Source organism: Pinus tabuliformis, chromosome 1_2 (genome assembly GCF_031772625.1).
Source record: "Pinus tabuliformis cultivar Carrire ecotype Pingquan chromosome 1_2, CPIR1, whole genome shotgun sequence".
Classification (NCBI taxonomy): domain Eukaryota; kingdom Viridiplantae; phylum Streptophyta; class Pinopsida; order Pinales; family Pinaceae; genus Pinus; species Pinus tabuliformis.
The window spans coordinates 766624157-766696245 of NC_142298.1; the positions used below are offsets into that span (position 1 = coordinate 766624157).

General features: G+C 38.3%; 1 pseudogene; it reads left to right on the top strand.

Moving 5' to 3' along the window:
- The first annotated feature begins 3664 nt into the window (after positions 1-3664).
- Positions 3665-47822, top strand: LOC149208089 (wall-associated receptor kinase-like 20; annotated as a pseudogene).
- The last annotated feature ends 24267 nt before the right edge of the window (positions 47823-72089 follow it).

Genomic DNA, 72089 nt, shown 5'->3' on the forward strand with positions numbered 1-72089 from the left:
TGCTATATCCTGCAATTTCTCCCTTACCCTGGTTTCTGTCTCCAATTGTTCTTTTAATTTGGCAACTTCTTCAGTTTCTACATTCTTCTCTTCATGTGCCATGAGACTTTTAATATCCTCGCTATTATTGGATGAAGCATTCTTCTTCTTATGTGTCATGAGACTTCTAATATCTTCACTATCATTTAATGAACTTTTAATATGGGTATAATAGCTTCTACCATCTTCTTCATATATCTTTCCTTTGTTATGAGGACATCTAGCAGCATAGTGACCAACTCTACCACATAGAAAACATTTGAAAGGTAGCTTATCTTTGAACCGTCCAGTTCCCCGTTCAAGATTCTTGACAAAATTTACCTCATCTTCTTCCTCTGACACTTCGAATGTGGCCTCTGGTGGTACCTCTTGTCGCATTTCAAAAGCAGTTAAGATCCCGTGAAGCTGTGACATGGTAATTTTCTGCACATTCTCCTTTTCTTCTATGGCAGATACTTTAGAATCAAATTTAGTAGACAGAGATCTCAAAACCTTTTGAACTAAGACAACTTCCTCAAATTCTTCACCCAGATCCCTCATACAATTCACAATCTCATCCATACGCAGGAAATAATTAGCTACGCTTTCATTACTTCGCATCTTAAGAGTTTCATACCGGATTCTGAGAGTTTGAAGCTTTGCTATTTTTACCTGATCATCTCCTTCGTAGCTTGTAACGATTTTGTCCCATATTTCCTTAGCTGATTTGAAATGCATGATCTTCATAAATTCTGATTGAGTCAAAGTACTCAATAGGACAGTAACTACTTTGGCATTGAGCTCATATTGCTTTTTCTCTGCTGGATCTGTAGGAGTTGCTGATGGGAATTTGTATCCTCCTTCTACGATTCCCCAAACTTCTGCTCCAAGAGACTGTAGATATGCAGTGGTTCTTATCTTCCAGTGAGTAAAATTGTTCCCGTCAAAGACTGGTGGCCTGATGTGTGCCTCTCTTTCTGGATTAGCCATTTTGATGGATCTTTTCCTTCAAGCGATCAAGCTTCCTCTGAAGGACCTGCTCTGATACCAATTGTTGGAAATAATACTGAGAGGGGGGGGTGAATCAGTATTATCAGATCAGATAAAACTTTTCAATTTCATACTCAGAAACATATACGCGACTTCAGATAAGTTAACCCGCGTGTACACGCGACTGTGTCTAATGCAACTAGCGTATACCCAGAGATCTTATAATTCAGTTAGCTTAATCTTCAGTAAATGCATCAGAACATTATTAAGCAATTTAACAGTAAACAGGCGCAGTATAACAGAACAGAACATCACACAAGAGCCACACACATGAACACCATGATATAAGGTGGAAACCCAATGTGGGTGAAAACCACCTGCTGCAATTCGTCTCTTTCTTCTTTAATGAGAAACTTCTTTTACAATGTACTGGTGCAGTCCTTTACCAGTACGCAGGCTACAACCTGCAGAGGGCTACAACCCTCTCTCGTTTTCCAACTACTTCTGGAAGGGAGTTACAACCCCCTCAGCTCTTGTACTAGCTGATCCATTTACTAGTACGTAGGTGCTGACCCTACAACCTTCAGGGACCACGTTTCATCAATTTTCAGACTGGATCCAAGAATACAAAGCAAACATTACCGCAATACAATCATCAACTTATACTTGCATCATAATTCATTAAACAACCCAATACCGAATCACTGAAACCCTGTCATCAAGAACACAGAACCCAAACCAGAATCCAGAACTCTGCAACAACCACCAGAATCAGCAGCAACCTGAAATATTAACCCTTATCATGCATACGCTACTTCACTGTACCAAAACCGCGTGTATACGCGCTTTCTCCAAAGGCAACCCGCGTGCAGATCTAGAAATGATTACTTCTGCCTTCGCTGTTAGATCCGACCCTTGCCAAGCGTCCCGAACAGATAACCAGCAATACCAGATCCTCTCACTGCGTCAGACACTCACAATCCATCCTTCTTTGCCTAGTGATCTTCTCCTTATATAGCCTTAGGCCTTGTTCAATACCAAGAGCCAAAACCATAGAAACACAATACCATCAACCTCGAAACTAGGGATCAACACGTCCGTCGAGACATTATGGTCCAAAACCATAGGCACAACTTCCAAGGTCTAACTACCACGGACCAAAGGTACTTTTCACATGTACGCGCTTTTACTGAAGCCAACCTGCGTGTACACGCGGATTCTCCTTGCTGAACCTGCGTATATCTCTTTCTTGTCCTGCTGTACTGAGATCTGTCCTCTGATTAAGTTGCCATCACCTGTACCAACCTCTGAGCACCTGTACCAACCTCTGAGTGAGTTGCCATCAAGGACAACACTTGAAACATAATGCCAACAATTTCACTACAATTTAAAAATTTCTTTAAAATTTTATTTATTTTACTTCATTTCTTAAAAAAATATGCTTTTAGCAAACACATCCATTGTCACTTACAATGTTTTCTTTTTTGATGGCCACAGGTATGGATACAGGCTACCTACGAATGTTGTATGAGTATTGCCAAGAAATTCAGCAACAAGAACTTACATTACAAGATATGCAAGCAAGGATCCTGCCCCAACAATCATTGCCTCTTTACCGTTTGTGTCCAACCATTGAATTGTTAAAGAAGATAAGAAAAATACTCAAGAAAACAATTCACATCCATGAAAGGGACGCACACAGGAAAATGCGGAATCAATTGCAGGAACAACTCGCACAATTTGGCACCACAATAAACATTAATTGGTGTTGCCGATGCCATGCCCCATCATGCATATATGATTAGCTTCTCATTGTCAATTACATCTATATGTCATAGAATGCTTTTATTGTATATATGTTTAGATGTCAAAGAATACTTTCATTGTATATATGTTTAGTTATTACCTACCAAACACGTCTCTATGTATAGACCATATGTAAAATTTCAAGAAATACATTGCAAAGCATGTACAAAATTGTTTCCACTTTTATGACAATACTCGTCAACATTGTATATGATTCAAATTTCAGTTGCTCATCATTGTATATATTTACTTGGTAATGTTTTACTTTTAAATATATCACTTATAGACGTTTCTGGTACGGCTTCATCAACAAAAACGCTCAATTACGCCTCTCTTTTTAGATAGAATATATTATCTCCTCACACTCGTAACTTTTAAAGGCCGAAGATGCTTAGCCTTCTTCCTCCAAGAGATATTTGGCCTTCGCTAATGACTGACTTGAGGCTAATTCCTCAAATCAACATCTACCAAATTGATTGCTGCTTACTTCCAACCCTTTAGCACTAGTAAGAAGAGACCTCATGACCAATTTACAAGCTGACATGAGAGACTTGTGAGCTGCCATACACATAATTATTACCATGGCCTCATGCCCACTGCATTTCTTTGTGGCCTTGAATGATAGAAGTGTTTAACTTTTTGTTGAGGCGATGGCATCTGTCTACATTTACACCACGGTGGCTCCATTTTCGGAAGGGCACCTCCATTTTTAGTAAATTCAATCACTATGCTAGCGAATTTTCTGGTTCACGGCCTCTGTACTCGTAGGAAAACTGGACACGGAGGAAGGTTTGAATGTGCCATGCAACTTTAATCGCAAGATATTGGACTGGGACCACCAGCGTCGTGAATGCCATGCATGAAATCCATACTCAAAGACGACACCCTTGTCGCAGTTAAAACTTCCATAGTAGGTAATATCAAAAGATATCAAGCAGGTTTTGAACAAGGTTCATATTTTATCTCACGAAAACCACATAAATTTGGTCTGATTGTTGGGCTACTGTGTTGATGCAGAAGAACCCCTCATAGATCATTATTGGGTTGTTGTGTTAATGCAGAGGAACCCCTCCTGATCTATGATTACATTCCCAATGGGACCTTATTTGAACATCTCCATGTGACCTCCAAAGGCAGGTTCCTGGACTGGAGAACTTACTTGAATTTTGCTCTTCAAACTGCAGAAGCACTGAATTATTTCCATTCCACTAACTGCCCTCCAGTATATGATAGAGATGTCAATTCCATAAACATCTTGCTTGAAAATAAAATGAAGGCCAAGCTTTCAGATTTTAGGCTATCTGGTTTAGCAGAGTCAGGCCTGTCACATATCTCCACATATTCTCAAGGGATAGTGGGGTATTTGGATCCTGAGTATTACAAAAATTACCAGCTCACTGATAAAAGTGATGTGTATAGCTTCGGTGTGGTTTTGCTGGAACTGCTGACATCACAGAAGGCCATTGATCTCTACAACGAATCTGATGTTGTGAATCCGGTAGTGTATGTGGTTAATATATCAAAACAAGGAAGGATCATGGATGTTGTCAATCCTCAGTTGAAGGAGAACACTTCGCAAGTTGTTCTGGAAATCACGAAGGAAATGATGCTTTTAGCGATGAGTTGTTTGTAGGAGAGGAGGCAAGAGAGGCCCACTATGAACATCTACTATAATTTTGTATTATAGGCAATGAAACTAAAATTCTTGTTGTCCTCTGGCCAAATGACGGTTTGAGTTGCTTGAGTTTTGATGGCTTCGTATATGAACATGGTTAGAATTTTGGATAGTTGCTTTCTAGATTCATGAATTTGGTTATAACTGTAAAGTTGTAAAATCATGGGTTCAGTATGTTGTATTTGCATCATATAGAAATTCATGACAAATTTCTTAATTTGAACCATATCATTATTCAAGATATAAGTCATTTCTTAATTTGAAGCATATCATTATTTAAGATGCCTAAAATTGACTGCTGGAATTATGACCTTATAATCTGAAATTCTTGAAGAGGACAATGAACAGGTGTCCTTATGGTCGATATAAGGATAGGGCCAAACTGGAAATCACTTCTGATCAATGTAGTGACAAGCTTGTTAATGCTTTCACATATTGGAGCTTCTCCTTAATCATTTATTTCCAATCCTATAGACTATTATAGTAGCAAGGGAGCATGTAGTAGGAGTGGAGACTCTAATGGATTGGTTAAAGAATAAGCCGAATTATTGGAGACTCTAATGGATTGGTTAAAGATTAAGCCTCCTGAAGATATGTTCCAGGACATACTCCATTGTAGCATTCTAAAATTGAGTTTGAGGGAAATGTTAGCATAAGAAGACATTCATACAGATCTATTTATCCACATTATTTGCTGGCAGCATTATTCCCAAATCTCATGAAGTAAACGGGCCCACTACTTTTAATTTTTCTCATATTAAATAAAGATCAAATCTAAATTTCGAATCCGGTGAAGGGACATTGCATAGTTAGTACTTCCTATAGTGAAGAGGACACTCTAAATGCTTTCCCAGTTCATTATCAACCTTTTATGCACTTAGATCTAACAATTGTTTGTCCTATTTAAAGAACGCCCTGCCAAAAGGGATGGCAAGCAGTGCATTGGACATTGGCGGAAGAGAATTCAACTTTGAGGGTACATATGTTGAGGAAGTTTGCCTTGGGTTAAAATCGTGCAATTTTCTATCTTTCAAATGATGAGGAACTTGTAAAATTTCACTAACAAATGTTGTCAGGAATGCCACAGAGAATAAAGCTTGAGTGGGATATTTCTTCGAGATTTGTTGTTTATGGTAACTTTCCCTTACAATACTATTATTAGTGAATTCTAATTTTGGCCAAGGAATAGTGTTTTGGAACCCAATTAATAAATTTTCCAATAATTTCCCAAATTTTCCCAGACTGTTTCTTGGTTTTATTCCTCCCTATTCATGGTTTTATTCCTCCCTATTCATTGTTCATACTGACCAAATAATTGGTTTTGTTGTGTCACTGGAAAATGTAGAATCATGGCCCACGAAAACTAAATTTTTCGTTTATATGATATTATGAGTTGAGTTGAGGCAACTCTGTAGCACTACGAGGAACGGGGAACTAGAACCATTCCCTAGAAGGATTTTGAAAAGATACGAGGATACATAAGGAAATTGGACAAAAATTAGATCATTTGTCTAAGGAAGCTTGTCAATAAAATGCACGAGTGGAAGATTTATTGCATCTAATATTATCATGAAGTAATAATTGAGGATTCCTTGAGCCACAAATTAGAATGCCTTCATTTGAGTTTCACTAGAAGTATAACCAGATCTACAATGAAGAAAGTGGGATTGGTTTAGGACTCCAACATATGGAAGGAGTGAGTTACCTGGCCTCCTCCAACTTGCCTTTTTTACAAAATAAAAATAAAAATATATCAATAATAGCATTGTATGTGACCACAATGGGGCAAATGTCTTCGTTAGGCGTTTCATAGAAGGGCTTCCTAGCCTCCCCCACCTTGCCTTTCTTGACCATCAATAAGCACTTTGGATGTAACAACACCAAAACAAGCAGTTTGACATCACTGACCTGAGATCTAAGAGAAGATGAAAAACTGAACTCAAAATTTGGAGGTCCTCTATGGGATATTTTCTGGAGAGAGAATGTACCCAAATTGTATGCTTATTTGGAGAAACACAAAATAGAATTCAGGCACATTAACAAACAGTGTCTTCAAGAGGTTATTCATCTAATTCATGACCATACTTTTTACCTGAACACTGAGCGTAGGAGGAAGCTGAAAGAGGAATATGGGGTAGAGGCATGGACATTGGAATCTGCCATGAAAGAGCTCGACAGCTTGACCACGGTTACTGAGGAATCAACACGTGGATGTTTCTAAACCCTTAGTTTAACCATAAACGAATGACGAGCACTACTTGATTGATTCCTCATATCATTGTGTATAAAGTCTTATATGTATTTTATAGTTTAATTTCTATCTAAATTGTGATTGAAAAAACATTTCAAGAAGAAATTTGTGCTCTTCTAAAAGGAGTTATGAGATTATATTAGCTCTGAAACCTCTCATACCTTTGGAAGAGAGTTTTAAAGGAAAAGCGTTCAAAAGTTGTTAAAAGTCTTTTATAATTTTTATATATAGAAAATTAGGCTATTTATAATTGAATTTGAATAAAGATTGATGTTATCTTGTGTCTCAATTTAAAAATAATAATAATAATAATAATAATTGTTGCACATATTACTTTGCAGTTAAACTCATAAATCTCATATTGAGTCTTGACTAACATTATTTATTATTTATTGAAACTTAAAGACAAAAGAATAGAGGTATTGATTCCACTTTTTCTGAAATACCGGAAAAGAGGATTTATTAAAGAAATAACTTGGTGCCTTTCAGTTTTGGTTGGAGCTCTTTCTGGCGTTAATTCTCCTATGTATAGTTTTATATATATGAAAGAACAGTTGTACTGGTATAATGTTTTATTTATATTTCTGATATAAATGCAATCAAGCTTTTTTCGACCTGAAAAAAAAAAAAAAAAAAAAAAAAAAAAAAAAAAAAAAAAAACTTGTTTTAGGTAGTTTATTTATTTGACTTTTTAAAATTGTTTTATTTTTTATGCAAATATGTGTATTAAAGAAATAACAAAATAAATATATTTTTCTTTTGTATTTGTTGAATACAATGCATTTTTATTTCAAAGAGCAAATTATTTTTAATATAAATGTATTTTTATTTAAAAGAGCAAAGTATCTTTAATATAATAAGTTCTTAGTTCTTCAATTTTTATCATTTAGAACTTAATTTTAACATATTCCCTATAATTATTTATAGATTAAATTAATTCCCATGTTTTTTTTTTTAATGGATGACTAAATATTTCTTAGAATTTTGTGACTAACTAAATTTAGCTGATGCGGCAAAACTAATTGTTTGTTCAATAATTATACTCGGTACATTGATAATTGTTTAACTAATGAAATTAATATTATATTATATGCCCAAAAAATTATTAAACTCATAAATATAAATTTTATTATTATTTAACATTATAATTTTGAATAAAATGAATTAAAATCTACTATAAAAAATTGAAAATGACAAGAAATAAAAGAATTACATTTTTTTTTTTATTCCTGCCCACCTTCACCATATATATAATTATCAATTATAAATAAATAAAATTATACTATAAAACTTAAATTTAATACATTAAAAAACTTAAATTGTGTATTAAAAACTTAAATTTAATATATTGATTAAAAAAAAAAACCATATTTTCAATTTAACACAGCTCTCTTTACACACGTTATAGGCTCTCTTTACACTTTACTTTTAAGATTACTTACTCACAACATGTACAATGGCAGTGGTTTATAAAAATTACTTTAATATATTTAAGAGCCTAATTCAGAATTCCACAAAAACAATTGTTGAACTTGAGACTCTCTCAATCCCCTCTTAAGGTGATATGTGAGGAGATGCCAACCTGAAGGAAATATGCTACATGTCACTACCGGAATTGAAAAATGAAAAATTAGAAATGGAGTTTCTTGAAGAGTTTCATGATTTGATTTTCTCAATCAGTGGTGTAGGCTTCTCTAAATCTATGGATCTCATTTTTGGTGCAGTCAATTTTATGGAAAGACCATGCAAAGTTCACAACATTTGCTTAAGAAGTACTACCCAACTGTATGAATTATACAGTTTGTCAGAGCTTCATAGTGACAATGGTCTGCACTGTCCATTGTGAACAAATAATGAGTAGAAATATTAAAAAGATTTATGAATAATTAAGTAAATGAAATATCAAAATTGTATCTTACTTGGGACAAGCACAGATAGATTTGATACAAACTGCTCATTTTTAAATAAATTCAAAACATATTAAAAATATATACTTATATATAAAGAAAGATTTCTCAACCTTTCTTTAAAATATTTCTTATTGCACTGCACTAGTGTGGCAGGTTTCACGAAGAATATAAATCAATGTTGGAGAAGAGTTACAATTGTGGAAGCATATGTTTGTATAAAAGTTAACCAATACCCAAATTGACAATACAATTGAGATTTTAATTACGTGGTTTCCAATATTCATTATTTTCTATTTTTAATATTTTTAGAAAAATACCTGTGCTTTTTAATCTTTTACAAAAATTCAACAATTCCAACTTCATAAGTCTATCGGCCTCTCTTTGTACCTTTTGGGACAATTTCTAGTATATATATGTTGAAAGTAGTAGTGGGAGGAATGGATAGAATTATTTCCATTTAGGTTCAATTCTCGTAAGTGATGTGGAATGGAATTCTCTCTACCGAAGTTCAATTTGGTTCAATTCTTGCAAGTGACGTGGAATGGAATTCTCTCTACTGAAGTTCAATTCTCGCAAGTGACATGATGGATGTTGAAAGTATTGATAGTATATCAAATGTTTGGGAGGAATGAATGGAATCCTCCCCTCCCGGGTTCAATTCCTACAAGTGACATAATGGACGTTGAAAGTATCGACACTATACATATATTTCTCATATGAAATATACAACATTATATATATATATATCTAATGGATGTCGTCAAAAGACTTAAATATCCCCACACAATGGCATCAGGCTAGGAGAGCCTACACTAGAGCCCTTATCTCTACTCACATAAGACTACAAGACAAAGAGGATGAGTTCATATGGACACACTAAAAAAGGGGATGTTACACCCCGAAGGAAAGATATATTTTCATACATGTCGATACAGAACTTGGGGAACTGAAATGGTGGTGGAATTCTTTAGTGGAAACTGAAGAGTCTGAGTAAACCCAGTTTTTTTTTTCATGGTGCCTCTTAAAAAACAAAGTACATGTGACCGAAAATCTAATGTAGAGGTCCTTCTATGGACCATCCTAGTGTGCATTTTGTCTATGTGCCGCAGAATTCGTCAATCATTTATTTATCTCTTGTCAATTTGCAGTCATAGTATTGAACCTCATCGACCATACATTGAACATCAGCATCAGGTGGTGAGGTGACAATATCAACGATGCCTGGGATAGTTGGTGGAATGTGGCCTCACCTGACAAACTCAAAAATCTACCTCTATTGGTTTGTTGCGGCATATGGTTGGGGCGGAATCACGAGATCTTTTCTGATATTGGTTATCATCCTGAACATCTCGGTGCACAAATCCTTGCAATCTACAATCTTCTACCCGATGAGGAGATCATATCCAGTACTCGCTCTGTCCTCCCTGAGATCATTAATCATAACATGCCCTAGGCTTACTTTGAGGGATCAGCACAAAATGGTCGATGTGGTGGAGGGGCAGTTTTATATCTCAATAATTAGCATTACTTCAAATTGCAATCTGGTTTGGGCTTGGGCACAAACAATTTCTCTAAATTATTCAACCTCAAATTACTTCGATTATTTAGACATGAAAAGAGATGTTGTCAATTACAGGTGTTTGGTGACTCTCGAGTTGTCATTGATTGGTTTAATCTTCGTTCTACATGTCACGTGCACACACTCGGGACATTATTGGAGGAAGTTCTTCTGATAAAATCACATTTTGATTATATTTCTTGTCAACACGTTTACAAATAGAGGAACTCTCTTTCTGACCAACTTTCTAAGGCGGGTGTGCAGCAGGTACATGGGACATGGTTGATCACTAAACTTAATGCAAATGAACATTACCAATATTACCACCATCCCGTCATAGATCTACAATAACCAAATTCAGACACAAAATAACTACGCCACTTTTTGATATGTCTCACTTGCAACATATGATCTTTATGATACTCTCTTGTTAGTTTTTGTTACATATGTGTATTTATCATGGACAACGTCATCATATCAATAGTTTTGGACCTTATAATTACATCATGGTTATGACTTATATCATATGTTATATATCTTTGTTAACGCTCACATGTTTGAGTGTTATAAACAACAACTTTTGATATGCATTTGCATATACACCTTGTAATTTTCACTATTTTATATAATGGAAATTATGATTTTCCTGTGGGAAAAAATGTATATTAAAAATCTACCAGACCTGGAACCTCATGAATCTTCCTATCAAATAAGAAACCAAATTGTTCAGGGGATATATGGTTTGAAAGAATGTCCTTTAATATGAAGGCAATAATCTTTGTGATAATTTTGCATATAAAGTTACAAAGAAATATGGGTCTGAACTAGTCAAAAGAAACAACATTTTCTACTTTTGAAATAAGGGAAATGAAGATGGAATTAAAAGGGGCAAGGATTTGTCTAATAGTCTTAGAATATTCAATAACATAGGAGGTAATCTCCTATGAAATCGAATCAATGAGTATGAAATTCAATAGAGAGCTTGTCTAACCTGGGACTTTTATCCATTTGGAAATTGCGGAGAACTCTTTATAGTTCAAGCCTAGTACCTTAGCCATTAGGGCTTCATTTTCTTCATCATCTACGAGTCTTGATAAATGCCTCGCCATAGATAAGATTTATTCGACAGTGCCTCTTTCTTGTTTTCGAAGGATGTTTTTGAAATATGAGCACCCTTTTTCAACAATATCAGAAAGGAGGTGGTCATGTTAACATAGGAGACTTTGATCCCCCAAATGGTGTTTATGGTTTTCTTGTTATTGGCCACCCAGTGAAAAAAAATTGTGTTATCATCCTTGGCTTAGAGCCAAAAGGGCTCGACTTTTCAATCTCTATTCCTTTTTGCAATCCAAGAGGGTCATCCAAATCCATAATTCAAGCAGTTAGATCATCCAAAGGATTTCCAGTGGCATTTTGATTCCATAGGGAGAGGAGTTGAGATTCAATGGTAGCTAGAGTTTTGGAATTCTCTTATTTTTTCTTTTTTACCCAATTGATTATGATAGACTTGACTTTTTTAAGGTTCCTTTGACACTGATTAGGGGTTGATTTCTAGGAAATAAGGGAGAAGTAAGACGAATTTTCTTTTTGGGGAGCTATCAGGGAAGGGTGTTCAAGCCAAGAGGGATTGAATTTAAAGTGACATTAGGGCTTTACAGGAAACAGTTCAAGTTCAAGTATGACCAAGACATGATTAGTGTCTCCAACAAAAGTCCATTGTCTCATTTTTAGGCTTTTGTCGAGAAGAGTATTTGAGACTAAGAAATGGTCTAAGAGCTTGGAAATTATGGAGGAGCTCGATCTTTTCTTGTCAACGTAGGCCAAATCTTAAGAGGGAGGATGTCACAAAGATTGAGGTCATCTAAAAGGAATACCAGGAAGTCTGAGAGAGGATCGAGTCTAGCTAAAGGACCCAAAAATTCAAAGTTTCCAAGATTAAAATTTAATTCCCCACCAGTAAGGACTCTACCCCAACTAAAGACAAGTAGTTTTGCAAAGTTCTTCCAAAAATATCTCCTATAGCATATGGACTATATACGATTTTGAAGAAAAAAGACATTTAGAGATTTGTCTTCTGGGTCCATCACATAAATCTTTTAGATTGCCGACGCATTACAAACCAGTTAATGTGGTTCATCTTCAAGATGATTAGATGAAGAGAATCTGATCCAATAGGGGGAATAAAAAAGGGGGGAGGAATCCTACAAGCTCAAATATTAGGTTAGAGGGAAAATAAAATAGTTGTTAGGAAATAAATAAAATAAACAAGGGTAATAACTGCAATGTAGCATAGTCCCTGCCTTTACCCCTAGTTAATTAATTAAAAGTTGTGCAGAGTGAGGAGAAAACTCCCCACAATGAAAGCTCTCCGCACAATGAAATCTCTCCACATAAAACTCTCCGCAAAATGAAAGCTCTCCACATAATGAAAACTCTCCGCACAAAGCTCTTTGCACAATGAAAGCTCTCCGCACAAGCTTCAACAATAGTTTAAAGACTCATGAATATACAGCAATGAAGTGCGGAGCTTCACACAATGAACTTAGTTTATTATGTGTTGGACCCATAATTGATTGCAACAATTAATCCATTTGCTTTACGTTATCAATTTTACATTCGGTTTACATTATACAAGATTAAAGACTTTGCATCTAGGATAAAAGTATATATATATATATATATATTAAAACAATTGTTTAAATGTATTGAATTATAGCTTTAAGACAAGTAAATTTAGTAGGAAAGGTCTTCGCATAAGTGTCAACGTTAGTTTAAAGACTCATGAATATGCAATAATGAAGTGTGGAGCTCTTCACAATGAACTTAGCTCAATGTGCATTGGACCCATAATTCATTGTAACAATTAATCCATTTGCTTTACGTTATTGACTTTACATTTGGTTTAAGTTATAAGGGATTAAAGGCTTTGCATTTAGAATAAAGTGTTACGTTAATTAGAATAGAAATATTACATTATGAGTATTTGTTTATTTAAATATTAAAATAATTGTTTAAATGTATTAATTATAAAACTTACTAGATTGATATGGGAGTATTATTTGAATTTGTGATTGGTTTATTGATTATAATTCGGGTTTACACATATCTAAATCGAGGTAGTATTAAGACAAGTTTAGTAGAGATTATATAGGTTATGAAGGGTTGAAAGCTCGAAACTCTTGTTTTTATTTTGGTGTGCATAGTGTGGAGAAAGGGTGTGGGGGGAATTTGTGTCCCTTGCTCCGTACACACATTCTCCCGTAATCCCTTTCTTCGCACACCAAGATAAAGCTCCCAACTTCGCGGATTTGGTGGTCATTGGACCTGTAATTGATTGCAACAATTAGTTCATTTGCTTTACATTATCGAATTTACATTTGATTTACATTTTAAGGGATTAAAGACTTTGCATTTATAATAAGCATATTAATTTTATTAGTATAAAAATATTATTATGAGCATGCCATTCATATCTTTGTTTCGCGATTGTTTATTTAAACATTAAAACAATTGTTCAAATGTGTTAATGTAGAAATTTCTTATAGATTCAAACTACTAATTTTAATTTATAAAAACAATAGATTTGGATCTACTCTACTAACTGCGGAAACAATTAATGATCGTGAAATCACGAAGCATATAAGAGTAAGAATTCAATCAACACATTACACAATGATGTCCTAAGGAAAGCCACAACTAAAAACCCTTGTTATCTCTATATTGCATTAGTTAGAAAATATGAGAATATTACAATTCTTTGCTCAAGGCCGAGCAACCTGTGCACAAAGACAAGCCTTAGCCAATAGTTAACTAGTTTTCTGCTTGCCCAAGTCCCTATTTCCTTGTGTTGTTTCCTTGGGAATCAACACCTATTCATTAGGGAAATTCCTCACCCACAAATACACAATACATCATAGGCCTTCCTCTGACTGCATGCACCACTTGTACAATTTGGATGATTATACAACTGATAGTACATTGCCCTTGAACTCCAATATCGATTGGGTAACTCATAGATCACACATGCATGAGTTATTTATGGTTGAATTATCAGTTAACTGGTTGAACACTGAAGTTGCACCCCACTACTAGAGCTCCTACTAGTTCCACCAACAGTTGGAACTAGTTTAACTAACTTTAACTCAGTCGCACTGAATTAATTACAACTCAAAATAAACTCAACGAGGGCTCCTATAAAGTAGGAGCCATTCTACATTACTCAAGTTAGACTCTCAACTCGAATTAAGTGAATCAACTAAGTGAAATTAACTTAGTTAACTCTTATAAGTTGTCTTGTGATGTGGAATTACAATTTTTCTCCTAATTTAATTCAAGGGAAAATTAAATTATGATTTTCTTGTTGCATTTTCAACATTACCTCTCAACAAGAAAGGGATTATCAGATACCCCAATCCTATCTATGTGAGACTCTATTTTTCCTCTTGACAATTCCTTTGTCAAGATGTATGCATCTTGTTCCTCTGTAGGAATGTACTCTAGCAACACGATTCTCCTCTACACACAATCTTGTAGATGGTGATACTAGATGTGGATATGCTTGGATGGATCATGAAAAACTGGATCCTCAGAGAGTTTGCTACAACTCCGATTGTCACAGTAAATCACTATAGGATTCATTTTCTGACCAAATAACCCAACAAGGATCTTCCTCATCTGGATAACCTCACAAATTGCTTGACTATCAAACATGTACGTTGCTTCTGTTGAACTGAGTGCAACTGATCTCTGCTTCCTGTTGTACCAGGAAACTGATGTTGACATAATGCTAAAGATTCCCCCTCACGTGCTCTTCTTATATGATGGACTCCCTGCCCAATCTACATCTGTGAACCCTTGCAGCTTCACTCCCTCTGTCTGTCTGTATCAAAGACCAAATTGAGTGGTGTCTCCAAGCTATCTCAACACATGTTTGGCTACCTTCCAATACAGTTTGGTTGGCTTAACATTGCTTGACTAAGTTGGTTAACTGCATAACACATGTTTGGTTGTGTGTTCACCAAATACACAAGTGAACCCACAAGTTGTCTACAAATGGTAGCCTCTACCACTTCGCCTGAAGTAACATCTTCCTTCCTCCAATTCCTTTCTATATGAGTCTCCATGGGTTTGTTTTTCTCCATTTGGAACTTCTTCAGTATCTCATTGCCATACTTTCCCTGAGAGACAAACAATTCCCCATCTCCTTGCCAAATTTCCAAACCAAGGAAATAATGCATGAGCCCCAGGTCCTTCATCTCGAATTCTCTTGCAAGATCCTCTTTGCAAGATTTTATCAGCTTCTCATCACCTGTTAGAATCAAATCATCGACATATAATACAATAATCAATAATTTACCTTCAACCACAACATGGTAAAGGTTTGCATCTGCTTCACTTTTGGTGAAGCCCAACCTGGTGAAATAGTTGTCGATCCTGGTGTACCAACCATGGGGTGCTTGTTTCAATCCATACAATGCTCGCTTGAGTTTGCACACATGCGACTCTTTGTCAAAGGTCTCAAATCCTTTCCGCTGCTCTATGTACACCTCTTCCTCAATCACTTTGTTGAGGAGGGTTTTTTTCACATCCATCCGATGTATCTTCCATCCCATCTCCGTTGAAAGTGCTAGAATATATCTGATTGAAGAGTACCTTGCTACTGGCGCAAAGTTCTCCTCATAATCAATTCCCTCTAGCCGAGAGAACCGCTTGGCCACAAATCTGGCCTTATGTTACTCGACACTCTCATTTGTTGCTTGCTTCACCTTGGAGATAGATCCACCTGGAACCTACCACTAACTTGTCCTTTGGACTTGGGACAACTTCCCAAGCATTGTTCCTAACAATGGAATCATATTCCTCTACCATGGCATCAACCCATACTTGTTGTTGCAATGCTTCCTCAAATTAGGATGGCTCAGTCTCTACACTCTCGCACATCAGAGCCATGTAGCTAGTGTACCCATCTAGTGACCTCCTCAACCTGTGCTGTGATGTGGGTGCTCCCACATTCTCTCTAGCATCATGCATCAATTTGTCAGCTTCTCTAATGTGCTTCCTTCCATCTCTAGATGTATCTGCATGATTGGGTGCTTCCACTCTTTGCTCCTCTGCTTGTGGTTGCTGCACAACATCCTGAGGTTCTTCCTTTGGAGCTAAAATCTCCTCATCTGCATGCAACTAAAGCTCGCTCTCAAGGGAACATCTCATGGCCTTATCTTCATCGAACTTCACATCTCTACAAACAATTGTCATCCTGTAAGATTGCAAGTGCACCTAATAGTTGTGAGGTGTATTAGTGTACCCCATAAATATGCCCAACTCTGTTGTCGGTTCTAGCTTTTTCCTTTCATCCTTGGAAACATGAGAGTAAATTGATGAACCAAAGATCCTGAAGTGTGTCATATCTAGTTTCTTACCTAAAAAAAACTTATTTTGGTGTACTCATCCCAAGAATCCAATGAGGTCTCCTATTCTGAACATATACCGTTGTGTTGCATGCTTTAGCCCACAAGTGCAATGGTAGGCCCCGATCATACAACATTGCTCGTGCAACTCCCACAATAATTTTGTTATTCCTTTCATCAACCCCATTCTAATGTTGGTTATGGGGCGTTATTAACTCTCGCTGAATGCCTTTTGATGCACTAAAGTTCTTGAACTCATTCAACACATATTATCCATCATTATCACTCCTGAGAGCCTTCACTTTCCTGCCTATTTCTCAATAAGTGCTTTAAATTCACAAAAAATTAAGAATGTCTGGTGTTTCTTCTGTATGAAGAATATCTAGCACTTACATGAGAAATCATCTACAAATATCACATAATACATGTGCTTGGCCATGGAGGTTGTCGAGAACGGTCGACACACATATGAGTGAACTCTTTCAAAGATCGCTTGCGCTCGACTATCCTTATCATGAAAGGCGGCTTTGGTGTGCTTCCCCAATGTACACCCTTTGCATGTATCTTGCTGCTCTAGTGCACCCTCGGGAAGTCCTGTAGAAATCTGTTGCATGATATTCAACGCTCCATGGTGAAAATGACCCAATTTTCAATTCCATAATTCATCGATGTCTCGGCTCTGCACCTTCTCTTCTTTTGTGCTCAATGCTGCACAATCTTCTACATCTGATTTGTAGAATTTCTTCACCTATACCCCGATCCGCTTCACTTTTCTCGTGGTTATGTGACAAAGGAAAGCCTTTTCCTTTGCTAAATTGCACATCATAGCCACGATCTTCCAACATAGCAACATAAACTAAATTCTTCTTCAGAACCAGAACAAACATGACATCTTTTAATGTGAGAGGAGAACCAGACTCCCTCTGAAAAGTAATTGTACCGATATCAATTGCGTTATACCTTCCATCATCTCCCATCTTGATGTCAATCTGGAGGTCCTTCTCCTCTAAGTCACTGAAAAATTCTTTGTTGCTCATCATATGGAATGAGGCTCCACTATCCAGAGATGTTAAAATTGGCAACTAAGGAAAAACTCCACATGGGCCATCTTATTTATGACAAATGATATTTTTCTTAGATTCCTCTCTCTGAGAGGTGTAGGATTGATCTAAATATCATCCGATTCTGACATGTACAAATGAAGATATGAATTTATTTATATTATGGGCAAATTGTCAACGTCGGCCAATAAGCAAAATAGGCATTCAAACCCCCAACTCATCCTCAACGTTGCATATAAAAGAAGGAGACCTCAAGTCATTTTCACCATCATCTCATCTCACATCTCTCTCTCTCCTCTTGTGATTAGGTACGCATTTCTGGGGATTCTTCTTTCTCACACGTGCAAAGGAAAGGAAGATAGATTTATGTTGACTGCGTTGACCGGCGATGACCGAGCTGCAGGGAGGTTGTTTGACTACGTTGACTTGAAGCGTTGACCAGCGTTGACCGAGCTGCAGGGAGGCTGTTTGACTGCGTTGACTTGAAGCATTGACCTGTTTTGACTTCGGTTTGGGTGAGATATCTCTGTCCTAGTAGACCGAAGATCTGGGCACTAAAACCGAGGCAATTTGACCTCTCCTTTGACTAGCGTTGACTCTACTAGGGATGGCTTCATAGTTGACTTTCGTTGACCAATTTTGACTGGACTTTTTCAGACTGTTTTGGGCTAATTAGACCTATTGTTGGAGGTCAAAGTTGACTGGGTTTGACCGAGCTGAATTGGGGAAGGAATCTGCTCTGTTGACCAATGTTGCCTTTTTTGGTTAGGGCTTTTTGCTACTGTCATAAATTATCAAATTTGTAAATTGTATTATCTCTCTCTGCTGAATTATTGAAGAATATAAAAAGAATTGATCAAGGGTTTCCCCACATGGGGGTTTGTCCTTGGTTGGTGCCACATCTTGTGTCCTCTTGTCTTGGCTTGTCTTCTATTGTTTATTTTTATGTTCTATCTGCATTTTACTATCATGTTGATATGATTGCTAAATTGGATATTGATATTGGGCTAATAAAGAAATTGAAGTAAAATTGCTCTAAAGCATAGAACATACCATTGTTACCTAAAATTAACATGGTATCAGAGGTGAGGTGAAGACAAATCCCAAGCAAGAGTGAAAGAGCAATCACCAAAGACAGTTGGACAAGGACAAAAGGCTCAATGGGTTCCTCATCCCACTTCCCGGCTGAAGACAACCTCCATGGAAAATCTGACTATCATGGATGGAAGATGTCTCTTGATTTGACCTTGGAAGAACAGAAGTGTTGGATTATGTGAAGGGTAAAAACCCTGAGCCTCCTTCAAATGCACTAGCTGCTACAAAAACCAAGTACAATATGGCTGAAGTCAAAGCAAAGAAGATTACCATAGATTCTATTGACAAGCGTCTGGTGGCCTACATCTCTTAATTGAAAACCTCCAAGGAGTCTGCGACAGGTTGACCAGCATGTTTAAGGTTAGTGATGCTAATCAAATTTTATTTCTCAAAAATAAGTTGAAGGATATTAAGAAGGGAAAGGACGAGGATATTCAATCCTACTTCTTAAGGATCACTGAGATCAAGAATGATCTACTTTCGATTGGAGAGGTCATTCCTAACATGGAACTTACTATCACTACCCTTGGAGGACTCCCACCTGAGTGGTATATATTTAGAACCATTATTCTCAATAATTATTGAATTCCAGGGTTTGAAGAATTAATGTTGAGATGCATTAAAGAAGAAACAAGAATGGTGGAGCAAGAAATGCCCTCTAATAGAAGTACTATATGTACCTAATCTCAAGAAGAACGTGGTATCCATTTCGGAAATGGAAGACAAAGGATACAAGGTGGAATTCATTGATGGAAAGGTACATGTTTGGGATATAAATTTTAAATATGCTTTTACTCTTGGGTTTAGGGTTGACACTTTGTATCAAGTTGGAGGAAGTCCATTGGGAGCCATGTCTTGCAACACATCTCTACAATCTGAACTATGGCACCGAAGGTTTGCCCATCTTCACTATAAGGCCCTACCCGATGTGAGACAGATGGTAACAAGTATGCCTGAGTTCAAAGTAGAGCATGAAGGTGTATGTTTGAGATGTGCCGAAGGAAAATTTATAAGGAGACCATTACCCTCAAGTAATAGCAAGACCTCAGATATATTGCAATTGATCCGCCCTGACATATCTAGAATGATGCCCGTAAACTCTTTGGGAGGATAATTATATTATCTCGCCTTTACAGATGATTATTCCCATAAGACCTGGATCTACTTCTTGAAAAATAAGGATGAAATGTTCACCTGGCACTGTTACTTCAAAGCCTTGATTGAAAACCAATTCGAGAAGAGAATCAAGATATTGAGGACTGATAATGGGACCAAGTACGAATCCAATGAATTCCATTATTATTGTAGAGAAGTTGGCATTAAGAGGGAGACTGCAATGCCATACACCTCGAGCAAAATGGTGTGGTTGAAAGGAAGAATCGCATTATTGTAGAAGTTGTTCTTGCCATGCTTCATGATCAAGGGCTTCCGAAGTTCCTATGGGCTGAAGCAGCAAATACCACCGTGTATGTTCAAAACCGATGCCCTCATCAAGCATTGGACTCCAGGACTCTCGAAGAAATGTTCACTGGTAAACTCGTTGTCTCTCATTTTAGAATTTTCGGAAGTCTCATATATTTTCATGTGCCGAAAGAGAAAAGAAGCAAATTGGGTGCATCTGGGAAGAAAGGAGTCTTTGTGGGCTATAGTGAAAATTCTAAGGGTTAGAGAATTTATGTGGTTGGTCAAAGGGAAGTTGAGACAAGTCATGATGTCACCTTCGACAAAGATATAGCTCTCAGCAATATCAACAACCTTCCTATCCCAAGGAAGGACAAAGAAGCTGACACTGGAAAACAAGGTGCAAAAGAAGATGAAACAATGTCGGATATTGATGAACCTATCGATCCTATTTATCCTCCTCCTTAAGAGCCCTCCTTGATCCAGGTGGATATTGGTGGCCACCCACCAATTCCACTTGGAGCCCCACCATTGTTTCTTTTAGTTTTTAAGTTTCCTTAATTGTAGCATAGTGTACTATTTTTAGCATTTTTTCGGGTCCTCAACTTCCAGAGCCGTTTTGAGGCCCTAAACAACGTTTTTTGGGAAAATGGGATCAACGTGGGTCCATGGACAAATGTTTGTTGTCCTAAAGTTGTAGTCCTTGGATAGATCTTTCTCACAATGTATTGTGCGCGTCAAACGAAGATCCTATGCCAAAGTTACGACCACGGGAAGTTGAGGTACCAATTTACCGAAACGGGGCCCATAGTTTGGTGCTTCATCTCCTAGGGTCAGGTTTTTGGATGTTTAGGGTTTTTCGCTGTTTCTCAACAATAAATAGGCCTTCGAGCTTCATTGTAAGACAATGGAGAGGCATGTAGCCGCCACATCTCTCCTCAGATATAAGCTACCATCTCTCGAGCTAGTTTATTTCCATTTCTGTTTGTAAGCATATTTCAATATTTTAAATTAATGAAATGAAGTATTATTTCTGCTACATCTCTATATTTATGGTTATCTCTGTAATTTGTTGCGTTCCTGTTTAAATTTGGATCAGTGGTATCAGAGCGGTCTGCTCTTTCTCTGTTTTTCTTTGCATGTCCCCAACGAGGTCGGGATATAAGGAGTTAGGGCTTGAACTGGTCGAACCTTTGCAAGACCAGCCTCGCAAATCCTGACAACCTCCCATGGTGGATGAAAATAAAGACAAGGGGGCAGGAGATCCTATCAAAATATTGCTCGAAGAGGCCCTCGAGCGACAAAGGAACATGATGATGGACAACTTTGCCCAGATCCTTCAGCAGCTACCCAGGGGCGACACATCTACTTCCAGCAGCTACTCTGGAAGTGCCACACCCTTTAAGGTACAAGTTAAATTTGACATTCCCATATTTGAGGGTCAGATAAATGCAGACGTTGTAGATAAATGGTTAAATATGCTAGAAGGGTATTTTTTTGTTCATGATTTTTCCGACTGGGAAAAGATTACTTTCTCTCTTCCTAAAGTTTCCCCCACGTCAAGGACTAGTGGGAAACCTACTGCGAATAGAAGGATGAAAGTACTACCTCACTGTTTTCAGCCACACCCACTTGGAATTCATTTCAGAATGTCATCAAGGAGCAGTACTACCCTGTCAGAAGCTATGAGGATAAATACATAAAGTGGACCACGCCGCGACAGGGAAGGGACCAAGACATGCCAAAGTTTACCAATATTTTTCATACCCTTCACACAAAGTTGGGTATCAAGGATTCTAAGTTGCATTTGGTACTCAAATACAGCGGTTGCCTACATAGGTAAATCCAATACAAGATGGAGTTCCTGGACATCTCCTCGCTCGACACGACGTACCGATACGCTGTTAATATCGAGCAGAAGTTTAAACAGAAGAAGCGAGACTTTGGATCTGCAAATCCGAAGCAAGGGAAAGGCGCCACCAAACCGCTGAACAAAGGACAAAACTAAGGCAGGGTGGCCCAGGACAACCCGCCAAAGCCGCAAGCAAATAACAACACCACAAAGCCGAAGAAGGACATGGGAAAGTGGTGTGAATTCCACAAGAGCTCCACTCACAACACAAGTGAGTGTCGGGCCAAGCAGTCACTGGTGGCCGAGCTAAAGTCTTCAGAATCAGATGCATGTTCCGACTTTGAGTGAGAACTTGATAAGGGGAATGACAAAGGGAAGCATATTATCAATGCAGAGCCCAACTCCACCGTTGCCACCACGAAGATCCAGATGGAGGAACTTGAAGATCCAGAGGAGGAGGAGCACCTCTTCCACTACTAGATGTGGGTAAAGGGCTCCCTGCTACAGTTTGTTGTCGACAGCAGGAGCCAAAAGAACCTCATTTCGACAGAGGTCGTGAAGCGGCTGGGCTTACCGACCACATCACATCCACAACCGTACACCATCGGGTGGCTTCTCCAAGGATGAGATCTTCACGTGAGCCAGTAGTGTCGCCTTCCATACAACATCAAGCCCTTCACGGATGAGGTATTGTGTGACGTTGCTCCCCTTGATGTTTTTGATGTATTATTAGGCCAACCATACTTGTGGAAGCGACATGCTATGCATGAGTCAAGGCCTCTTGTTGTTATTATTACTTTGGGAAATAAGTTGTATAAGATACTGGAAAAGCTCATTTCCAAAACTGGGAAATTTTGTTACTGCAAAACAATGCAGTAAACTCATTTCCAAAATCGGGAAATTTGTTTTCCTGATGATATGCCCTCAAGGAAAGAAGAAGACGGTGGCCACAACCTCCAAACAGGGCCCCTTCGCATGACAACTATAGATGGACAAGGTCGTGGATAAGTACGAGGACATCTTCACCTCCCCCGCAGGGGTTCCTCTGCACTGTCAAGTCAAGCACTCCATTGATCTGACCCCAGGTGCGTTTCTGCCCAATGGACCAATCTATCGGTGCTCCGTTCTGGAGAACGATGAAATCAAAAGGTAGATTCAGGAGTTGCTGCAGAAAGGTCACATCCAACCAAGTTCATCGCCCTGTGGGAGCCTGATCATGTTGGTACAGAAGAAGGATGGGACTTGGAGACTCTGTATTGACTATCGGGCACTGAACAAGATCACTGTTCGGAATAGGTACCCGATCCCACGGATTGATGACCTTTTGGACCAACTAAAGGGGGCAAAATATTTCAGCAAGATCGATTTGAAGTCAGGATATCACCAGGTACCAGTCGAACCCTCCAATGTGTGGAAGGCTGCCTTCAAAGCCAAGGAGGGCCTTTTCGAATGATTGGTTATGCCTTTCGGGTTGACGAATGCTCCTGCAACCTTCATGAGGCTAATGGATGACATCTTGCGGCCATTCACCAACTCATTTGTAGTGGTATACTTGGATGACATCCTGATCTTTAGCCAGAGTTGGGAAGAGCACCTCCACCACATCCGACAGGTTCTCCAAACACTGCGGCAACACAAGTTATGTGCCAATTTGGAGAAATGCACTTTTGGCATGACCCAAGTTCAGTATGTGGGATAAATTATTGATGAACGGGGGGTGCATGTGGATCCATCCAAGATCCAAGTCATTCGGGATTGGCCATCTCCAATTACTCTCACAGAGCTTCGCAGCTTTTTGGGTCTTGCCAACTTCTACCGCAGGTTTGTGTTGGGATTTTCTCATATCACTTGGCCCTTGAGTCAAGTCACCAAGGGAGGAACGAAAGCAAAATTCTTTTGGTCTAAATCTCAACATCAGACATTCACAGAGTTGAAACATCGCCTTTGTTCGGCACCAGTGCTCGCATTACCAGACTTGCAACAACCATTTTGGATCGATACACATGTCTTTGACTATGCTATTGGGGCAGTCCTTACTCAACATGGGCATCTAGTGGCATATCACAGTGAGACACTTTCAGACACAGTCCGAAAGTATCCCACTTATGACAAAGAGATATATTCCATTGTGAAGGCTTGCCGACAATGAAAGCATTACATTTTGGGGAAGGAAACGGTCATCCACACAAACCATCAGCCCCTCCAGTTCATACAGACGCAAGGGAAGTTGCAGAATGATCGCCATCATAAGTGGTCCACATACCTGCAACAGTTCCATTTGAATATCAAGTATAAGAAGGGCAGCACCAGTAATGTTGCAGATTGCCCTAGTCGACCACCAATCATGGCGTTAACTACTGTGCTCAACTCTTGTGGGCATGAGATTTTTGATTGGCCACTTCTCTACAAAAGCGACCCAGAATTCGGCCACATAGACCAAACACTCTTGGAGGGTCAACATGTTCCAGATTTTCACCTCCAGGATGCCCTGTTATGCCACCTGGGTCACCTTTGTGTTCCTTCAAGCGAGCGTGCCAAGATGATTGGGAAGCATACTACAGTAGCGTTGCTGGGCATTTCGGGGTCGAGAAAATGATGGTAGTACTGCAGAAGTATTTCTATTGGCCGAATCTTTGATAGGATGTCGGGAAGTACATCAGATCCTACACTCCCTGCGCCATTGCAAAAGCGACCTTCAAGAAGCAAGGCCTATATACTCCTCTGCCTACCCCTAGTCGACCTTAGGAAGCCATCTCCATGGATTACATGTTGGGCCTTCCTTCTACTAAGCATGGAAACGACTGTGTTTTTGTGGTCATCGACAGGTTCTGGAAGATGGCCATTATGGCGGCCTGCAAGAAGAATATCACAACAGAAGCCATTGCTAAATTCTTCTTTTAACGAGTGTGGGTACACTTTGGGATCCCACAGTCTATCATCTTAGATCGGGACAACAGGTTCCTCAGTACATTTTGGTCTAATCTCTGGTCGAAGTTGGACACCAAACTCACTAAGTCCACAACCTTCCATCCCCAAACTGATGGCTAGACAAAGGTTGTCAACATGATAATTCTACACATTTTTGCGCATGTACAACTCAAAACATCCACGCACATGGGATGAGAGCCTCCCCTATGTTTAGCATAGCTATAACTAGGCTCTCCACAGCTCAACTGGCTACAACCCTTTTCAAGTGGGCTTGGGATTCCAGCCACTATGTCCCATTGATGTGTCCATGCCATTTGCGGCTACTCAAGCAGATTCGGCTCATGTCCAGTCTGAAAGAGATAAGGCAAATAGCTTCATTGAGCACATCCAACATATCCGCTAGCAGGTCCACGACATTATGGAGAAATAAAATGCCAAGTATAAGCAACGACATGATCAACATCGGGTGCCACACAAGTTTCAGGTGGGAGACAAAGTCTGGTTGCATTTGCAAAAGGAATGCCTTACCGGAGCCTATCGAAAACTCAGACCACTCCGATATGGTCCTTACACCATTACCAAGGTTGTGGGAGATAATGCATTTGATCTCAGCATTCCCCCATTCCTTGGCCTACACTTAGTGTTCGATGTGGACCGCCTTCGGCCATACTTTCCACCAATACTAGACACATTCGACATTGCAGAACAACTCAAACCAATAGAGTTAAATCCAGATTGCATGGAACAAGCTGCAATTGATCGGATCATGGACACGTAGATCAAGCATAATCGCCAACAAAAGATCCAACTGTTTCGAGTTGTCAAAGCAGGCCAACTCCTTCACCAGGGCAAGTGGCTCACCAAGGACCAAGTTCAATAGAAGTTTCATCATCTCATGGAGGAATTCTACGCAATGGGGACCATTGTTTCCTAAGTGGGAGGAATGATCCAAGTGGATATTGGTGGCCACCCGCCAATTCCACTTGGACCCCCACCATTGTTTCTTTCAGTTTTTCAGTTTCCTTAATTATAGCACAATTTACTATTTTTAGCAGTTTTTCGGGTCCTGAACTTCTGGAGCCGTTTTGAGGCCCTAAATGACGTTTTTTTTGGGGGAAATGAGAATATTCTCATCACAAAGTTGTAGTCCTTAGATAGATCTTTCTAACGAGGTATTGTGCACGTCAAACGAAGATCTTATGCCAAAGTTAAGACCTTGGGAAGTTGAGGTACCAATTTACCCAAATGGGGCCCATAGTTTGGCGCTTCATCTCCTAGGGTTAGGTTTTTGGATGTTTAGGGTTTTCCATTGTTTCTCAACAATAAATAGGCATTCGAGCCTCATTGCAATACAATGGAGAGGCATGTAGCCACCACATCTCTCCTCAGATAAGCTACCATCGCCCAAGCTAGTTTATTTCCATTTTTGTTTGTAAGCATATTTCAGTGTTTTACATTAATGAAATGAAGTATTATTTTTTATGCATCTTTGTATTTATGGTTATCCCTGCAATTTGTTGTGTTCCTATTTACATCCAGATCACTCCTACTCCAAGAGGAGACCCTCATGACTTCCGTGAAAGTAAGAAGTCGAACAGGTATCAAGGATACTTGACCATCATGAGCACTATCATTCAAAATGAGCTTTCATCATTTGAAGAATTTGTGAAACAATAAGTATGGAAGGATGCTATGAATTAAGAATACGAGTCAATTATGAAGAATTATGTCTTGGATGTGGTCCCTTGACCCGAGGACAAATCGGTTGTTACCTCTAGGTGGCTCTACAAAATCAAGCACGGAGCTGATGGAAGTGCTGAAAAGTTTTCAAGGCTCGCTTTGTTGCTCGAGGCTTCTCTCAAAAGGAAGGAGTATATTATGATGAGATATTTTCACCTGTTGCCTGGAACCTACATCAGATGGATGTCAAGACCACTTTCTTGCATGGTTCGATCAAAGAGGAAGTCTATGTGGAACAACCCGAGGGATTTGAGGTTCATGACTGGGAATCTCATGTATGCAGGTTGAAGAAAGCTCTCTATGGTTTGAAGCAAGCACCCTGGGCTTGGTATGAGAGGATTGATAGCTATCTAATGAAGCTGAGATTCACTAGAAGTGAAGCCGATCCGAACCTTTACTTTAAGGTTGAAAATGATAAACCTCTCATACTGGTACTTTATGTGGATGACCTATTTCTGATAGGTGCAAACCATCTCATTCACAAATGTAAGAGGGAGTTGGCTTTTGAATTTGAAATGAAGGACCTAGGACTGATGCACTACTTCCTAGGGTTGGAGGTCTGGAAAAAGCCAGGAGAAATTTTCCTATCTCAAGGAAAATATGTTGTGAAGATATTTGAAAGATTTGGGATGGTGGACTGCATGCCTGTGACTACCACGATGGAACTTAACTTTAAGAAGTTATGTGGTAGTGCTATCGGACCTGAATTGGGAAATGCCTTTGAGTATCGTCAACTCATAGGAGCACTGATGTTCTTGGTGAACTCCCGTCCGGACATATGTTTTGCAGTTAACACATTGAGCCAATATGTGGTTGAGCCTCATCACATACATTAGATTTGTGCAAAGAATATTTTGAGATATCTTCGGGACACAATCACTCATGGACTGAGATGCACTACTAGAGATGTGAGGTTGCATGGTTATTCTGTTGTTGATTGGGTTGGCAGTGTGGTGGATCGCAAGAGCTTTTCTGGATGTTGTTTTTCTTTGGGTTCTGCTTTGATAGCCTGGATGAGCAGGAAGCAGAAATCGGTTTCCTTGAGCACTACTGAGGCCGAATACATAGCTACTAGTATGGCCTCCTGTGAAGCCGTGTGGTTGAGAAAGCTCTTCATTAAGCTGTTTGGACATGTGTTGGATACCACCGTGATCCTCTGCAACAACCAGAGTAGGATCTGATTATTAGATAATCTCGTATTTCATGATCACTCCAAGCATATAGATATTAGGTACCACTTTATCCAGGATATGATACAACGAGGAGCATAAGGCTCCATCACATTGGGACTGATGAGCGGGTCGTCGATATTTTGACAAAGCCCCTGGGGAAGGTCAAGTTCCTAGCCTTCCGAAAATGACTTGGAGTCGTGGAGAGACCCTCTTATGAGGGTCTTGTATGATATGGACATTGAGCTCTGGGAGCTCCAGGGGGCTCGGGGCACTTCTTGAAGTGATGAGCAACCATAGGTTGAGTGGTTCAACCTTCCCCTGTGATACCCCGTGGCGACGTGTAGGCAGGATGAGTGGTTCATCCTTCTCCTATTGAGACATCCTACCCATGCAATCTGGGACTCATAGGAAGTACCTCTCATCTAGCCAATGAGTAGGGAAATGAGAATAGGGACCATAGTACTACTGATGGACGCATTGTGTACTACCGTACTCCATATGCTAGGATGATTGATATTGATCTGGGATCAATTGGAATTGACTTCGGGTTAGTAAGAGTGGTATGAGACACTCTATTTTGATTGGAACTGACTTCGGGTCAGTAAGAGTGGTATGAGACACTCTCTTTTATTTGGAACTGACTTCAGGTTAGTAGAGAATGGTATGATACATTCTCTAACTCTTCTTCTTCTTCTTAGTTCGGCAAAGTAGAGCAGTGCAAAGCAGGTATTGATGGCAAAGATAGTACAGATTGGTAGATGGATTAGTAGATAGAGTTCTCCCTAGTTGAGAGGGAGTGTTAAAATTGGAAACTAGGGCCAAAATACACATGGGTCATCCTATTTATGGCAACTGATATTTTTCTTGGATTCCTCTCTCCGAGAGGTGTAGGATTGATCTAAATATCATCCGATTCTGACATGTACAAATGAAGGTATGAATTTATTTCTATTATGGACAAATTGTCAAGGTCAAACAGTAAGCAAAACACGCATTCAAACCCCAAACTCATCCTCAACATTGAATATAAAAGAAGGAGACCTCAAGTCATTTTCACCATCATCTCATATCACATCTCTCTCTCCTCTTGTGATTGGGTACGCATTTCTAGGCATTCTTCTCTCTCACACGTGCGAAGGAAAGGAAGACAAATTTTTGTTGACTATGTTGACCAGCATTGACTGAGATGCAGGGGGTTGTTTCACTGCATTGACTTGTTTTAACTTTGGTTTGGGTGAGGTATTTTTGTCCTAGCAAGCCGCAGATCTAGGCATTAAAACCGAGGCAATCTGACCTCTCCTTTGACCAGCGTTGATTATACTAGGGTTGGCCGCAAAGTTGACTTTCTGACCAGTTTTGACTGGACTTTTTCGAATTGTTTTGGGCTGATTAGACTTGCTATTGGAGGCCGAAGTTGACTAGGTTTGACCGAGCTAAATTGAGGAAGGAATCTGCTCTGTTGACCAGCGTTGACTTTTTTGGTTAGGGCTTTTTGTTGTCGTCATAAATTATCAGATTTGCAAAGTGTACCATCTCTCTCTGTGCTGAACTATTGAAGAATATAAGAAGAATTGATCAGGGGTTTCCCCACATCGGGGTTTGTCCCTGGCTGGTGCCACATCTTGTGTCCTCTTGTCTTGGCTTGTCTTCTACATATGTTTATGTTATATCTGCATTTTACTATCATGTTGATATGATTACTAAACTGGATATTGATATTGGGCTAATAAAGAAATTGAAATAAACTTGCTCTAAAGCATAGAACATACCATTGTTACCTAAAATTAACAAGATACCATGCACTACCCATCATCAATGTCACCATACATGCAATGAGGGTGAAATCCAACTCGAATTTTGAAGCTAGAGCTTCACCTACCGCTCCTCCTGAGGGCTTCTTGTCTGCCTTCTTATGTGGACACTTCGTGGCATAGTGTCCAAGCTCATGAAAATGAAAACATTTAATCTTCGAAAAGTACTTCTTCTTTCTTGCCTAACTGCAATCTCCTTTGGATTGAGATTTCTTCCCTTTCCCTTTCTTTGTCTTCCAGCCAAGGCACAATTCTCCTCACCATCATGCTTGGATGAGGTTACATCTCTAGTGTTCCCCCTTATCTCTTCTTGCACCAAGTCGGACCATAAACACTCCCACTGTGGTAGCTTCTCCCTCCCATTTACCGAATCTTGGTAGTTGTGCCAGCTCTTGGGAAGGCTTAGAAGTGCTAGGCTGACCAGATCATCTTCAACAATTATAACACCAACACTCCCAAGCTCATCCTGACATTGGGTGAACTTGCTCAAGTATTGTGGTATTGTGTCGCCCTTCTCCATCTTGATTTTCCGAAGCTTGTCCTTCAGTGCCAACTTCTTGTGGTCATGTTCTGAAACAAGTCTGTCAAGGCCTTCCACATTGCATATGGAGTCTCCTTCCCATGGAGGTTCGAGACAATATGATCTCGAACTCCTTCCAGTAAGATCCTTCTTGCCTTGGCTACATTCTTCTTCCACTCTGCCAGATTTTGTGCATCTGCAACTGTTGGTTTTAGAACATTACTATCAATGTATTCCTTCAATCCATTATCTTCCATGACTGCTTCCATCTAGTCCTTCCAAGCAATGTAATTCAAGCTACCCTCAAGGGCATACTCGAGCCTCAGACCATAGGACATCATCCTGATCCTGCGGTTAGCTCTGGAGAATAGATTTGCAAAACTCGTTCCTCCTACAAATACAACTTCGAATTCTCTTAGTTATTGTGATTCCTGCTCTGATACCATGTAGAAATTCCTTGTAGATTCAAACTGTTAAATGTAATTTACTAAAACAGTAGACTTGAATCTACTCTACCAATTGCGAAAACAATTAACGATCGTGAAATCACGAAGCATACAAGAGAATGAATTAAATCAACACATTACACAATGATTTCCTAGGGAAATCCACAGCTAAAAACCCACGTTATCTATATATTGCATTAGTAAAAAAATATGAGAAGATTATAATGCTTTGCTCAATCCTGAGCAACCCCTGCACTATCTTTATCTGTCTCACTACTTCCTAGACAAACCTTAGCCAATGCTTAACCAGTTTTCTGGTTGTCCAAGTCCTTATTTCCTTGCGACGTTTCCTTGGGAATTAGCCCCTATTAATTAGGGAAGTTCATCATCCACAAATACACAATACATCATAGGACTTCCTTTGACTGCATGCACCACTTGTACAATTTGGATGATTATACAACTTATAGTACATTGCCCTTGAACTCCAATATCAATTGGGTAACTCATAGATCACACATGCATGAGTTTTTTATAGTTGAATTATCAGTTAACTGGTTGAACACTGAAGTTGCACCCCACTGCTAGACCTCATACTAGTTCCTCCAACAGTTGGAACTAGTTTAACTGACTTTAACTCAATTAAACTGAATTAATTAATTACAACTTAAAATAAATTCAACCAGGGCTCCAATAATGTAGGAGCCATTATACATTACTCAAGTTAGACCCTCAACTCGAATTAACTGAATCAACTAAGTGAAATTAACTTAGTTAACTCTTACAAGTTGTCTTGTGATTTAGAATTACAATTTTTCTCCTAATTTAATTCAAGGGAAAATTAAAGCAAGATTTTCTTGTTGCATTTTCAACAATCAAAATATAAAAATTCTTGAATTGATATAGGGGCATTATTTAAATTTGTGATTGGTTGATTGATTATAATTCAGGATGCTCAAAATTATTTACACATATCTGTTGAAAATAACAACAAGAAATGATAAAAATAGAATCCAGATATTCCAATTTTAATTTGTCCTTGAATTAAAATTCGAATTTAGTCTCACCAGCTGCTTGAAAAATAATTAATTAATTCATCTTGAGTTAATTAGTTGGAGAAATTCAAGTTAGAAGTCTTTGTGAAGTCATGCAACAGTTATCCCTTAAATTAAGGAGACTATCTCTTAATTAAGGAGATAAGGTTGAGTTGTATTTGAGTTGTAATTAATTAGCTCAGTTTACTGAGTTAAGTCCAGTTAAATTAGTTCCAAACTGTTTGAGGAACTAATTGTGAGTTCAGTCAGTTAATGCATGCATGCATCAAACTAGTGTACTCCAGATAACTGAAGATTCTCTCATAAATAAGTCATGCATGTCTATTCAGAGAAAGACCTGATGCAGCCCAGCCGCTCCAGGCCACTACTACCAGGATCTTCCGATCACCAAGCACACAAAAGCTTTTTCCATTATGGTGTAATCTTCATGGCTTATAAAAACCCATGCTTATTTAATCCACAGGCTCTTAACACAATTCTAAAAGAAACATATTAAATACGAGGATTCAATACATATAGTGATTTACTATCATAATTCTACACAGGTGCGCAAATGGCATCATAATGGCACATTTTCCCCTTTCCTTTTATCACGCGAGCTATTGTTAAAAATCGCTTGGAATTTATATCGGTATGTATGAACCTTCCTTACCAGGCATAAACATATACATGCCTCTGCTCATCAAATCGACGGCTATATCATTCGGCAATGCTCAATATATATTTATTGTACAGACTTGCGCTGGCTCTGAGATGCTCGGTGGTTTATAATGGCAAAGCGATATATCTCGGCAGCTATATACTTCCGGTCGATGTATATCTGGTTGGGATGGCTTAACAACCAACTGCCTATGCGCTTACACGGTCCTCCTGTTCCGGAACTGAGCAATGGTTCTTTAACTTGTTAACTAATATACACATACACCTCACCTTGCTACGCTGCCAAGCTTCCACCGCAAGCAAATATACAGCAAACTGTGTAAGCAACGAAGATTCAAATGGATTTGAATGTATAATACGCAGAGAATATATATTCACTTACGCTCAGCTGAAACAGACTCGTCGATACGCATGGACCGGCATTACCATATGGAAAGGCACGGTTCCTTCACGGACTAACAACTATACACGTTCGACCTTTATCCTCTTCTGCGCGTATATCTATGGACAAACCGAATCATAATAGCAATTTCATTACCCCAGGTTATTAAGCGTGGAAACCGATATCCACAATGCTGTCAAAACTCAAAACCACCGCCCGCTTTCAGAATTCTCAAAAGAACTCTTTAATTTGTTCTCACAACAGAATAAAGAGATATGGGGTGGAGATGCCATTTCGCTCTCGTGCTGTAGCAGTTTCGCATGGCCAACACATGTAGACCCATATCTTAGAATCGGTCAAACATAAACATACCCATACAGAATTGAAACCACCCGCACTTCATGCAAATTTAATCATTATCAAACATCAGAGAGCGCGTAGGAAAATAAGAACCACTATGCAATTTCAAGTTATATAACATTGATTCCTGCCATCAATCACAGAACCATCTCAGAATGCATTAAGGCAATCATGTCCATGCAAATCATACTTATATTCTCATAAAACAAATATTCACAAGAGGTTTACATTCATGGCCAGATATACAATCTATGGCCCTTTTACAAACTGCCCGAAGGCTCACACTCACTCCCTCACTCCTTCTCTTCTTCTCTGCTTCCCATGTCTTGGAGGCTACCTAATTTATTAAACTTAGCATGATAAGAAAATCCTAAAATCACTCAACTAAAAGCTCTAACTCTACATGCAATGCATACACATGGAAAAGCGTCTTTTCAGCTTTATGTCTTTTCCTATTCTAAAATAGAAAAGCTTTCCTTATCCCTTAAGGATCCACATCCATCACTTTTATGCCTAAAAGCTCTCCTAGTTTTATTTTGAAAATATCTAAATATTAAAATGACTTTGGACTTTAGGAAACTAATGCATGACCCCTATGTCTATTATTTACAATAATTTCCTTTCTGGCTGGATGCTCCCGCATCAAGACCCAGTTGAGATTAAAGACAGGGACATTGTACTATCAGTTGCATGAGTTTTCCTATAAAGGAAACTCATCCATGCAGAAGGAACAAGGTTCCTTGAGGATTGTGCAGTTTTATAGGGTGTGAGATCAGTGTGAGTGATCAGTGTTACACTTGGTAACAGGAGGATCACCCAGAGAAACTGCGCAAGGAAATAGGAGGCTTGAAGGGTAGAGGAGAAGGTTTGTGAGAAGCCTTGTTTGCCTGTGAGCATCCAAGAGGATTGTATTGATAGCTGACTAGCTGTGAGAGCTAAATCTTTGTATTATTCTTATGTATTTCCACCTTGTATGATAATACAGATAGTGGGGTTTTTAGCTTAGGCTTTCCCTTAGTATTCTTCTGTGTTTCATGTGTATTGATTATTCTTCTGGTTATATGTGTTCAGCTTGATTGTAGAAGTAGATTAAAGTATTTTGCTTTAGTTATATTGCATTATCAGGTTAATCTACAGTGAGAATTTCTACATGGTATTAGAGCCAGGTTTATCGGAGAAAAGTTTATTGGAGCAGTGGTGAATAGTATACGAAGAAGAGAATTCGAAGTTAAAAAAAAAAAAGGCTCGCGAGTTTGCTGAGCATATTTGAATATTTTTGTGCAAAAATTTCAGAAACAAATAGCAGATTTGGATTCCTTGCGAAAAAATACCTAAGTTAAAAAAAAATCAGCTGGATCAGAATTCAGATGAGGGAGATATCGTTGATTTAAAATCAGCTCTTTTTTCAGAAAATTTCGTGACGATAGGAAAGATGAAACAGATTGGTGTGCTAGCCAAAAACCTGAATGCACTTGAGTTACAAGATGCATGAAAAGCCTTGAGGAGCAAGGCAAATGTTAGAGACTTCGTGGTTGAGAGGGAGAGTAAATTACTTCTCAACATGCAGCGGCAAAAGAAGTGTCAGACAATTGTGGAGGAGCCACAATTAGATTCAGTAGAGGGATCACATGCAGCCATACCTCCAGGTGTGAGGTGGGGCGATGTCAAGTGATAGTTTCAAGAAGGCTGAAATTGGGCAGGGTCCATTGAGAGGTTTTATCTCATGGATCGTACCTTGCTACGGCAGCCCAAAGTACATAGTAGCGAGAGGAATTAGTGGCACTGATGCAATCAAAGATCAAAGTGACAGAGGCTAGAGCAGTCAGATATTGAAGAGCGCAGAGAAGGATTGACAACAGTGCAGAAAGGCAGAGTTAGTAGAAGTGCAAAGTTTTCAGTCGACAGAGGCAATAGCAGTCAGAGACTTTGATGGCAGATGCATCATACTGATTCAGGTTGGATGTTTTTTTTTTGTTTCTGGAGTTGCTGGAGCAACAACACTAGAGAGAAGTGTTGCATGCAGAACATTCCAAAGGTTCAAGATCGGGATCGAGTTGAATTCCTTTCTTGTTGAGAGGGAGTGTTGAAAATAGCAACAAGAAATGATAAAAATAGAATCTAGATATTCCAATTTTATTTTGTCCTTGAATTAAAATTCGAATTTAGTTTCACCAACTGCTTGAAAAATAATTAATTAATTCATCTTGAGTTAATTAGTTGGAGAAATTCAAGTTAGAAGTCTTTGTGAAGTAATGCAATAGTTATCTTTTAAATTAAGGAGATTATCCCTTAATTAAGGATATAAGGTTGAGTTGTAATTAGTTAACTCAGTTTACTGAGTTTAGTCCAGTTAAATTAGTTCCAAACTGTTTGAGGAACTAATTGTGAGTTTAGTCAGTTAAAGCATGCATGCATCAAACTAGTGTACTCCAAATAACTGAAGATTCTCTCATAAATAACTCATGCATGTCTATTCAGAGAAAGACCCAGTTGAGATTAAAGATAGGGACATTGTACTATCAATTTCATGAGTTTTCCTATAAAGGAAACTCATCCATGTAGAAGGAACAAGGTTCCTTGAGGATTGCGCAGTTTTACAGGGTGTGAGATTAGTGTGAGTGATCAGTGTTACACTTGGTAACAGGAGGATCACCTAAAGAAACTGCACAAGGAAATAGGAGGCTTGGAGGGTAGAGGAGAAGATTTGTGAGAAGCCTTGTTTACCTGTGAGCATCCAGGAGGATTGTATTGAGATCTGGCTAGCTGTGAGAGCTAAAGCTTTGTATTATTCTGATGTATTTCCACCTTGTATGATAATACAGATAGTGGGGTCTTTAGCTAAGGCTTTCCCCTGAGTATTCTTCTGTGTTTCATGTGTATTGATTATTCTTCTAGTTATATGTGTTCAGCTTGATCTTGCTCAAATCTATTAAGCTTTCGCAAGTTGATTGTAGAAGTAGATTAAAGTATTTTGCTTTAGTTATATTGCATTATCAGGTTAATATACAGTGAGAATTTCTACAATATCCAGATCTAGATAGTTTTAAGACAAGTAAATTTAGTAGGAAATTATATAGGTTATGAAGGGTTGGAAGCTTGAATTGTTTCTATTTTGGTGTATGGAGAAAGGGTGTGTGGAGAATTTAAATCCCTTGCTCCACACACATTTTCTCCTGCATTCCCTTTCTCCGCATACCAAAATAAGGATCCCACCTTCGCAAATTTGGTGGTCGTTGGAATCGTAATTGATTGCAACAATTAAGCCATTTGATTTATGTTATCGACTTTACATTTGGTTTACGTTTGAAGGGATTAAATACTTTACTTCTTTTGTAACTTGCTTCCTCATTGTGTTATGAAATACCTTGCCGAAAAATATGGCCCCATTATGTTTCTACGACTTAGCTCCGTCAGTACTGAACAATTTCTCATAACTCATGATATTATCTTTGCCAGCCAACCCACATTTGCAGATGTCTGCAATGATTCATTTCATTTGGCATGAAAGCGAGAACAAGGCCAATCATGTGAATTTGCAAAAGGCACTCTCATCCCTCACTTCCAACATAATATGCAGAACGTTGATGGGCAAAAAATATTTGTCAAAGGCCATGAAGTTATCTTTCCACTTAGTTACTATTTTAATAAATAATTGTAAACCAAACTGGATCAAAACAACAAATAAAGGTAAGCCATGACACTTTCATGAAGACAATATTAAAGTATCAACATCATAGTTTTATGAGAATTGTTCTTGGAGCTTTGAAAGTCGTTTATGTTATTTTGATTTTTTTTGGAGTTTGGTAACTATCTTTTGGTGTGTATGGTGTGCAGGAGTTCTTTGTATAAACTTAGTATCATAGTTTTTTGGTTTTAAATTTTCTTATTCATTTGAAAAATGGAGCAGGAAGCAAAACAGGCAGGGAAATGGCCAAAGAGAGAGAAATATTTGCTCCTTAACATGTTCGATAACATCAGTGCCACCAACATAATCGATATGAACAACATAAAGGCCCTTCTTATGGACATTTTAATTGCTCGAGCAAATATGACTTCAGTTACAATAGAATGGGCAATGTTGGAGATGTGGAACGAGAAAGCTTAGTTTTTTGAAGAACAGATCATAGATTAAGTAATTAATTTTAAACATGGAATGACATGAGATTACAAAAAAAGTCAATTCTTTTAGTTATTTAAGTTTTAGAAAATTAAATTTACTCATTATACATTTTATATTAAACATTAAATTCAACAAACAAATTTAAAGTCAAAAGTAAACTAACTATATCAACATATGAGTGGTGGTTGGCAACACAACCGTCGTCTTTGAATAACAATAGTCATTTTAAACAACCAAAATTAACAATCATAATAAAAATTATTTTAATTGAAATCACTAATCCACAGAGTTAGATAAGTGCTTGAGACATTTCAAAGTTTTAGTGTGCGGAATAAATGATGTGCAAAGAACCTTTATTCGCACACTTCTTCTACAAAACTGCCATCGCAATTGTGACTCAACCCCACCTCCAAGTTGTCGTCTAGGTGAATTAGATTCTTATGGCATATTTGGTCCAACGTGAGCACTAAACATCTCTGGCAAGTTGGCAAGTTTCATAAATAATTCTTATGGAGTTGTCCAAATAATATGTATTTCAAAGCTATAGATTTGTAGCTCTCGTAATTCCAGAAATTTTGAATCTATTATAGATTTGATTTGTTTTTTCATTGAGTGTTGCAGGGAGCACCTTATTGGTTTCATTATTGGATGGATATCCTCGATGCGAGAGGAATTATTAGTGCCCCTAATTAGTATTGACCAAATTCTTTTTTCAAATATGTTGATTAACCTAAGTTTGGGCTTCTATTAGGTCCCTATAATACTAGTGTATCCCCCCTATTGTTATTTTTGTTTCCATGTAGCCCCCATATTGTTATTGTTGTGCCCGATAGAAACCCACTATTGTAATTGTTGCGCCCTTACATTATTATTGTTATGTAGGCTCTTATTATATTGTGACCCCTTAGACTCATATATATACAAAGGAGGCCTTGTCATTTGTATCATCCAAGAATTGTTCATTTATGTAATGTAAAGGAGGTTTCCCCCTCAAATAGGATAATTTTTAAGTCGTTGATCTATCTATTTGTGAGCTGGTTGCATAACATTTGGTATCAGAGCTTTGGATTCTAGGGTTTCGCTGCTTCAAACAGGTCATCGTGGCATTTTCACTATAACTTTTTTTCTACGAAGCTTCAGAAGCTGAAATTAAAACCACATGGATCCAAAATCTTGGTGAACTTCGTGTAAAAATTTCATATCTTTTCTCGCTATATTTTTAGAGATATGATCCGAGGAAGTTAGGGTTTTTGCAGGCTCCAAAATTCCATCTCAAACAGGTGACCTAGGGAAAATCATCATAACTTTCTCTCTGAGAATCAGATTTGAATTTTTTTGAAGTAAAAAAAAAATAGGACAGACTCTAGTTTTTGGGGTAACATTTTTAGGGCCTAAGGTTGAAACAATGACACGTGGCACTCCGTACAAGTTTGCTCTACCAAACCAATCTATAATCAAGTCATCATGGGAGATTGGGCATAACTATTTCTTGGAGTATCCAATCTTGGTATGACTTGTTGGGTTGGAAAGAAGACTCAGAGGGCTACCATAGGACCGAAGTTCAGATCTTGGAGATAAAATATTACAGAGTTATACCGTTTCAAGATCCAACACCTAAAAAGCAACAAAAAGGTGTGTATTTTTTAATTTTGCATAACTTTTGTTTGAAAAATCAGTTTGAAGTGATTCAAAGGGAATATTGAAGCATAGATATCAATATTTGGTTCTAAAATGCCTCCCAAACAAAATAATTATACACCCATTAAGCCCTCATAAAGCTCTGTTATGACAGATGAAGAAGAAGAATTGCAACATGATATATCAAAGTTATGGGAGCAAGTGCAACAAATTTTGCTCTCACAAAGCGAAACCAAAGGTGGCATGGATGGCTTAAAAGGGGACATGGAGGGTATAAAAGGAAACATGGATGTTTTTAAAGTAGACATGGATGCAATGAATGTCAAGTTGGAAGGGTTGACAAAGTTGTTGCAAGAAAGGCTTCCCGATGGTGACAAGGTAATCCATGAAAATCATGACGAGGAAAAAAGGAATATGAATTACGATTTGAGAGATTCGAGATTCCAGTGTGGGGTTTAAAAACCACCACATTCCAAAGATAGATATGAGGAATTTTGATGGCAAGGATCCGGTAACATGGATACTATATATGGAGCAATATTTTGATATATAGCATGTGCAACCCTCACAAAATGTATGTATTTCATATTTATATTTAGAACCTAATAAATTTGTATGGTATAGATGTCTTTGTTCTCGTAAACCACTTGTCACCTGGTCAATTTTTACGGAGGAAATGATAGCACATTATGAAGATACAAAGAGCAACACCTTCTTTAGCCAATTGATAAATCTCAAACAAAAGGGTTCAATGGTGGAGCACATTGAAGACTTCCAAAAAATGAATATTAGGGTAATCGATATTCCAAAGGAGCATAGGATTGATGTCTTCATAGGGACTTTAAAAGATAACATCCAACATGAGGTTCGCCTTTGGGAACTTGATTCATTGGAGAAGGCATTCAGGGTGGCAAGAAAAGTTGAAAGCAAAATTATGGCAACAAGGAAGTCTACCACTCACTACTATAAATATGAAAGTGTTGTTGCTCCTAGTCTTCCACAACATACAAGGTTGACACCACAACAATTGGAGAAAAAAAGAGCAAAAGGGCTTTGTTACAGTTGTGATATCAAATACATAAAAGGTCATAAGTGTGTCGAGAATAAATTATTCTACATAGATTGTGAAGAGGAGGAAGACAAGGAACAAGAAACATCAAAAGAGGAGGATATACACTAGGGACCAACCCTAGAGAAAGAATCAATGACTCCGACCATCTTGTAATGCATTGGCAGGAATTACCACTCCCTAAGATCTTAATATAGAAGGATATATCAAGAAAAAAAAGGTAATAGTGCTGATTAATTCGGGTAGTTCCCATAATTTTATTCATTGCAAGATAGCCAAGGAATTGAAATGCTTATTATATCCAACACTAGAGTGTCAAGTGATAGTTTCAAATGGAGGAACTATTAATTGCTCTGGAAAGTGTCATAATATCAAGCTAACCATGGGGGAATATGTATTGAATAGTTCAATGCTTTCCATTCCAATGGGTGGTGTTCATGTTGTACTAGGAGTCCAATGGTTACAATATTTGGGGACAATAGCTTTCAATTTTCAAGAACTTTTCTTGAATTTTTTTTTGGAAGGAAAGGAAGTTGAATTAAGGGGTATCACAGGGAAACCAGGAAAGGTAATCAACTCTAATGGCATGACAGAGCTTCTAAAGAAAGAAAAACGGGGTGTAATTGCGCAATTATGCTCACAAAGGGTTCAAACATCGAAATCATTTATTTCTCTAGATCTCCAAAAAAATTTGGACAATCATTCCAAGGTGTTTGAGACTCCTAAAGGCCTCCCACCTATTCGTGATCATGATCATGTGATTCACTTGATTCCAGAAGGTGTTCCTCCAAACATCAAGCCTTACAAATATCCTTATGCCCAAAAGAGTGAAATTTAACATATGGTTGCATAAATTCTAGAGGTTGGCATAATTCAACCTAGTCAAAGTTCTTTCTATGCTCCAATAGTATTGGTGCACAAAAAGGATGGATCATGGCATATGTGTCTAGATTACAGGGAGCTCAACAAGCTCAAAATTAAAGATAAATTTCCCATTACTGTCATTGATGAATTGTTCGATGAATTACATGGATAAATTTACTTCACCAAGCTGGATCTTCGTTCAAGATATCATCAAATTAGAATGAAGACTGAAGACATTCCAAAAACAACATTCAGAACTCATGAGGGTCATTATGAATTTTTGGTCATGCCTTTTGGCCTTACTAATGCACCTTCCACATTTCAAGATTTGATGAATTCCATTTTCAAACCCTTCCTTAGAAAATTTGTGTTAGTATTTTTTGATGATATACTAATCTACAACAAGTCTTGGAAGGATCATGTTCAACATGTTGACATGGTGCTCAAACTATTGGAGGAGAAACAATTATATGCAAAAACCTCCAAACATTTATTTGGAGTACATGACATGGAATATTTGGGTCATATTGTATCTCATGAGGGTGTTAAGGTAGGCCCTAACAAAATTAAAGCCATTAAGGAATGGAAAATGCCCACAACCATAAAGCATCATCAAGGATTTCTCGGGTTAACAGGGTATTATCGCAAGTTTGTTAAGAACTATGGGAGAATAGTTGCACCTCTAACATCATTACTAAAGAAATATGCATTTTCATAGACTCCAGAAGCAACGAAGGCCTTTTAACATCTTAAAGAGGCAATGTGCCAAGCACCGGTCTTAGCTATGCCAGACTTCATAAAAAAAATTATTGTGGAAGGTGATGCTTCAGGAAATGGAATTGGTGTGGCTTTAACGCAAGAAGGAAGACCCATTGCTTTTGAAAGTCTTCCAATCAAAGGAAAGTATTTACACAAACCTATTTATGAGAAGGAAATGTTGGCAAAACTACATGCACAAAAGCAATGGCAACCTTACCTAATGGGAAGACGCTTCAAGGTAAACACAGATCATGATAGTCTTAAATACTTTTTGGAAAAAATATTATCTTCAAAAGAGTAACAAAAATGGGTGACAAAAATGTTGGGTTAGGACTTTGAAATCGTCTACAAAAAAGGGAAGAAAAATGTCGTTGCAGATGCACTCTCAAGAAAGGATGAGAACGTGGAAGCATTACTTTGTGACATTTCTATTATCCAACCTGAGTGGATAACCGAAGCAAGGGATGAATGGAAGAATGATGAACAAGTATGGTCACTCATTCAAAAGGTGCAACAAGATCCCAGTACATTTGGATGGATAAATGATTCATTGTGGTATAAAGATCACTTATATCTTTGTAAGAATTCCCAAATCAAACAAAAGATTATTTTGGAATCGCACACCTCTCCCTTAAAAGGACACTTAGGATTTTTTAAAACTTACCATAGGGTCAAAAAGGAATTTTTTTGGGATGGCCTTAAATCTGATATTCAAAAGTTTGTGGCAGAATGTTTGGTTTTCCAACAAAATAAAGTTGAGACAATTAAGACCCCAGGTCTATTACAACCTTTAGCCATTCCAAGTCAGTGTTGGGAGGAGGTCTCAATGGATTTTATCACAAGTTTACCCAAATCTAAAGGAAAGAGTGTCATCATGGTGGTAGTTGATAGACTTACCAAGTATGCACACTTTTGTGCATTATCTCATTCTTTTAAAGCTAGTACAATTGCTATTGCATTTATGGAAACAATTCAAAAGATTCATGGAAATTCAAATATTATAGTAAGTGACAGAGATCCCATTATCACTCTAAATTTTTGGACATAATTATTTTCTTGTCTTGCTACTCAATTAGCTCATAGTTCATCTTATCATCCTCAATTTGATGGGAAAACTGAGATAGTGAACAAATGTTTGGAAGGATATCTTCATTGCTTTGTATTTGATAAACAAACACAATGGGTCAAGTGGTTACCTCTAGCTGAATGGTGGTATAACACTTCCTTCCATACTACAGCAAAAATGATCCCATTTATGACACTTTATGGATATCATCCACCATCGATCATATCATCTTTAGGAGAAAATTCTAAGGTTCAAGTAGTGGAAGGTCACATCGAGCATCAATAACAAGTTCTCCAACTCTTAAAGGATAACCTCACTCTTGCGCAAAATCAAATGAAACAACAGGCATATCAGCATCGCAGTGAAAGAAGTTTTGATATAGGTGACTTGGTATTTTTACGACTACAACCATATAAATAAATGTCTCTCAAGCAAGCTAATAAGGATAATAAATTATCAACCAAGTACTATGGTCAGTACAAGGTGTTGTAAAATTTTGGTACTGTGGCATACAAATTGGAGTTGTCTGCATCTTCCGAGTACACCCAGTTTTCCATGTTTCATGCTTAAAGAAGGTTATTAGTGACAAGATTCCAGTTCAAACAATGTTGCCAGAACTTGACGAAGAAGGAAAAATCATATTTGAGCCTGAAGCAGTCATGGAAACAAGAACCCGACAACTACGAAATCGATCAATTTCAAAGTATCTCATTAAGTGGAAGAACTTACCCGTTGAAGATTCCACATGGGAGGATGAGAATTTTATACATAAGCATCCAAATATACTCAAGTGTTGATTTGAAGGAGAGGGGCATGTTAGGCCCCTATAATACTGGTGTACCCCCCTTATTGTTATTGTTGTTCCCATGTAATCCCCATATTGTTATTGTTGTGCCCCATAGAAGCCCACTATTGTTATTGTTGTGCTTTTACATTATTATTGTTATGTAGGATCTAATTATATTATGACCCCTTAGACTCCTATATATACAAAGAAGGTCTTGTCATTTGTACCATCCAAGAATTGTTCATTTGTGTAATGTAAAGGAGGTTTCCCCCTCAAAGAGGATAATTTTTTTAAGATGTTGATCTATATAATTGTGAGTTGGTTGTGTTAAACACACATGGATAGTAAAGACAATAGGAAAGATAAATCAGTGAGTGCATTTTTTTATTAACATAAGATACACATTTATAGTACAATAAGTGACTCTTGGGATTCAGATCCCAAGGTCTCTTGGACTGCTTTTGTCCATTCGAATTCCACACTAACCCTTTAGGATTAGGTGTCCAACATTCCCCCCCTTAATCCGAAGGGTTATGTATGAGTCCAAGAAGAGAGCTGTAATACAACATGTGCAAAAAATGCATGGCAACACTAGGCTGAATGTGCTCTATGAAATGTTGGTAAAAAAGGGCGGTGGTTTAAGGATGACCACCAACACTGGAACGCTTAGTGCAGTTCCCGGAACTCTTCCAAAACTGGCAAGAAACTGAAGTTTTCTGCTAGAGGAAGTGTTCTCAATCTGTGATGGTTTAAGGATGACCAACAACTCTGGAATGCTTAATGCAATTCCTGGAACTCTTCCAAAATTGGCAAGAAGCTGGAGTCTTCTGCTAGAGGAAGTGTTCTCAATCTGTGATGGTTTAAGGATGACCAACAACTCTGTAATTCCTGGAATTCTTCCAAAACTGGCAAGAAGCTGGAGTCTTCTGCTAGAGGAAGTGTCCCAGATCGCCAACTGAAGGCATGTTCAAGCATCTTTGTCTCTGGCTACAACTCTGAAACTGGTGTGGCAGGTTGTGGCTCAGGCTCGCTTGATGTGACTTTGAAGCTTGTAGATGACCATCATTTCCCCCCCTGTCAGATACAAGGTGAGATGATGGAGAAAACTCAACTGCAAGACTGCTTAATACTCTGGAACAAGTTCTGACATGTGTTTGGAATATCTTCTTGGCTGTTGATGCCCATTGCCAAGAAGCGATCCATCCAAGATGAATCTTTGTTCTTGCAGAACGTTTGTTTTTGAAGCACCTGTGTGAAGAATGGCTGGTTTTATGACAGTGCTCACATGGATGAAGATCAAAACAGTGATCTTTCAGATGGCCAACTCGGTCACAGTGTTGGCATTTCACGATATGTTGTTTTTGTTGTTGTTGTTGCTGTGGAAGAGGGGCAGAATCTGGAACAGCTGGAGCTGAACTGTCATGAGAAGCAGGTAAACTGTCATAAATGAATCCAGCACTCTGAAACTGAATGGGCTTGGCATAGTCTGGAATATGAAAGGACAAGTCCTTGTCATATCCAAGACCAGTTCTGTGCTTGTTGTGGACAAGCTGTTCCCAAGGTCTGATGATGGGCTTGGGAAGTGCAGACTGAACCTCTGCATCTGCATGTAACTTTGCTGCTTTATTTGAATGAACTGTAACATTATTGACTTGCTGTTTATGGGAGTCTGCTTCATTGTTCTGAACAGAAACAGGTTCAGAATGATGACTCCACTGGTGTAATTCTTCCTGCTGTAGCTTTGTTTCAAGCTGCAAAAACTCAATATTCTCATGTGCAGTTTGCAGAGAGGTTTGGATGTCAAAGAGAGTTTCTTTGTTAACTTTGACCATTTCATCAACAGTGGAATGAATTAGGATATTCAATAACTTTAATGCATCTTCAAGTCTGGCCATTTTTCTTCAATGTCACTTAAAAAACACAACTGAGGCAACAGCAACAGAAAAATAATATTGTACTCTTACTGCAAGATATTGTAAGGGCTTATCAAGTGGCAACAATGTCGCGAAAATGGTTGATGGAGCAGGACCTGAGTAAGCTGGATGTTACCAAGTTAAACTACAATAAACATTTCTCGTCAAGCTACAATAAACATTGGTACAATTGGGCACATGGTAAATCAACAGTGCACAGTTCGTTTCAAGAATGAACTGAAGCATAACATCACCAATGCAAAAAAATATAAATGTGAAGATGAGCGCTGTCCTCAACTTCAAACTTCAGAGCATCTAGCTGCTATGGAAATCATGCAAAATCTCTACAAGAAACTGCTCCAAAATTTCTACAAGAAACTGCAAAAAAATGACTTCAAAAAATGTCTTCAAAAATGCTTCAAATTCACTTTACAGTGCTGATCACTTCTCCACGAATCACTTCACTCAGAGGTTGTTTCAAATTGTTCCATAGACAACACCAAATCTGCTTCGAGGTGGCTTCAGTACTGCTCTTAAAATCTGCTTCTTGTTAATCTAAGAGGAAACCTCCAGATAATTGTACAGGCAACGGATTCACTTGGCGTGATTTGATCGTCTATGACTGTCAGAATGGCATCAATTCAATCACGATGCCAAGCATTTTGCAGCTCCACTCGTAGGCATATAAAATCCTCGCACTTTTACAAACAGAAAGCACCACAACACAAGACTTTGATGGCCAACAATGAAGCTAACTGTATCTCAAAATTTTCAGACCTGCAGAACAAAAAATGACGATCTGGCTTCTCAGATTTCACTGGGTCTTTCTGCGCATCACACAACACCGTGAATTTCAAAACCATTCAACGCAGTCAACTTCTAAAACATGGATTTATGCAGAGCTCCGAGCACGCGTAAGACACACAACACAACGTTTTGTTTCGTGTATATCACAGCGACAGTGAGCATTACGATTTTACTGAAGGTAGCGTATGTAAATACAAATATCAGTCCACCCAAAAATGAGACGTCTTCAGATCTACCAAACTACCAAGGGTCAATTATTTATCTGAAACATAAATGGTGCAACTCAAACTATCTGCAAATTCTGTGCCGCGAACTCCAGTTGAATACTTATATAGGTGATAAGTAGCTCTCGGCCAAATACCGAGTTATATACACCAAAAGAAATCGCTGCTGGGGTGCAATTTGGCTGTCTGCAATCGTTTGATAGCGAAGAAGCTGGTACACATGAACCCCGATAACTACACCCTTGAGATTTTAGGAGTGCATGGCTTTAATTGACGCAGGAAGTTGAACAGACTCGGATATAGATATGGACAGCGTTCAAAAACTGCACCAAACAATGTATCAAAAAAACTGCGTCAACGTGCCTCTTAATACCGCTGCGCAACACATCACATTACCAGAACTGTCATTTAAAAAACAACAGCGCAATGCGTTATCTCCCTTGCTTGAATCACCGAAGGATGAGAGGACTGCTTCTAAATGAATAGAAATCAACTTCACAATGCGTTATCTCCCTTGCGTTAGAATGAAAAATACTCAATAAAAAACTAAATCTATATACAACGCATTTAGCACGGAGCCGCAGCAAACTGATACCAAGCCGCAGCAAACTGGAGCCAAATTCTTTTTCTAAAACAAGAAACACCAAACCGCCTGCGATTAGGATCTCACTGTTCAGTTATGGATTCTTTTTCTAAAACAAGAACCTTGTTGCTTGGATTGTGGGCGATCTTATGTGGTCTGTGGAAAGACTCATCCACAAGCGATTGGAGAACAATTGCATACGACTACAAATATATTTCTTGGACTCCCGATGTCGTATGTCTTGGTTCATGATCGACGGAGGCATCCATGAGAAAACTTGCAAACTTAATGGCACATCTCGGGGGAGGAGCCGAGGCTCACGTTTCAAGCAGTATGAACAGAGCAAAATGATCCTAGGAATTTCGATGGATGTCTCAGGAAACGTTAGAAACTCATTGATGGTTCATGGCGGAATGAAGGGAGCCATCACTACCTTCTCGGCCTACGGAGACTACAGCCGTTTGTCCAAGGAATTTCGATGATACCAGGGGAGAGCAACGTTTCTGCAAATCGGCGTCAGGGCAGATTATTCAACGCTCAGGTGCATTAAAAAAATGCATATTTAGCAGAGCAGAATTATGGATAATACGTTCTCTGACTACCAGTTATGGATTCTTAATGAATGAGCGGATTGGTAGAACGTTCCAAGCAGACAAACGTTCCAGGCAGAGGTCAGACAAACATTCCAGGCGTCTAGGCAGCGTTACCGTTTCAGCTCTGACATCATTTGGTATGCAGCTTCAGAAGAGCAGGGCGCAGGTACAGCGCAGGGATGGCAGAATTAATGGAGCGTTACAGAAGACTAGGCCAGCTCTAGTCAGCACTATTCAAGGCAACTCAGACCAGTTGCTCAGGGAAAACAGGCCACTCATCATGGCTCTGATACCATGTTAAACACACATGGATAGTAAAGACAATAGGAAAGATAAATCAGTGAGTGCATTTTTTTATTAACACAAGATACACATTTATAGTACAATAGGTGACTCTTGGGATTCAGATCCCAAGGTCTCTTGGACTGCTTTTGTCCATTCAAATTCCACACTAACCCTTTAGGATTAGGTGTCCAACAGGTTGTATAACAACTTCATGGAGATTTCAGATGGCCATTGAATGTGTTATATTGCGCACAATAGGCAACATTGTTGTTGCCATCATCATTCCAAAAATTAATCATTTTCATCTGTTTTGTTCAATATAATTTGTATGCCGACTGAAGACATTGAGGAATTGGTGACGTACAAGAAGTGTGGCAATCGTGAAGAAACGATAAATGTGGAGGTCGAGAATAAAATATTGATGAGGAATCACAATTATAAAATCTTTTTTCAGACTCGAAAGACTATGGGACAAAGATTATACATTCAGGGATGAATAACTAGAAATTAATGCATGGGAGATTTGCAATGGCCGTTCATTTCAATGCTGAAAATTACGAAGCGGAAGCTGCATATGCTAAGAGCATATCAGAATTTCATCTGTTGTTTCAGTTTACTATGTCATCTGCACCATCCTATTTACAAGTCCTCCCCAAGAAACTTAGATTGATTATATCCATTCCACCTTGAGCATGGAGATCAATGGCTCTCGAGATATAGTTGTGCAGAATACGGAATGCAGAGTTTTTGGAGGAAGTTCATTGTGTTGAGTGTAGAGGTATATGCACTCCACACAATGAACTTCCTCCTCACTTTGAATAAAGTATAACTTCATGGAGATTTGTTCAACTCCTGCCCACCCCTCACCTATGTAAAGGACCTGCAACCACATCAGTTCTTACATCATTGGGCATAGCAATAGCATAACAATGTCAATGCACTCACCAACGAAATGACCACTCACAAAATTAGTTCTTTTTTGTTTTTTTGTTTTGTTTTGTTTGTTTGTTTTTTTTTTTTTTTTCAAGGCACTAAAAAATACTAAAAATAAAATGTCCTCCAATAGGGGAGTTATATCACATCAAGGCTGGCTCACGCAATGGAAAATTAGAAATAATATTTCCATAAATTAGAAAAATATTTTTTTATTTACAAGAAAAATAAAAATATTCAACATTTTCCTGAAAATTTGGTTAAAATTGCAAACGCTGAGCAAAAATAATGGAAAGTCAACGCATTTTGATTCGAGGCGAGTGTTATAGTCCCTAGTGAGGCAACAACTAAAAATAAAAGATTAGGTCAAAGGTAAAAATAAATAATAGACGCTAGGAAATAAATAAAATAAAATAAAATAAAATTATAATAAATAACTAGGAAAATTAACTTATTATAAATAAATATATGCTAAGTCAAATAAATTAATCTAAATAATAATAATGTTAAAGAGAGAGTCCATACAGGTTGGTAGAATTTTTTTGTTTGTGGAAAAACCTGTGAACAGTTTATGAAACCAACGTTTCGGACTAGCTTAGTGAGTCCATCATCAGGGCAATGTGATTTGTATTTTGAGAAGAGAGAGCGTGAAATTAAGGAGCTATTAATAGTTAATTGAAAAAATATTTGATGTCTTCTTTTATTGTCGGCTTACAAATGACTAACTAATTAATAATTATATATATATATATATATATATATATATATATATATATATATATATATATAGATATATATATATATATATATATATATATATATATATATATATATATATTGCTATACATTAAATGTTTTACTAGTAATGTACATAATTTTAAAGTAATAGTTTGACGATTTTCTATGTTAACTTATTAAATTTTATTTAAAGGGTGTTTATTGCTTTTTTATTTTATTTAATAAGGGTTTCCAGGTGTTACTTAATTTTAGTCCGTCGTCTCTATTCATGTTGTTGGAGGATTTTTCGATTTCAATCGCCTCTTTCACCCTTCTTTTTAAATAATGGTCTTCCTTGTGAATTAATTTTGCTTGTTCCATACAAATATAGTGTGAGGAAGAACATGCATGCTCTGCCAAACCTGATTTTTCCGACCTGTTTCTTGAAATATCATTAATGTGTTCTTTTAACCTTATGCCAAAGGATCTCCCTGTTTTACCTATATATACTTTTCCACATGAGCAGGGAACCGAGTATGCTCCTTTTTGATTTTTTGGGTCTATTAGGTCCTTAGCAGAATCAAGCATGTTTTTGATGGTCTTAGGGGTGTGAAGGCAACCATGATGTTATGCTTGGTGAGAATTCTGGCAATTTTGTCGGTGGTTCCTTTTATATAGGGTAAAGAGATTCTAGGGTTTTCAAGATGGAGGGTGGTCGATTAGTAGTGTGTGTTGTTTCTAGGTGTGCAGTGTTGGGCTTGTTTTGGTGGTCCTTGGTGTGGGTTGGGGATAGTGTCGAGGGTTTGGGGTTCATCTCGACCATCAACATGAAGCCAAGTTCGCGTTCCTCGCGCGCCCCTGTTCATGCAAAGCCGGAATCGTCCTACCTCAAGGAAGGGTCAATTGTGCAGGATGGTGTCCGAGGTGGCAGTGTGAATGTAGGTGGCGTAAGCAATAGTTGGGGTGTTGGAATTGTACGTGGGGGTCATGGAGTACGTGGTGGGTGAAGGTTTTCTGTTGGTTTTTTAGTTGGCAGGGCCAACAGGGTTATGGTTCAAAGCGGACGTGGAGCAAGCAGCAGGCGTAGGGGTACGATATGTGGCCGAGTCTCGAGCTCACGGGGGCGAAGCAGCAACCCGAGTGGTGCGGGGTCAGCTGGATGCACATCTACTAGGCGTGCTGAGAGTTCCATGACGCTCCAGGCAATGGTTTGATCTATCATAGACTTGCTAGAATCTCATGATAGGGTCCAGAGGGAGGAGCACAAGGCAGTTATGGCCAAGCTGGAGCAAATCCACTATTTTCAATGCCATGTCCGCGAAAGAGTTGTGGTTTTCTGGTGTGGGCAAAATCTGTTGACTGAGAAAGTTGAAAAGCTGGAAGTTTGGCTTGCTCACTTTGAGAAACATGTCAACTGGTTGTATCGTCCTCCTCCTCCTCCAGGAACGGGGCCAGATAATCCTGCTTCAATCACTTCTGATGACTGATTATGGTAACCGGTGTCTTTCTAGTTCTTTTTGTTTTCTGGTATGTAAGGCCTTTAAGGTTGTGGATCTCTTCGTTGGACATTTTTCTTTTTGTATGTAGCATGGTAATAACAATGGTCAACAAACCTGGTTGGGTGAGACCACATGCATTTTGACATCTTTGTATATGCTTCTGAGTAATGAAAAACCTTCGACTTACAAAATATATATATATATATATATATATATATATATATATAATATCGTTCACGGGCTCTCTGATAGACGTGATCGGTTGCTCTGTTAAGGGACTCCTTGATGTGAAGTCACTGGTTCAATATATCACCCCGATCGGGGTGATATATTGGACATGATGAAGATGTAGTCCTGCCAAGAAAAGAAAAAAAATGTAAATCAATTTATTATAAATAAATTATTATTATTAAATCAATATTTAGGGTAAATAAATTCCTAAACAAAGAAATATTAAAAATTAGTATTAAGAATTAAAACTTAAATATTAAATATCAGTGTAGTCTAACTTAGAGGAGATATGGCCTTTTGACGACATTTTTCTAGTTAATTCTAACCAAAATCCGGCAGAGATTTTTAGATACTTGAGTTTAAGATGTTTAATTTGTAGGATTCGAGTGTGCAAGGGGGTTTTTCAGGGCGTTGAATCTATTTATGCATTTTAAACAATAAAAAATCACATTCTTTCTTGAAATTGTTTTTCCGAATTCCGGTAAAAAAGTCTATTTTGTCCATAAATTAGATTACGCCTTAAATATTAATCTATATTATTAATAAATAAATAATGATATTAATTCTTAACAAAAAAATAAAATATTATATATTAATATATGAAATTATATAAATTGTTATATCTATATATATAATCACCCTCTAAATACAAATATTTAATATTAATAAATATATTATTATTATTAAATCAAGAAAAATAGAAAGAAAATTAGAATTAAATAATAGAAATAATAACCATCAAAGGGGTGGCAGGAGGGCGAGGGATATTACTTTATCCCGATGGAATAATGGAGGTTAAATTTTCATGGGGCCCGAGAAGGAAAACCAACAATCAAGTAGAGATGTATGGTCTCCTGCGAGGTTTATGCATTGCTAAAGACAAAGACATCAAAGATATCATTATCCTCATAGACTTGTTGCTTATGATCCATTATCTCATTAATGAGATCAGTTACGAGGATAACTCCCTTACCTTGGTGCTTCAAAAAATTAGCAGATTGGTTGCATTATTTTATACCAAGGAGTTATATCATATTCTCATAATCAATAACGTGATTTGCAAGCTAATAAGGCCTCCTATATAGAAGAGACTAAGTTAAAAATTAATGACTAGTAGATTCCCCTAACGCTATATGGTCCCTAGAATTTGGTTTTCCCTTTGGCCCCTCCCTTACTTGGCTATTTGTTTTCTTGGAATTAACCTAGGTCACCCCTCCCTATCTTATATTCTCCCCATTATCCTACCCCTTTTATGTGTTTCCCTCCATAATCTCCATAACTATCTTGAAGGTTCAAAGGATTGGTTTCAAGTGTGAAATATTATCTCCCATGACATGGCATTATATGAGAACCACCACCATGCATCTATCTTGCTCTTCGCCTTGCATGCTTGGTATTATTATAATCATTTGCCCCAACCTTGGAAACGCCTTCCTCTTAGAATCATGATGGCTCTTTTCAGAAGTTGTACTGGGAAATCTAATGTTCAACTGATGAGGAATGTGTGGATTGACAGGGGAATGAGTGATAAATCCAACCTTCGCTTTGTTCCAGCTCCATTCCTATTTGAGTTTGCATCCTAGATTGCTCCATCACCTTCATGGTTCGTTAATTTGATTGTGGTTTTGTCTCTAGAATTAATTGTGGCATCCAAACGTCCAAATTTATGGCAACTTTATAAAGAGCTCCGCTCTTGGTTTCAGTCGTTCCTCCTCTATGTGGTGAGATTATGGGTTTGAAATTCCAATTCTTGGGAATTTCAGAGGACAAGATTCACTAGTTTTGAAGCCACTCCGGCAACACCTCGACTCCCAAATTATGGCGCCCCGAGGCTAGTTTAGGCTTTAGTGCATGAAGGTAACTCTTTATTTCCTGTTTTCAATTTGGAACTCTGTAATTTATATGGCCTAGATGGAAATTCCAATGAAGTAGGCTCCTTTCTTGGTGCTCTGGATTCCAATTCATGTTTATTAAAGAGGTTTGAGGCTCGCCTCGACATCATTCCAATAATACCGTGGTCTTCCTTCTTAGGAGTTTTGTGGATGTTTTTGGTTCATTGGTGGTGTGGTAATTTTCTGACTTTTTTCTCATCGCCAACTTTAGTCTCCTCTAGCAATTTGAAAAAAAAATTCTATTCCCATTATTGTTTCATTTGTGCTTGGGTTATCAATAATTTGAGGTATGAGAGCCTTATGTCTAAATTCCCCTGTTCCTAAATTTTTTGTCCAACCATCTCTCTCATAAGGCAATCTCGGGGAGGTCTAGGTCATATCTTTATGGTATTTGTATCTTTCGTAGCCCCTGCTCACATTGTTTGTCTGCTCACAAAGCCCTCCATAAGGTTGACTACGATCTGGAAGTTAAATTTTGCCAACTGTATCACTCACAGGTGGAACAAACTGATAATATAATGGCTCTCTAGCATCATATCTCTCGCTTAGTGGATGAAGTGGATGCTCTCTATGGTATAATAAGGGATTATAAACTCAACATAGATGCTCTTGCAGGGCAGGATTAGCTCCAGGAGGACCCAGGCAAGTGAGACATTGATCTCAGCAGGTCAACGACGAAAAAATGACTAAATTTCATGTAGATGATTGATCATTATATGTGTATTTTGCTCATTTTGTAGTTTTGCAAATTTTATGTAATTGGGTCTAGAATTAGTGATTCGTTCATCACAACAGATCTGATAATATTATATTAAAAAAAATCTGAGATTCTACACTATTAGAGTTTTATTTAATCTCTAGATCTGTAGATTTCACTGTAATTAGTGCATGCATGCGAAAATAAATTATGCAAAAAAGTAGAGAATGAATAAAACAAGCTCACACACACATAAGACACAAGGTATGCTCTCTAGGAAACCCTTTCGGGAGAAAACCCAGCTGGAAGGTGAGGTCGCTTCGCTCTCTTTCTCTATCTGGAAATATGGCTGCAGATACAAAGAAGTAATGTCTGTGGCATGTGGGTTGCTACAGTGCATAGATCTTCTGTGTGTGCTCTACCTCCTATCTCTCCTGATTATCTTTGCTCAACCATGGAACAAAATGCTCTTGAAAGAATGTATGCCTCTTCCTCCTAGTGGCCCGATTATAATACAACCCGATAGGCTACTATTGATTAAGTTTGACTACATCAACTCTTAACTAGAGTTACAAAATAGACTCTTCTAGAGTCTTTTACATCAAAAACATGTGGCTAGCCCCTTTTCCATGAATAATGGGGGCTGACGCGGCATCCTCTTGAACTATAGGTGTGAAAACAAGAAGGTCAACTTCTAAGTGGCAGAACTTTTGCATACGAACTCTGATTGACACGATTACTGTGTCGTTGGAAAGCTTTCCATATGTAGAATAGCATGAAAAGGTGTTGCATTGAAGCAACAAATTTTTACCCCCAAAAAATGTTGTTTGATGCCTCAAAATGCTCTTGGAAGGATTCAGACCCTATTTTGCCAAATTGGGTCCTGCTAGTAAAAACGGTCATGCGAGGTGATTCATCCACTTTTTCCACTCCAAATGCATCGAGATGGATGACAAACAATATAATGATCTAATTCGGATCAATTAGTCTACTGGTGTCTTTTTATTTAATGGGTTTGTGATCACTTTGAACTATGGTCACTTAAAATTGGCAATGTAATCCCCGAGTATTTATTGCGACCGAGCGCAGACTTAATACCAAAAGTACTCGTTTTTGTTTAAAAAAATAATAACCATAGAAAAAGGAGGGGGAGATAAGATTCAGGAGGAAGCATAACCAACAGAAAGGGTAGGAATCCAGTTCCTGCTGATCTTCTAGCCATCATCTCTGTTTAAATTGACTGAGTGTTTTTCAATTTCGATGGCTTCTTTGAACTTCATGTGATGATAGTTATTTATCTTAGCTAGGATCCTAAAGTATTTAATGCAAATATGGCACTTGGTTTTCTCAACATGCTCTGCAAGAAAAAATGAACATGATTTGCAATGCTTAATGCTAGCTATATGTTCTTAAATCCTTTGCTTAAAAAATCGACATGTTTCGCCAACATATGGAGCACCACATGAGCACATAATTAAGTATATTTCTTTCATGTGGTGCTCCCATGTTGGCAAAACAGATCAATTTGTTTATCAAAGGATTCAAGAGCATATAGTTGACATTAAGCGTCGTAGATCACGTTCCTATGCTCTTGCGGAGCATGATGAGAAAACGAACACCATATTTACATTTAAGGCTTTAGGATCCTAGCTAAAATAAATAACTATCATCACAGGAAGTTCAAAGAAGCCACTGAAATTGAAAAACACTTTGAAAATTTGAATTGAGATGATGGTTGGAATATCAATATAAACTGGATTCCTGCCCTTTCTTTATATTCCTTTTCTTAGGATTTTATTTACCCTAAATATTTTTAATTAATTTATTTATAATAATTTGGTATTGTGAATATTTAATACTAACATTAAAGAGGTTCATTTATTTGAATTTACCCTAAACATTTATTTATTTATATTTATTTTATTCTAGTAATTTAATTAATATTAAATTGACCCAAATTATTACCCCCATATTATTGTTTTTTAATATTTATCTCTTAATATTAATGATCTAAATTTATATTCCCTGACCTTAGGATTCTTATGTATTTAGTGAATATTAATATTAATAATTTAAGTTTAAATTATTGCTTTTCCTTAGACGAAGTTTTCCACCCCATCCAACCCTTTTCAAGAAGCATGCATCAAACTAAGAAATGGTTTTAAAATTTTGGTTTGGCCACCTCTATAAGACAACCATAGACATTTGTTTACTTGCAAAGTGACCAACAATCACCAAAATTTCCACCTTTTGGATATCATTGAGCTAGACGTCTTTCCCAATAAATATGGACCACTCTTCTAACCCCTGCTTGATGCATTTATGATTGTGATTTTGATGGTAGCCGATAGGAGGGCCTTGGAGAGAAAACTATTATTGTAAGAAACTACTACTATTATGCAAATGGTGTGAGGAAATAATTGAGGAAGATGAAAGATGGAAAGGAAACATAGTATGTTGGTGATGGCCAACATTGGAAGCTTGCCAAATTTGGCAACAGTCCCAAATCTATAACGTCCAACAGAGATCATGCTGAAGAAAGGGAGGTTGAGGAAGGGAACCATGGGCCGAAGTGAGAAACTAAAGAGTGAGGGGAATGATGGGAAAAAGTATTTTCACGAGTATTAAATTCACTATAAGGATTGTGAACCTTTGAGTTTGTTTGGAGAGAATGTTGCATAGGGAATGTTGTTGAAGACTCCTTATGTACCACCATTGAGGGGGCTCGAATTGACTTAGCCACAAGAGAGGGAGGGTGCGTAGAGGTTGGTACCTAGTTGGTCCAAATGTTAATTCCCTTCCACAAATTTGGCATGTGATCCACCTGCTCATCGTACATCTTAGCTAGAGAATGGTTTGACAGAAATAGACCATTGTCAAGTAGGTGGAAGATCACTTTAGAGCTCCAACAAAGGTTGCTCAAGACCTGGCATCACAAACCTAACCCTAACCCTAGCAAAGCCCATTCTTTCAACCTTTCACACACACACACACACACACGGATATGGGAGATGTTGCAATGAAGCATTAAATAAAAAAAAAATATAATAATAAACAAAATATCGATTAAGCTAAAAATAATAATAAAAAGTATGAAGTAAAGACATAATCCCAATAACATAGCAAACTACAAATGTGACTTACAATAATTTGTTACACATAATAATCCCAAATGATACATAATGCATGACGTTGAGTAATCTCACTCTCCAATTCTGCTTTCTAGTAAATGTGATACATGGCTTGAATAACCTCACATTGTAATTTTATAATCTTACTTATTAAAAGTAAATGGTAAATGAAAAACTCATCAGGTGTAGACCGGTTGGTTTGCCTAGGGTTTATTCCCCACTAGGTCAAATGTTCAAACCTCGTGGTGAGGGGCTAAGGAGTGGGAACCACTTTGGGAGAATTCAACTGCCCAAGGGGCATCGAGGCTTGACTGAGCCTCATACAATCCCAGTGATAAGCATCCCATCGTAGGTGGATCGGTCTTCTTCCAACCAATATGCAAGTTGGCCCTAGCCTAGGCTCAACCTAGATACAAAGAAAAAGGTAAATGAAAAAAAAAGGGTAATGATAAATGCATGAATTTAGAGAGGTAAAGAAGTTAATGCTCAAAATTTCATCCATTGATGTAGACAAGAAAGCAATAATATGCTGACATATTTATTTCTAAACTATTAGATTAGGGTTTATGATTAGAAGATTAATTGATCCACTACCTTTCAATGTAGGGAGTATCTATTGGTGTAAAAATGCACAATGCTTCTTTCAATGTAATAACAATAAATAAAAGTTCAATACAACCAAGTTTATATCTTAACCTAATAACAAATTTAACAGTCTACATTTTTATTTAATAAAACATTTGAAAAAGTCTATATACTCCAGGTTTCCTCTATATAATCTCATGATGAACATAATCGTGTGAAACAAAATATGGCCATAGAATAAGTTGTTGATGATCCATAACGGTGTGGCTTCCACTCTGCCTAAATGTCTATAGTTCTTTGATTGTTAACATGTTTCCTTAAATCCAAACAATATGAGTTATGGCCATAGAATAAGTTGTTGATGGTCCATATGGGGGTGACTTCCACTCTAGCTGGATGTCTTTAGTTCTTTGACTACTAACATGTGTTTATAAATCCAAAAGACATGAGCTCTTAACCAACAAGACATAATTTTAAGCCATATTACAAAACCAAAATATCATTTTACCCTAAATAGTACTCGAAAGTAAACAACATATCTCAATCCATGAGGCATAGGCTGGTTAGATTATGCGGGTTTTAGTTGCTATCATGTCATAGGTTCATATTTTATGAGGAGGGGTTGAGAGTGATAACTAATCGTGGGGGATAAAAGCTATCTAAAAGGTATCCAAACTCAACTGGTGATGGCCAGCATTGGGAGCTTTTCAAATTTGGCGAGAGTCCCAAATCAGGAAAGTCCAATAGAGATCATGTTGAAGAAAGGGAGATTGAGGAAGGGAACCATGGGCTAAAGGGAGAAACTAAGGAGTGAGGGGAATAATTGGAAACAGTATTTTCATGAGTATTAAATTCACTATAAGGATTGTGAACCTTTGAGCTAGTTTGTAAAGGATGTTGCAGAGGGAATGTTGTTAAAGACTCCTTATATACCACCATCGAAGGGGCTTGAATTGACTTAGCCACTAGAGAGGGAGGGTGCGTAGAGGTTGATAACGAGTTGGTCCAAATGCTAATTCCCTTCCACAAATTTGGCAGGTAATCCACCTATTCATCATACGTCTTAGCTAGAGAATGATTTGACAATAATAGACCATTGTCAAGTAGGTGGAAGATCAATTTAGAGCTACAACAAAGGTTTCTCAAGACCTGACATCACAAACCTAACCCTAACCCTAACAAAGCCCATTCTTTCAACCTTTCACACACACACACACATGGATATGGGAGATGTTGTAATGAAGCATTAAATAAAAAAATATAATAATAAACATAATATCGACTAAGTTAAAAATAATAACAAAAAATATGAAGTAAAGAAATAATCCCAATAACATAGAAAACTACAAATGTGGCTTACGATAATTTGTTACACATAATAATCCAAAATGATACATAATGCATGATGTTGAGTAATCTCACTCTCCAATTCTACTTTCTATTAATGTGATACATGGTTTGAATAACCTCACATTGTAATTTTATAATCTTACTTATTAAAAGTAAACGGTAACTGAAAAACCCATGAGGTGTAGACCGGTTGGTTTTCCTGGGGTTTAGTCCCCACTAAGTCACATGTTCAAACCTCACGGGGAGGGGCTAAGGAGTGGAAACCACTTTGGGAGAATTCAACTTCCCTAGGGGCATCCAGGCTTGACCAAGCCTCATTCAATCATGGCGATAAGCATCCCATCATAGTTGGATCGGTCTTCTCCCAACCAATATGCAAGTTGGCCCTGCCCTAGGCTCAACCTAGATACAAAAAAAGGTAAATGAAAAAACATAATGATAAATGTATGAATTTAGAGAGGTAAAGAAGTTAATGTTCAAAATTTCATCCATCGATATAGATGAGAATACTATAATACGTTGACATATTTATTTCTAAACTATTAGATTAGGGTTTATGATTGGAAGATGAATTGGTCTACTACCTTTCAATGTAGGGGATATCTATTGGTGTAAAACTACACAATGCTTCTTTTAATGTAATAACAACAAATAAAAGTTCATAACAACCAAGTTTATATCTTAACCTAATAACAAATTTAATAGTCTACATTTTTATTTAATAAAACATTTGAAAAAGTCGATATACTCCAGGTTTCCTCTATATAATCTCATGATGAACATGCAAGAACATAATCGTGTGAAACAAAATATGGCCATAGAATAAGTTGTTGATGGTCCATAACAAGGTGGCTTCCACTCCACCTGAATGTCTATAGTTCTTTGATTGTTAACATGTTTCCTTAAATCCAAACAATATGAGTTATGGCAATAGAATAAGTTGTTGATGGTCCATACGAGGGTGACTTCCACTCTGGCTAGATGTCTTTAGTTCTTTGACTATTAACATGTTTTTTAAATCCAAAAAATATGAGCTCTTAACCAACAAGACGTAATTTTAAGCCATATTCCATAACCAAAAGATAATTTTAACCTAAATAGTACTCGAAAGTTAACAACATATCTCAATCCATGAGGCATAGGCTGGTTATATTATGCAGGTTTTAGTTGCTATCATGTCATAGGTTCATAATTTACGAGGAGGGGTTGAGAGTGATAACTAATTGCGGGGAATAAAAGATGTCTAAAGGGTATCCACACTCAACTGGTGATGGCCACTGTTGGAAGCTTGCCAAATTTGGCAAGAGTTCCAAATCAGGAAAGTCCAACAGAGATCATGATGAAGAAAGGGAGGTTGAGGAAGGGAACCATAGGCTAAAGGGAGAAACTAAGGAGTGAGGGGAATAATGGGAAAAAAGTATTTTCATGAGTATTAAATTCACTATAAGGATTGTGTACCTTTAAGCTGGTTTGTAGAGGATTTTGTAGAGGGAATGTTGTTAAAGACTCCTTATGTACCACCACCGAGGGGGCTCGAATTGAATTAGCTATAAGAGAGGGAGGGTGCATAGAGGTTGATACTGAGTTGGTCCAAATGTTAATTCCCTTCCACAAATTTTACATGTAATCCACCTGTTCATCATACATCTTAGCTAGAGAATGATTGAACAAGAATAGACCATTGTCAAGTAGGTGGAGGATTAGTTTAGAGCTACAACAAAGGTTGCTCAAGACCTGGGATCACAAACCTAACCCTACCCCTATTAAAGCCCATTCTTTTAACCTTTCACACACACACACACAAACAAACATGGATATGGGAGATGTTGCTGTAGGTTTTAACCCCGTACAGAAATTACCTGCATACGAATTCTAAATCACAGAAAAATAAACAATGCGAGAGCATAACACATAAAACACATATACACAGAGATTTTCCCTTGGATCCCAAAATCGGGACTACCAACTTGATTTTTCATTATATTCCTTTCAATGTTTCAATACATATTTATACATGCCGAAGCATCCAATACCATGGACCGAAAACCATAGTTAGGTTCGCCCAACCTAATATAGGGTCCAAAAAAAAATTTCTCGGGCCGTTGCCCCGGACCCCATAGAGGGGGGCTACCGGCCCCCCTCAAACCCCCCGGACAGGGGGGCCTACCGCCCCCCTGTGACCCCCCCGCTACGCAATCGACTCAACAACGGGAGGGCTCCGCCCCCCGGTTCACTACATAGGTTAATCGTGTAAAGAATATAACAAACAACCCAACAATCTCCCACTTGTTGTTTTATTTCCACAGGGGGCCAAAGGAGAGCTTAGTCATTTTTCCAACCCTAAATGCCCATTATTTCTCTACACCAAGATAATTTCTCAAAGCTCACAGCTTTTGTCAATGCATCTGCAGTATTCTTCAAAGTGTCCAATTTTACCAGCAACACCTTTTTGTCTGTTATCATATCCCTCACAAAGTGATACTGAACGTCAATGTGCTTTGTCTTTGAATGATAAGCAGGGTTCTTTGCCAAGAAAATTGCACTTTGGCTGTCACAATCTATTCTTATAGCTCCCTGTACTAACCCCATACTTCAACACAATCTCTGCAACCAAACTACTTCCTTGCTTGCATGAGTGGCTGCCATGTATTCTGCCTCTGTAGTTGATAGTGCCACTACAGATTGTTTCTTACTCATCCAACTGACTGCACCTCCAAATAGGTTAAACACATACCCACTTGTAGATCTTCTCTGATCCAGATCTCCAGCCCAGTTTGCATCAACAAAACCCACGAATATCCAACACTCTGTCCAATCCTGGTCTTCCTTTGTAGCACAAACCATAATCACTAGTGCCACGCAAATACCTGAAAACCCGCTTCACTGCTGTCCAGTGCTCCTTCCTTGGTTTTGACATAAACCTGCTCAATACTCCCACTGCATGTGCAATGTCTGGTCTAGTACAGACCATTGCATACATCAGGCTACCGACTGCACTCGCATATGGAACACGGGACATGTCCTCTTCCTCTTCTTGTGTCTTGGGACACTGTTCAGCAGATAACCTCACACCTACAAGAATAGGAACCTTCACCGGTTTACTATCCTGCATATTAAACATCTGCAGTATTGTCTCGACATACTTCCTCTGGTTTAACCAGAGCTTCCTCTTTGCCCGATCTCTTTTAATTTCCATGCCCAAAATATAGTTTGCATCACCAAGATCTTTCATGTCAAATTTGGAGGACAATTGGGTCTTCAAATCCTGGATAATTTCTTTGTCATTTCCAACCAACAACATATCATCAACATACAAGACCAGATAAATAACACGGTCACCAATTAATTTAAAATACACACAGTGATCTGCTTTGCTTCTGGTGAAGCTAAGTCCCCGTATAAATGTATCAAATTTCTGATACCACATCCTTGGTGACTGTTTTAACCCATACAGAGACTTCTTTAACTTGCATACCAGTTCTTTCTTACCCTTCACCGCAAAGCCTTCAGGTTGCTTCATGTAGATTTCCTCTTCCAAATTCCCGTGAAGAAATGTTGTCTTCACATCCATCTGTTCTACCTCAAAATCAAAAGCAGCAGCAACAGATAAAAGTAATCTAATAGAAGTTACCTTGGCAATAGGAGAGAAAATATCACCAAAATCAATTCCCGACACTTGGGAATATCCTTTTGCTACCAACCGAGCTTTGTATTTCTCCACCTTCCCTTTTGCATTTGTCTTCTTTTTGAACACCCATTTGCTGCCAATGGGTTTCCTTCCAGTCGGCAACTCCACCAGATACCAAGCTTCATTTTTGTGCAAAGATGCCATTTCATCAACCATGGCCTCTTTCTAGAGTTTTCCATCCTCTGAATCTACTGCTTCCTTCACAGCTCTGGGATCATCATCAGTAATAGACAAAGCAAAATTTGAACAGAAAGCAGAAGGACTATACCTTTCCGGCTGCCTTCTTTCTCAAACTGATCTTCTCACGACCGGAGTTTGTGGCTCTTCATCTTCTGATTCCTCCTCTACTGCAGAGTCTGATTCTTCCTCCTTTAGCTCAAACTCTATCTTCTCAGGTTCCTTTGGTAGGACTTCGAGCTTTATAACATCTTTTACCTCTCTGAACACCACATCTCGGCTGTACACAACCTTCCATGTGACTGGGTTCCAAAGCTTATAACCCTTTAAACCATCCTTATACCCAATAAAGATGCACTTTTCAGATTTACTATCCAACTTGGTTCGTTTCTCCTTTGGAACATGTACATATGCATCACATCCAAATACCCTCAGATGTGAAAGAGAGGGTTTCTTACCAGTCCATACTTCTTGTGGAGTCTTATCCTCCAACGCTGATGAAGGTGACCTGTTGACCAAGTAACATGCAGTATCCACCGCCTCTGCCCAGAATTCCTGTCCTAACCTAGCACCACTAAGCATGCTTCTTGCCCTTTCCATCAACGTCTTGTTCATTCTTTCTGCGACTCCATTTTGCTGAGGTGTATATGGAGTATTCTTCTGTCGTGCTATACCACACTTCTTACAGAATTCTTCAAATTCCTTGCTGCAAAACTCTCCACCATTATCTGTCCTCAACACCTTTATCTTCTTCTCTGTCTGATTTTCCACCAGACCCTTAAATTCTTTAAGCCTGTCAAAGACTTCAGATTTCTTCTTAAGGAAATATATCCATGTATTCCTTGAGAAGTCATCTATAAATGATACATAGTACATAGACTTACCCAGTGATGGAACCTTCACAGGTCCAAACACATCACTGTGCACAAGCTCTAATATATTTTTCGCCCTCTTAGCACCAGAGGGGAAACTCACCCGATTCTGCTTCCCATATACACAATTTTCATAGAAATCAAAATCCAAAGAGCTATTACTCATACCTTCTACCATACCTTTACCATGAAGTATTCGAAGGCCCTTCTCTCCAATATGTCCAAGCCTTTGATGCCACAGCATGGTCTTCTCTCCAGAGACCACTAGATTTTCAGCTCCACTTTTAGGAACCACAGAACTGTTGCACCCATCAACAACAGTGCTACCTTGCAGCTTGTACAGAGTTACAGTCCGAACTCCCCGCATCAATACCAGTGCTCCCTGAACCATCTTGCAGGTATCCTTCTCGAACACTGTTTTTACACCTGCATCATCCAGCTTGCTTACAGAAATCAGATTTCTGGCCAATGCAGGAATATGCAGAACACCCGGAAGTGTTCTAACCCTTCCACCTTGCAACTTCAACTTTACTTTTCCGCGACCAATGATTCTAGCCTTCCTATCATCTCCTAAGAAGACATCACCACCATCGTATTTCTCATACTCGCAGAACCACTCTCTATGGGGAGTGAAGTGAAAGGATGCACCTGAGTCAATCAACCATGCCTCATGATCTACATGTGTACTTGAAGAAGCCAAGTACACATCCCCACCTTCATCTGAGGTGGTTTTTGCCTCTACAGAAGGAGCATCATCAGATCCCTTTCCTTTATCAGGAGCTTTAGATTTACAGTCCCTTTTGAAGTGCCCTTCCTTTCCGCATTTCCAGCACACCACCTTTACAGGTTTTCCTGGAGATTTAGATCTCCCTCTAGATTTAGATCTCCCACTCGACGACTTATTTTTGTTTCTATTCTGGGACCGTCCTCGTACAGACAAGGCATCACCATTCTGGCTCTCCATATTTTTCCGTCTCATCTCCTCCGTCAGCAAGGCTGAGACTATTTCATCAAACTGCAAAGTAGTTGCATTGCTACCTATTGCAATAACCAGACTATCCCACGAATCTGGTAGAGAACACAACAAACTGTTGCACTTATCTTCATCTGAAATTTTAATATCAACAGACGCTAACTGACTTACCACAGTATTAAATGAATTTAGATGCTCTGTCACCAAGTCTCCATCTTTCATCCTCAGGTTATACAGCTTTTTCCGCAGGAACAGTTTATTCACCAGAGACTTAGATTGGTACAAAGTCCCTAACTTGTCCCAGAAAGCCTTCGCCGTAGCTCCCCCTAATACATTCAATAAGACTGAATCTGAGACACACAATCGTATTGTGTTCTTTGCCTTCCGATCAAACTTCTTCCATTCTTCATCGGTCACTCCCGTTGGTTTAGTACATGGATCTACCGCGATCCAATGATCTTTATCCACCAACAGATCCTCCATCTTGAGTTTCCACAACTCAAAACTCTAACCATTGAACTTCTCGATCTCTATCTTTCCGCTGCTCGCCATCTTCTTTCACCACCAGAATCGATCCCACAGATCTCCCACTGAACAGGGTCTACCACAGGCCCGAGCGAAACCCCTCAGCAACAAAGGCGTCCCCTTGAAGCCAAAACAACTCTGATACCAAATGTTGGTTTTAACCCCGTACAGAAATTACCTGCATACGAATTCTAAATCACAGAAAAATAAACAATGTGAGAGCATAACACATAAAACACATATACACAGAGATTTTCCCCTGGATCCTAAAACCGGGACTACCAGCTTGATTTTTCATTATATTCCTTTCAATGTTACAATACATATGTATACATGCCGAAGCATCCAATACCATGGACCGAAAACCATAGGTAGGTTCACCCAACCTAATATAGGGTCCAAAAAAATTTTCCCGGGGGAGGGGGGCTACCCGCCCCCCTCAAACCCCTCTGCGCAATTAACGCAACGATGGGGGGGCTCCGCCCCCCCTCTAACCCCCCGGTTCACTACGTAGGTTAGTCGTGGAAAGAATATAACACAACCCAACAGTTGCAATAAAGCATTAAATAAAAATATATAATAATAAACATAATATTGACTAAGTTAAAAATAATAATAAAAAGTTTGAAGTAAAGAAATAATCCAAATAACATAGCAACTTACAAATGTGGCTTACAGTAATTTGTTACACAATAATGGCAAATGATACATAATGCATGACATTGGGTAATCTCACTCTCCAATTCTACTTTCTAGTAAACGTGGTACATGGTTTGAATAACCTCACATTGTAATTTTATAATCTTACTTATTAAAAGTAAATGGTAAATGAAAAACCCATGAGGTGTAGACCGGTTGGTTTGCTTAGGGTTTAGTCCCCACTAGGTCAAATGTTCAAACCTCATGGGGAAGGGCTAAGGAGTGGAAACCACTTTGGGAGAATTCAACTTCCCAAGGGGCGCTCAGATTTCGCCGAGCCTCATACAATTTCGGTGATAAGTGACGAGCCTCAGTACTGCAACAAGAATGTTGCAATTCCCAAGGCTACCAACTTTAATTATCAACCCGGGTTCTTACAAACTTAAGAGGTATCAACACTATATGTGCAACATACAATGTGCCCTTGTTTTGTTGATATGATGTAATGGAGTGAATGTCATGAAATCAAAGCAAAAATGGAATTGTTACTCTATTGGCAAGAAATGGAAATGCTACTTGATAAACTTGTAAATGTTAACTAATCAATTCATGAAAGGACAAAGGTTAATCTACTTGTAGAAAGAAAGTTATTTTATATTGCATAATTCATCAAACTACCAATCAGAATTACATGTACCATCTACCTAGTTCACACTTGCTTGTAAATCAGTAACCTACTTACATCATACTTGTGATAAAGAAACTAAGTCTACTCTGTTTTTGCAGTGAATAAAAGGAAGGGTTGGAGTGGCTTAGGAGCTTCTTCTGAATAAGTAAACTAATCAAAGTAGCTCAATGATGACTATGACCTTTTAAAGTTGTTCCAAGGATGAAATCATGCTTGTGACTCTATAAATAACCTGTAGAGGAACTCAGTTCAACCATTTAACCCAATCCTACAACAAAAAATCATCAATACTAAATGCAGAAATAGGAAAAACAAGAACAAGAGATGCATGTGAATAAGAAGTGAAAAGAAGAAAAGTAAATTATACAAAAGGGCTCTGAGGCTCCTGGGATGGCCAAGCCCAAGGATACTCAAAGTCCTATGAAGGAGAACAAGATTTAGAAGCTAAAAATGACACCAAACTTCATTATTTGAATCAATCCAAGTACATCCCTGCTAGAAATGAAAGTGGAGCTGCAAAAATACAAGTTTTCTCCACAAGAAGACTAAAAAATACATGCCTCTAAATGCACATTTGAATTGATACTTATACAAAATGATGAGGAAACATTCTCCTTGAAAGGAGGAAGCTTTCCCCTCCAAAATCCCTCAAATAGTGGATCTGGTTCCCAACACTAGGAATCTGCATTAAATGACAGGGAACACATTCCTAGATTTTCTCAATCATTGGAGCTCCATATTTTGTTTAATAATTTCATAATATCCTGTTGTTATCTCCTCCTCCAAATCTTCATAATCTGTCCAATATTCTCACAATATTCTTCAAAAATAAATAGTATTAGGCACAAATATGCAATTATCCATAAACCTTCCTAATGAACACATTAAAGTTAAAAATATGTCATCTAATGCAAAAAGAGAGGTTTAATGTGTTGAAGGATGGTCAGATGAGCCTTAATTTATGTCTAATTTGGAGGCCCATCATACTCCCTGTTGAAAGTGTTGCTCACCCTCTGAGCAACTTAGTGACCTAATTGTGCCTCATTCATGGCCCTAGTGGCCTTCCTGATCTATCTTGTAGCTGTCCAACACTTTCTTGTAGCAACTTTCTGCTTTCCTATAGCAACTTTCTTCCTTCCTGTAGCAGCTTTCTGCCTTCCTATAGCAGGGCATATTCTTCTTTTAGTTGTTTGGTCATGGCTCCCCTAGTGCTTGGCTTCTTCTAAGAGGCTTGGGGCTCCTTTCTTTTGGATTGGAGGGAGGTTATCTCTTCAGTTTGCTTCTTATTCTCCTTTTATCCTTTGTTCTGATTTTTCAGGCACTTTTTCTTATGTTTCAACATTTTCTTTTTCTTTGCCACCCTCTTCTTCTTCTGCAGATCCATCCCTGACTGTCTCTTCAAGTCCAAAAAATCTTCTCTATCCATGTCAACAAAATTTGTCCATGTGTTCTCAAGGTTTGTGCAAGGGAACCCCGCTCCTAATTATCAATTTTAGAGCACTTAACATTCCAACTTATGGCAAGAGGAGGCATGATTCATGTTAACAAGTGAGGTGAAGAATGGTATGCCAATTTCCAAACAAGTTTATTCTCCAATCATAATGCTCATCCTCATAAGAAAACTCCTCACTTCAAATTTGTATGGTTCTGCTACAGGATGTTTAGTGGTGGAATTTTGCAAAAATTCACGGAATTTAATTTTTGTTTGTAAGAGGTGATAGATCAAGTGCTTACCCCTTCCTTTAAAGTTCTAGGGTTTTTTGGCAAATAATGCTCAAGATAGGGACCATTTTTGTCTCTTGGGACAATCTCGTACTAGGTAAACTGTCTCCTATAGCACCTACTATGTCTCTTGTAGCAGCGTTGTTTCTTCTATAGCAACCCTGTTTTCTCCTGTAGCATGTCAATTTTTGCTTTGAGCTACTTAGTTGGGGATGCTCTAGTGATTGGCCTTCTCATGGATGTCAAAAGTTGCTCCCCCTTTAGCTGAAACCTCCCCCTATTTCTCCTAATGCTCCTTCTTGGGCTACTTGGGTGTATTTTTTTTTTTTTCCTTATACCAGTCTCAGTGGTAGAAACAATATTAACTTTCTTTTCATCAGTGGGGGAGAAGGATGCTCTAATTTATATTTATATCAAATAAATAAATTTTTTCTCTACTCCTATCTTGCCTTTACACACAATAATTTCCAATAAGACCTATTTCTTAGTTGTCGACTACCAACTTTAGGCAGAATTTCTCATGCAATTGTATGGAAATCAAGGAGGGAGGAAGCCATTTACTCTTTTTCAAAATAGCTTTGTATGTGCATGAGGGTTTGAAGACAATTTCGGGTCACTGTGGCCCTCTTTCACCCTTTAATTCCTCCTGTAGCTTCTTCTCAACCCTCCTGTAGCGATTCATACCTTCTTCTAGCTTCCTCCTATAGCACCTGCAAACATAGTTTGAAACACCTCAGTGGCACCCTAAGTAGTATAATAACACTAGCTCGTCCTTCCTCCAACTATTTTTTAGAAATGAACGATGGTGCAAATGAAGTCAAGCCTAATACATAATATTCCCTTTGTGGTAAGGGATTAGAGCACTTTGAATCATTGTCCCCACTCCTTTCAATCGTTACCCTTCTTAATTTGGCTTTTCCACATTGCATGAGTAAGGGAGTTAGTTGCATTAACTAGTTGAGGGTGGCCGAGACTCCTGACCCATCCTTGGCTTATAAAACCTGATCTCTTATGCATTGACAACAAATTTCTAACCATAACACACTCAAGAGAAGAGGTAAAGAATATTGCATACATGTACCTACCTAGGGATCATATCGTTGGAGGTGATTGCATGTTGTTGTTGGGCCATGTACATCATGATATCCTGGTGCATGTCTTCAGAACTTGATTATACCTTAACTGATAACTTTGTTGTGTGTTTGTATGTGCCTCTCTGATGTCTAGGCAACTGGTGGTGGTGGAATGCCTTCCCAAGGATGATGTGTCCCTTCCTGATTGCACACATGGCTTCATCATGCTTCTTTTGGTGGGAAAAAAAGATCTCAGAGATTTCTATTGTGACTACACAAGTTACTACATGAGGAGTTTTCTTCCTGTAGCAGCCTTTTAATCCTCCCTTTAAGTCTTTATATTGCATGATGGTGTTGAGGGTAATGATGAAAATCCATGAGGACATGGTTGGAGTCATGAGGGAGTAGAGTAGACATTGGAAAAATATAAAACAATGGCTTTTGTGGTTTTTCTCTTCATTTTTTTTAGAGGTTGGACAAAGTGGAAATATTAAGCAAGTTTTGGTGACATCGAATGGATAGGTGATGGATGGGTGATGAGTGAATTATTGGAGGACCTTTGTCAACCTTCCCTAAAGAATACATGACCTTTGACCTCTTTGTCCAATCGAATCTGCCTCCTGTAGTAATTCTGGTCCCTCCTGTAGCATTTTAGGGAAACCTCCTGTAGCAAACCTGTTTTATCCATATCTCCCAAATGGTATATTGGATTGACTTGAATTTTTTTGAGCTTATTTCCATCATCCTTGTGCACCTCCCCATAAAAAACCTTGGCCAATGGATGCACAAATCTTGAGAAAATATAAAAATTGTTGTCGGTGATGGAGGCGGATTTCTCAAAAAGTGTGCACTGGAATTTGCTGAAATTACTTGAGAATGTTACCATAATCCATATGCATCCCCCCATGAAACAACTCGGCAAATGGATGCATGATTTTCAAGATATGATACAAACAATTTTCTGCTCTATGTAGTTTGGCCTCCTTTAGCAAAACATAGCCCTCTTGTAGCGTTTTAGGACAACGAGGAAAATGCCTAGGAAAAGCTTGAGAATGATGGGTGGATGGTGGAAATAAACGAGGGTGATGGATTGGCATGGCCTTGGTCCTGTTGGAGCATCTAGGCAAAGGAGGAGAAAGTCCAAGTTTGACTTCCTTTGACTAGGTTTTTGATCAATTTTTTTTTCTTTTGGTGCTAAAGTATTCTTGTTGCTCACAAAGGTTGGAGAGCATCTGCATTCATCAGAGGGAGATACATGGACCAAATATTTTTTTTCTTTTCATTTTCTCTTTCATAACTATTAGTTGCTTCAATGAGGTTTTCAACTAGTAAGTTTGTCTAGGCACCCCAAAGGAGGTTTTCACCTAGGATATTTTATTTTTCTCTTTTTCCCCTTTTTCCAAACCCATTGACCCCCCCCATGGAGGTTTTCAATTAATGAGCCAATATTAGGATTCTTTTTTTTTTTTTTTTTTTATCAAGTAAGAGTAGGACCTTCTATTAAACTTAGTCAAATATACATAATTTACAAGGAGCCACACCCGCTCTGCGAGAGTTCAACAGTCAGCCGGGCAGGCCAAACCAAACCAATCACCCAAAACTAAGAGAAACCTAAACCGGAAATCCGGGGAGAACCGCCAAACAAAGCACAAGGTCTTCTGGCAGTGCTGTCGTGCATCAAATGAGCCAAGAAAACCTTGGAGGGAAAGTCCATAACTCGTCGTGGATCCACAAGAGGTCCCACCACAAGCCAAACTGAAAACTGACAAACGGACCTGACAGAAGTTAAAAGCATAACACTCTAAACATTTTTCGGGTCCGACCAAAATGCACAAACAATCGCCACCGTTGATCCACTGATTAAGATCCAACGGTCATCATGGATATCGGAAGGACGAGAAATGTGAGAGTTAATTGCCTGATAAGGGCGGTTTTCTCTCTCCTCGTTCTGCAACGTGTCGCTCAAAGATTGGAATCGGAGCCAAACACAGAAAAACCGAAAACCGCCCAGACCCTGCCCGATATACTACTTGTGGTATTGGATTGGTTGACTTGCGAAAAAAAAAAAAAAAAAAAACAAAAACAAAAACAAAAAAACAAAACAAAACAAAACAAAAACAAACAAACAAACAAACGAACAAACAAAAAAACAAACAAACAAAAAAACAAAAACAAAAAAACAAAAACAAAAACAAAAAACAAAAAAAACAAAAACAAAACAAAATAAAACAAAAAAAAAACAAAACAAAACAAAAAAACAAAACAAAACAAAACAAAACAAACAAACAAACAAACAAACAAAAAACAAAACAAAAACAAAAACAAAAAAAAACAAAAAAAACAAAAAAAACAAAAAACAAAACAAAACAAACAAACAAAAACACGTCCTTTCGCCACGTGTTGTCCCTTAATTCCTTCCAGCGGGCAGTACTTGAGCCAATCCCGTTCACCTGGATTCTTTGTCAACCACCACCTAAGCCAAATGATGAGGGCTACCCCATCCTGTGTAGCTATCCGAGTCAAACCTTTCATCATTCAATCAATGGGAATCCAGACCTTGGAAAATAACCGAACCAAGGCGGGTTAGACTGTGTGGAGTTCTCCAACCTCCCGCTGGTCTTCAGGGTCCCTTTGATCCATCCTGTTAGTCCATAGTTCCATATCCTGGGTAGCCTGACAGAGACAGTCCTCCCGCAATTTACCTGGGGGAAGCGAATCCCAAGCATACCTAGAATCCATGTCCCTATTTGTGACTCCTTCATTTGCCAAATGATCCGCTAACATATTAGCCTTCCTTTTCACATGAGCAAATCTGACAGTTTTAAGGGTTTGCAGGTGAGAATAGATGCGGTAAAAAACCTGCAAGAGCTTCCAGTGCTTCGACACTTTAT